Source organism: Mus caroli, unplaced genomic scaffold (assembly GCF_978045245.1).
Source record: "Mus caroli unplaced genomic scaffold, Mus_caroli_1 scaffold_1, whole genome shotgun sequence".
In the NCBI taxonomy this organism is placed as follows: domain Eukaryota; kingdom Metazoa; phylum Chordata; class Mammalia; order Rodentia; family Muridae; genus Mus; species Mus caroli.
Window position 1 is genome coordinate 95,045,450 of NW_028227256.1, and position 72,089 is coordinate 95,117,538.

At 40.9% G+C, this 72,089-nt stretch overlaps 1 protein-coding gene across 1 annotated transcript; it reads left to right on the forward strand.

Moving 5' to 3' along the window:
• The first annotated feature begins 11,192 nt into the window (after positions 1-11,192).
• On the forward strand, positions 11,193-23,624 carry LOC147006088 (uncharacterized). The gene is made up of 3 exons (XM_085834301.1): positions 11,193-11,395; positions 16,634-18,214; positions 23,522-23,624. The coding sequence occupies exons 2-3, from the start codon at positions 16,689-16,691 to the stop codon at positions 23,622-23,624; spliced, it is 1,629 nt and encodes a 542-aa protein (XP_085690427.1). The 5' UTR covers positions 11,193-11,395; positions 16,634-16,688.
• The last annotated feature ends 48,465 nt before the right edge of the window (positions 23,625-72,089 follow it).

The following is a 72,089-nucleotide window of genomic DNA, read 5'->3' on the forward strand; positions in this document are numbered from 1 at the left end:
AGAAGAAGGACTGTCAAAGTGTGGATACTTCCTCCTTCCTTAGAATAGGGGAACAAAATACCCGTGGAAGGAGTTACAGAGACAAAGTTTGGGGCAGAGATGGAAGGAAGGACCGTCCAGAGACTGCCCCACCTGGGGATCCATACCATAATCAACCACCAAATGCAGATACTATTGCATATGCCAGCAAGATTTTGCTGACAGGACCCTGACATAGCTGTCTCTTGTGAGGCTATGCCAGTGCCTGGCAAAAACAGAAGTGGATGCTCACAACCATCTATTGGAAGGAACACATAGCCCCCAATGGAGGAGTTAGAGAAAGTACCCAAGGAGCTGAAGGGGTCTGTAACCCTATAGGAGGAAGAGCAATATGAACCAACCAGTACCCCCTCAGCTCGTGTCTCTTCAGTTTTCTGTGGAGCTCCACCAAGACAGTGTCCCTCAGTCAGTCTCTCCATATTCAGGCCTCTTGTTTGGTTGCCATCTGTATCGTCCAGCAGCCACTGAGTAGTCAAGCTCAGCTACTCAGCAGGCAGTGGCTTCTTGAAGGAAGCTGCAGATATGGCAGGACAATAGACTTCACCCTAGGTGGCAAAATAAGGTCTGACTTAGCCTACTCAAGGCTGGGGGAAGGGCACACCTGTTCCCGCCCTCCAATTATTCTCCTTGTTCCCCGTCTCACTGAGTTCCTTCCCTTTGCCTCTTCTGACTATTTTGTTACCCTTTCTAAGTGAGATCAAACATACATCATTTTTACTGATGTATATTTCTTGTATGGAACAGAAGGATGGATGCTGTTTTCACATTTACTCTGTTAGCCTGTATCTTCTGTGGGAATTGTGTCCATTGATGTTGACAGATATTAATGAAGAATGGTTGTTAATTCCTATTTAATCAATGTTGGTGCTCTCTCTCTCTCTCTCTCTCTCTCTCTCTCTCTCTCTCTCTCTCTCTCTCTCTCTCTCTCTGTGTGTGTGTGTGTGTTTGTGTGTTTGTATGTGTGTAGGAGGAGGCCGGCCTGTGGCCTACATGAACCGGGTATTTCAGGAAGGCAGGCTGGGGCTGAAAGAGACTAGACTTCAAGAGAAAATTATGAGGCCAAGACAGTTTTCTCTGATCAAGGCCCGCGAGTTTACTAAGAGACTGTGCTTAAAAGGGGGAAGGCCCATTCTCCCCCCTCCCCCAAGTCCATGTGTACTCTTTGGTTGGTAGTTTAGTCCCAGGGAGCTCTAGGGGTACTGGTTGGTTCATCTTGTTCCTCTTAAGGTGATGGAAGGTCCTTCAGCTCCTTGGGTCCTTTCTCTTGCTCCTCCATTGGGGACCTTGAGATCAGTTCAATTGTTGGCTGAGACTGTCCACCTCTACATTTGTCAGGCACTGGAAGAGCCTCTCAGGAGACAGTTATTTCAGGATCCTGTCAGCAAGTACTTATTGGCATCCACAATAGTGTCTGGGTTTGGTGACTATGGGATGTATCTCCAGGTGGGGAAGTTTCTGGACAGTCATTCCTTCAGTCTCTGTTCCACCCTTTGTCTCTGAATCTTCTCCCATGGATATTTTGTTCCCCCTTTGAAGAAGGACATAAGTATCCATATTTTGTTTTTTTCTACTTCTTGAGCTTCATTGGTATGTGAGTTGTACCTTGGGTATCCTGAGCTTCTGGGCTAATCTCCACTTATCAGCGAGTGTATACCATGTGTCTTCTTTTGTGGTTGGGTTACCTCCCTCAGGATGATATTTTCTAGTTCCATCCATTTGCCTAAGCATTTCATGAATTCTTTGTTTTTAATAGCTGAGTAGTATTTTGCTATGTAAATGTACCATATTTTCTGTATCCACTCCTCTGTTGAGGGACATCTGGGTTCTTTCCAGCTTCTTTATAAATAAGGGTACTATGAACATAGTGAAGTATGTGTCCTTACTACATGTTGAAACATCTTCTGGGTATATCCCCAGGAGTGATACAGTTGGGAACAATATTTACCAATCCTTCATCCAATAGAGGGCTAATATCCAAAATATACAAATAACTCAATACGTTAGACTCTAGAGAACCAAACAACCCTATTAGAAATGGGGTACAGAGCTGAGCAAATACCAAATGTTTGAGAAGCACCTAAAGGAACGTTCAACATCCGTAGTCATCAGGGAAATGCAAATCAAAACAGTCCTGAGATTCCACCTCATACCAGTCAGAATGGCCAAGATCAAAAACTCACTGGACAGCAGAAGGATTTGGAGAAAGAGGCATACTCCTCCACTGCTGGTGGGATTGCAAGCTTGGATAACCACTCTGAAAATCAGTTTGTCAGTTCCTCAGAAAAGTGGACATAGTACTACTGGAGACAGTTTCTTAATTGAAGTTCTGCAGTTCCTGATACATCAAGTTGACAGTGAAGCTTGGCCATTACAAGTCTATACTTGGCACCTTGACAAACACATACATCCCTATCAATCTATAACTTGTCCTTGTCCCTGTGACCTTATGTTAATATTAGAATATAAAATATAGACCATTTTTAATAGTACCACAGTCTTTAAAATTTTTAATACTTTAAAATACTTTAAAAAGTCCAAAGTTGCTTAAATATGAGTTCTTGTAAATCAAAACATGCATTCAACATTTTCTTACTTTGTAAGGGAAAGTCCCTGGCATTAAAAATATCACTCTGAGTGCAGACCTCAAATCGAGAATTGTGAACCGCTCAATGTCTTCCATGTAGGATTAACTGATGTTATTTTGTGGCCTCAAGGGATTGAACAATCTACTTCTCTGATATTTTTGTGTGTTGACCCTGAGGAATGTCCTCTCCCAAATTTGATGTCAATAATTTTTCCCTCTTACTAATCACAGCTGACTTATCTAGCTCCTATAGTTCTAATAAAGCACAATTAATCACTTTTACAAGTTCTTAATTCAAATATATTTATGAATGGTCTTAATAGATTTTCTCAGATGTCTAAACTACCCTTTCAAAATTCAAGACAGTCCTCCATATTCCACATTTCTTTCAGAATTCTTATGTTCTAAGCTTCTGTAACAATGGCCTATCAATCTTTGAGCACTCACTGGCTTTTCCAGCTCAATGTTACAAATAATTCCCTCTCTAAAAACAATATGGTCCAGTCTCTCACAGTAGTATTCCATGTTCTTGTATCAGTTTTTGTTACAGTTTACTTTCTCTTTCTATTTAAATGCCACAGACTTTAATTTAACTTAATTTTTAAATGCTACTTGGAGAGGAAAAAGTGTATTTTACTGTATACTTTCAGAACATTGTTCATCATTGATGAAAGTCCGGGTGGGAATTCACAGAAGAGTCTAAAGCAGAAAACATGGACAAATGTTACTTATGGCTTGCTTTCAGGCCCATATTTAGACACCTTCCTTTAAAATAATCTTTTATTTGGAATTAGTATTCTGCTGCAGACCCTCTGGGCCCCTTTGTCTGAGTGGATCAGGTCTCTAGTCGCAGATGGGCAAAGCATCGGATGAATGACAGACAGATGCACACAAGAGAGGTTGTGTTGGATCTGAATGTATTTTGTCAAATCGAACATCAGACTTTTTATGCAGAAGACAATAAGGAAGTTGGGTGACATACCCGCAAGGTACAAATGAGGTAACCGGATGCTTAATGACTCTTACACAGAACAGAGGAATGAAAACACAAAGACTGGCAGGAACTGGGCAATAAAATAACTGAGACAATGTCAGCCCTATCTAAGGTCAGCTATAGTCTTAGAAGCCAGGTGTGATATCTTTTCACTCCTAGGGCAAGGGCTTTCACACCCAAGTCATGGTTCTAACTAGGGAGTTCCGTTCTAGCTAACCATCTCATGAATAATGCAATACTCTAAAACCACAGCCCGATCTACTTCCTAAACCATTCTTCCTGTATATGGGAGCGACTTGGCTTTTATTCTAAGTGATAGTGTAATACCAGAGGATATTCTGAATTCACGTTAGTGAATAAGCAACATTCTTACTGAATTCCAAGCCCATGGTCTTGCTCAAGGACCTTCTAGGACTGTTGGAACACTGGTGGAAGGCTTTAGCTATGTCAGAATTCAATCTTAAAAGGTACTTATAATAGGATAATACTAAAGGAGAGCACGTGGATCCATACACTAGACTAACACGGGAATGGAAAATTAATGTATGGGTTAGAGAGAACGCCAGACTCCAGGAGCGAGTTTCTGTGAAACTCTTTTGCCTCATGAGTAGGTAGCTTTCAAGCCTCTTGGCTTGTCAAACTAACTCAACCAGAGTGCTTGGCAGTATTCAAATTTAGTTTGAATTAATATGCAACTGTATGCTTGTGTGTCCACATGTTGGAATGACAATGTGTTTGTGGATTCCTATGGAGGTCAGCGATAAGATCTACTGGAAACCTCTTGTCCTCTGATAGTTCTGAGCATTCTTCCCTGATGAGCTATCTCTCCAGCTCCAGCTTTTTTTTTTTTTTTTTTGTACACCCAGGCCAATCTGCCTAGAATTGATATCACCCTATATAAGATGATCTTTTTTAAAATCATGTCCTAGGTTAGTTTTTTGTCAACTTGACAGGAGTTATCTTGGAAGAGTTTAATTGAGGGAATGTCTCTATCATATTTTCTGAGGCAAGTGTGTAAAGTCATTTTCTTGATTGCTCATTGAGTTGAGAGGGCCCAACACACTGGGGGCAATGCCACCCCCTGGGAAAGTGGTTCATGGTACTATAAGAAAAGAGACTGAGCAAGCCTTGAGGAATAAGCCAGTAAGCAGTTTTACTGCAGGGCCTCTGCTTCAGTTTCTGCTTTCAGATTCCTGCCTTCAGTTCCTGGCCTAGCTTCTCTCTGTGATGGATTTATGAACGGAGAGCTGAAATAAACTTTTTTCCTCTCCATGTTGCTTTTGGTCATTGCATTTTATTACAGTAATAGAGTAAATAACTAAGTCAGCAAACAAGAAAATGTCTCACAGATGTGTGCAGCAGCCAATCTGATAAAGACAGTTCTTGAGAAACCGGCCTGAGTAGGACCACAGGCCTCATCCAGCTGGATCAGCGCCGGGGTAGCAGGAGCGCAGGGATGCCTGACACCCGCCAGCTACCCACGACCCCCACCGCAGGATTTTGGGACTGCTGGTGAGTGGAACACAGCGTCAGCTCCAATCCAATTGCGCGGGACCTGAGACTGCATTAGTTAGGGAAGCAGAAACCGGCCTGAGTAGGGCCACAGGCCTCATCCAGCCAGATCAGCACTGGGGTAGCGGGAGCGCAGGGTTGCCTGACACCCGCCAGCTACCCACGACCCCCGCCGCAGGATTTTGGGACTGCTGGTGAGTGGAACACAGCTTCTGCTCCAATCCAATTGCGCGGGACCTGAGACTGCATTAGTTAGGGAAGCAGAAACCGGCCTGAGTAGGGCCACAGGCCTCATCCAGCCGGATCAGCGCCTGGGTAGCAGGAGCGCAGGGTTGCCTGACACCCGCCAGCTACCCACGACCCCCGCCGCAGGATTTTGGGACTGCTGGTGAGTGGAACACAGCTTCTGCTCCAGTCCAATCACGCGGGACCTGAGACTGCTCTGGTTGGGGAGAGAGAAATCCGGCCTACATAGGGCCACAACCCTCTTCCGGTCAGAAAAGCACCGGGGCAGCTGGCGCGCAGGGTCTGCTGACACTCGCCAGCTACCCACAACACCCGCCACAGGATCTTAAGACTTCTGGAGAGTGGAGCACAGCTTCTGCTCCAATCCAATTGCGCGGGACCTGAGACTGCATTAGTTAGGGAAGCAGAAACCGGCCTGAGTAGGGCCACAGGCCTCATCCGGCCAGATCAGCGCTGGGGTAGCGGGAGCGCAGGGTTGCCTGACACCCGCCAGCTACCCACGACCCCCACCGCAGGATTTTGGGACTGCTGGTGAGTGGAACACAGCTTCTGCTCCAGTCCAATCACGCGGGACCTGAGACTGCTCTGGTTGGGGAGAGAGAAATCCGGCCTACATAGGGCCACAACCCTCTTCCGGTCAGAAAAGCACCGGGGCAGCTGGCGCGCAGGGTCTGCTGACACTCGCCAGCTACCCACAACACCCGCCACAGGATCTTAAGACTTCTGGAGAGTGGAGCACAGCTTCTGCTCCAATCCAATTGCGCGGGACCTGAGACTGCATTAGTTAGGGAAGCAGAAACCGGCCTGAGTAGGGCCACAGGCCTCATCCAGCTGGATCAGCGCCGGGGTAGCGGGAGCGCAGGGTTGCCTGACACCCGCCAGCTACCCACGACCCCCGCCGCAGGATTTTGGGACTGCTGGTGAGTGGAACACAGCTTCAGCTCCAATCCAATTGCGCGGGACCTGAGACTGCATTAGTTAGGGAAGCAGAAACCGGCCTGAGTAGGGCCACAGGCCTCATCCGGCCAGGTCAGCGCTGGGGTAGCGGGAGCGCAAGGTTGCCTGACACCCGCCAGCTACCCACGACCCCCGCCGCAGGATTTTGGGACTGCTGGTGAGTGAAACACAGCTTCTGCTCCAATCCAATTGCACGGGACCTGAGACTGCATTAGTTAGGGAAGCAGAAACCGGCCTGAGTAGGGCCACAGGCCTCATCCGGCCGGATCAGCGCCAGGGTAGCGGGAGCGCAGGGTTGCCTGACACCCGCCAGCTACCCACGACGCCCGCCGCAGGATTTTGGGACTGCTGGTGAGTGGAACACAGATTCCGTTCCAGTCCAATCACGCGGGACCTGAGACTGCTCTGGTTGGGGAGAGAGAAATCCGGCCTACATAGGGCCACAACCCTCTTCCGGTCAGAAAAGCACCAGGGCAGCTGGGGCGCAGGGTCGGCTGACACTCACCAGCTACCCACAACACCCACCACAGGATCTTAAGACTTCTGGAGAGTGGAACACAGCTTCTGCTCCAATCCAATTGCACGCGGGACCAGAGACTGCATTAGTTAGGGAAGCAGAAAAACGGCCTGTGTAGGACCACAGGCCTCTTCCGGCTGGACCAGCACCAGGGTACCGTCAGCTACCCACGACCCCCGCCGCAGGATTTAGAGACTGCTGGTGAGTGGAACACAGCTTCTGCTCCAATCTTTAAACAGTGACAACGATAACAACTAACCCCAAAGATTACAAGATGGCGAAAGGTAAACGTAATAATCTTACTAACAGAAACCAAGACCACTCACCATCATCAGAACCCAGCACCCCCACTTCGCCCAGTCCAGGGCACCCCAACACACCGGAAAAGCTAGACACGGATTTAAAAGCATATCTCCTGATGATGATAGAGAACTTCAAGAAGGACTTTAATAACACACTTAAAGAAATGCAGGAGAACACTGCTAAACAGGCAGAAGACAATAAAGAGAAAGCACAAAAATCCCTTAAAGAATTGCAGGAGAACACTGCTAAAGAGTTACAAATCCTTAAAGAAAAACACGATAACATAATCAAACAGGTAGAAGTCCTTACAGAAAAACAGGAAAACACATCCAAACAGATGATGGAAATGAACAAAACCATACTAGACCTAAAAAGGGAAGTAGACACAATAAAGAAAACCCAAAATGAGGCAACACTGGAGATAGAAACCCTAGGAAAGAAATCTGGAACCATAGATAAGAGCATCAGCAACAGAATACAAGAGATAGAAGAGAGAATCTCAGGTGCAGAAGATTCCATAGAGAACATCGGCACAACAATCAAGGAAAATGTAAAATGCAGAAAGATCCTAACTCAAAACATCCAAGAAATACAGGACACAATGAGAAGACCAAACCTACGGATAATAGGAGTGGTTGAGAATGAAGATTTTCAACTCAAAGGACCAGCAAACATCTTCAACAAAATTATAGAAGAAAACTTCCCAAATCTAAAGAAAGAGATGCCCATGAACATACAAGAAGCCTACAGAACTCCAAATAGACTGGACCAGAAAAGAAATACCTCCCGACACATAATAATCAGAGCAACAAATGCTCTAAATAAAGATAGAATACTAAAAGCAGTAAGAGAAAAAGGCCAAGTAACATATAAAGGCAAGCCTATCAGAATTACACCAGATTTTTCACCAGAGACTATGAAAGCCAGAAGATCCTGGACGGATGTTATACAGACACTAAAAGAACACAAATTCCAGCCCAGGCTACTATACCCAGCCAAACTCTCAATTAACATAGATGGAGAAACCAAAGTATTCCACGACAAAACCAAATTCACACATTATCTCTCCACGAATCCAGCCCTTCAAAGGATAATAACAGAAAAAAACCAATACAAGGACAGGAACCACGCCCTAGAAACAACAAGAAGGTAATCCCTCAACAAACCTAAAAGAAGACAGCCACAAGAACAGAATGCCAACTTTAACAACAAAAATAACAGGAAACAACAATTACTTTTCCTTAATATCTCTTAATATCAATGGACTCAACTCCCCGATAAAAAGACATAGACTAACAAACTGGCTACACAAACAAGACCCAACATTTTGCTGCTTACAGGAAACTCATCTCAGAGAAAAGGATAGACACTACCTCAGAATGAAAGGCTGGAAAACAATTTTCCAAGCAAATGGCATGAAGAAACAAGCTGGAGTAGCCATTCTAATATCTGATAAGATTGACTTCCAACCCAAAGTCATTAAAAAAGACAGGGAGGGACACTTCATACTCATCAAAGGTAAAATCCTCCAAGAGGAACTATCAATCCTGAATATCTATGCTCCAAATACAAAGGCAGCCACATTCATTAAAGAAACTTTAGTAAATCTCAAAGCACACATTGCACCTTATACAATAATAGTGGGAGACTTCAACACACCACTTTCACCAATGGACAGATCATGGAAACAGAAACTAAACAGGGACACAGTGAAACTAAGAGAAATTATGAATCAAATGGATCTGGCAGATATCTACAGAACATTCTATCCTAAAACGAAAGGATATACCTTCTTCTGAGCACCTCATGGTACCTTCTCCAAAATTGACCACATAATTGGTCACAAAGCAGGCCTCAACAGATATAAAAATATTGAAATTGTCCCATGCATCCTATCAGATCACCATGGACTAAGGCTGATCTTCAATAACAAAATAAATAATAGAAAGCCAGCCTTCACGTGGAAACTGAACAACACTCTTCTCAATGATACCTTGGTCAAGGAAGGAATAAAGAAAGAAATTAAGGACTTTTTAGAGTTCAATGAAAATGAAACCACAACATACCCAAACTTATGGGACGCAATGAAAGCATTTCTAAGAGGAAAACTCATAGCTATGAGTGCCTCCAAAAGGAAACTAGAGAGAGCACACATTAGCAGCTTGACAACACACCTAAAAGCACTAGAACAAAAGGAAGCAAATTCACCCAAGAGGAGTAGACGGCAGGAAATAATCAAACTCAGGGGTGAAATCAACCAAGTGGAAACAAGAAAAACTATTCAAAGAATCAACCAATCAAGGAGCTGGTTCTTTGAGAAAATCAACAAGATAGATAAACCCTTAGCCAGACTCACTAGAGGGCACAGGGAAAGCATCCTAATTAACAAAATCAGAAATGAAAAAGGAGACATAACAACAGATCCTGAAGACATCCAAAACACCATCAGATCCTTCTACCAAAGGCTATACTCAACAAAACTGGAGAACCTGGATGAAATGGAGAAGTTCCTAGACAGATACCAGGTACCAAAGTTGAATCAAGATCAGGTTAATGATCTAAACAGCCCTATATCCCCCAAAGAAATAGAAGCAGTCATTAATAGTCTCCCAACTAAAAAAAGCCCAGGACCAGATGGGTTTAGTGCAGAGTTCTATCAGACCTTCAAAGAAGATCTAATCCCAGTTCTTCACAAACTATTCCACAAAATAGAAACAGAAGGTACTCTACCCAACTCATTCTATGAAGCCACAATTACTCTGATACCTAAACCACAAAAAGACCCAACAAAGATAGAAAACTTCAGACCAATATCCCTTATGAATATTGATGCAAAAATCCTCAATAAAGTTCTTGCTAACTGAATCCAAGAACACATCAAAACAATCATCCATCCTGACCAAGTAGGTTTCATCCCAGGGATGCAGGGATGGTTCAATATATGGAAATCCATCAACGTAATCCAGTATATAAACAAACTCAAAGACAAAAACCACATGGTCATCTCCTTAGATGCGGAAAAAGCATTTGACAAGATCCAACACCCATTCATGATAAAAGTCTTGGAAAGATCAGGAATTCAAGGCCCATACCTAAACATGATAAAAGCAATCTACAGCAAACATCAAAGTAACCAACCAGTAGCCAACATCAAAGTAACCAACCAGTAGCGAACATCAAAGTAAATGGTGAGAAGCTTGAAGCAATCCCTCTAAAATCAGGGACTAGACAAGGCTGTCCACTTTCTCCATACCTATTCAACATTGTACTTGAAGTCCTAGCCAGAGCAATTCGACAACAAAAGGAGATCAAAGGGATACAAATTGGAAAAGATGAAGTCAAAATATCACTTTTTGCAGATGATATGATAGTATATATAAGTGACCCTAAAAATTCCACCAGAGAACTCCTAAGCCTGATAAACAGCTTCGGTGAAGTAGCTGGATATAAAATTAACTCAAACAAATCAATGGCCTTTCTCTACACAAAGAATAAACAGGCTGAGAAAGAAATTAGGGAAACAACACCCTTCTCAATAGTCACAAATAATATAAAATATCTTGGCGTGACTCTAACTAAGGAAGTGAAAGATCTGTATAATAAAAACTTCAAGTCTCTGAAGAAAGAAATTATAGAAGATCTCAGAAGATGGAAAGATCTCCCATGCTCATGGATTGGCAGGATCAACATTGTAAAAATGGCTATCTTGCCAAAAGCAATCTACAGATTCAATGCAATCCCCATCAAAATTCCAAATCAATTCTTCAACGAATTAGAAAGTGCAATCTGCAAATTCATCTGGAATAACAAAAAACCTAGTGTGGGGCGCCGCTATCTTCCGGTGCTGAGTCATTTCCTCAGCACCAACTAGTAAACACCTAGTTTGCGCCTGCGCTGGAAATCCCCGCCCCGGGCAGCTCCGCCTCAGGGATGGGGTGATCAGTGTTGAGCCAATCATGGCTTGCTACGTCCGAGGCGGGGAGAATTTCTTATAAAAGGGAGGGGCTCGGACTGCCTGGGGTCTCCGGTTGTGAAGCTTATGCTCTCCCTCTCAAGACGCATAAAGCTTGCTGCAGAAGAACCCTATCGTGTGTGGTGTCCTCATTCGCGGGCGATTCAGAGAACACTCACATCTGGTGCCGAAATCCCGGGAAAACGAAGAACAGAAGAACATCGCGAGCACCGTCGGAGATCCCTCGGTGACGGGGAGGGTCCAGAACTGCAGGAACTACGTCTCGGAAAGGTATGCCTGAATTTTACCTGACCCTTTCACACTCCCTTCAACTAACTGGGCCGTGGGAGGGATTGCCCGAGGCTTTAATTATCGTCCTCGTGGCCTTGGTTGTATGGTTCCTAGCCCTCTTCTTTTGTGAACATAGAAGGTTGTGTTAAATTGAAGTTCTTAATTGCAGTCTCCTTTAGAGTATCATGGGGGCTTCTCAATCAGTACAAACTTCATTAAAAGAACTTCTCAAAAGAAGGGACCTGAAGCCTGGGGATAGAGTTCTTCGCCGCTTTGTTGAGGAAGTAGATCGAGTAGCTCCCTGGTATGCGGTGTCAGGATCTCTGACACTGCCGTCATGGAATAAGCTAGGCAACGATCTAGAAACCTGTTCAGACCTCAGGTTGGGAGTTAAGGCCATATGGAAACTAGTTAAGAGTTGTCTTGAAGATGAGGCCTGTGAAGAGGAGCGAAAGAAAGGGCAAAAGGTTTTAGAAGCTATGCAGGAAGGTATGTCAGAATCCGAGCGTAGTGAGAGGATGGGTGTGCGCACAAAAACCGTAAAAAAGGCAAAAAAGGGAAGTGAAAAAGGACCTCCCGGGAGAAATAGAAAGGGAGAGAAGGGGAGCAGCAAGCCCGGGTTATATCCGACCCGAGAACTGGCTGCCCTCCACCTAAGAGATACCTCGGATTCTTCCGAAACCGAGGACAGTAAACTGACCTCGGAGGAAGAGGGCGAGTTAGAAGAAGAAGCAGTTAGATATAAAGGAGAAAGGTATCACCCAGATGAAGGCGGGCGACCTAAGTCAAGTAAGCCCGCGTCCGGTGTCTCCTCTAAGGATAGGAGATTGTTGGCTGCCGCCATTCCCTCCGCTCCCCCACCTTATGAGGCCCGGTCATCCACAACTTCCTTTTTTCCCCAAAAGATCCTCCGCAAGCTACAATTAGCGTTTCCTGTTTATGAACAAGAAGGGGGGAGAATCTACGCTCCTGTAGACTATAGTCAGATAAAAGATCTTGCAGAATCAGTAAGAAAATATGGTCCCAATGCTAATTTTACTATTATGATTCTTGAAAGAATGGCACAAACTGCCATGACACCTAGTGATTGGCAAATGGTGGTTAAGGCCGCCTTGCCTACTATGGGACAATACATAGAATGGAAAGCCTTGTGGCATGAGGCAGCCCAGTCCCAGGCCAGGGCCAACGCAATAGCCCTTACGCAAGAGCAGCGGGATTGGACATTTGACCTTTTAACAGGCCAAGGCCCGTGGGCCGCAGATCAAATTAATTACCATTGGGGGGCGTACGCCCAGATTTCCAGCACAGCCATACGGGCCTGGAAGTCACTTAATCGCAAGGGAGAAACCACCAATCAGCTTACAAAAATTGTTCAAGGGCCCCAGGAGCCCTTTGCCGACTTCATCGCACGCATGATGGAGGCGGCAGGAAAAATCTTTGGGGACCCAGAGGGGATAGGACCCTTTATTGAGCAACTGATCTTTGAACAAGCCACCCAGGAATGCAGGAATGCCATTGCTCCTAGAAAATCAAAAGGGTTGCAAGAATGGCTAAGAGTGTGTAGAGAGATTGGAGGTCCACTTAGCAATACTGGCCTCGCGGCCGCCATCATGTTAGCACAAAAGCATCCTCCACAAAAGAAGACCGGTGAACGGACCTGTTTTAATTGTGGTAAGCCTGGACATTTCAAAAGAGATTGCAAAGCCCCAGACAAGAAAGGGGGGGTCTTGACCCTCTGCACGAGGTGTGGTAAAGGGTACCATAGAGCAGATCAATGTCGCTCAGTGCGAGATATACAGGGAAGGCTTTTGCCTCCATTAAATGTTCCTGCTCCCAATGTGTCAAAAAACGGGTCATTGGGCCCACGGTCCCAGGGCCCTCAAAGATATGGGAACCGGTTTGTCAGAACCTCCGGGATGGCGGAAGAGGCGACCCAGGAAGACCCACAAGGGTGGACCTGCGCGCCGCCTCCGACCTCCTACTAATGCCCCAAATGAGTATCCAACCAGTACCTATAGAGCCAATGTCACCTTTGCCCCCTGGGACCATGGGCCTTATCCTCGGACGAGGATCACTCACCTTACGGGGCCTAGTGGTCCATCCTGGGGTTGTTGACCACCTACATTCCCCCGAAATACAGGTCTTATGTTCCAGCCCCAGGGGCGTGTTTTCCATCAGTGCAGGAGATAGGATAGCTCAATTGCTGCTCCTCCCCGACACCCTCTGGGAGGGCTCCCCAGGCCCCAGTCCCAAAACGATGGGGTCGTCAGGAACTGATTCAGCTTACCTTGTTGTATCCCTGAATGAAAGGCCCAAACTCTGCCTCGAAGTAAATGGAAAAAGGTTTGAAGGTATTCTTGATACCGGGGCAGACAAAAGTATTATATCCACGCACTGGTGGCCAAAAGCTTGGCCCACTACAAAATCGTCCCACTCTCTACAAGGCCTGGGATATCATTCATGCCCTGCCATAAGCTCAATGAGTTTGACTTGGAAGGCTCCTGAAGGACAAAAGGGTAAATTTGAACCTTATGTGCTCCCGCTCCCAGTAAACCTTTGGGGGAGAGACATTATGCAACATTTGGGCCTAACCCTGTCTAATGAAAAAATTGTGTTGGGGGAAGGTTTGAACAAGGCAAAAAACATGATGCTAAAGATGGGTTACAGGACAGGCAAAGGATTAGGACGGTCAGAGCAAGGAGGAATTGAGCCTATTTCACCAGTAGGAAATATAGCCCGACAAGGACTGGGTTTTTCCTAGGGGCCATGGGGACGGTTCGGCCTATACCGTGGAAAACAGAGGACCCGGTGTGGGTCCCCCAATGGCCCCTATCCTCTGAAAAAATGGAGGCCGCAATACAATTAGTAAATGAACAACTAAAATTGGATCATATAGAACCTTCTACCTCCCCCTGGAATACTCCCATATTTGTTATTAAGAAAAGATCAGGGAAATGGAGGTTGCTCCATGACCTTAGAGCCATTAATGAACAAATGCATTTGTTTGGCCCTGTGCAAAGAGGCCTTCCTGTGCTCTCCGCCCTGCCCAGGGGTTGGAATTTGATTATAATAGATATTAAAGACTGTTTCTTTTCTATACCTCTATGTCCAATAGATAGGCCCAGATTTGCCTTCACCATACCCTCTGTTAATCATATGGAACCCGATAAAAGGTACCAATGGAAGGTTCTGCCACAAGGAATGTCCAACAGCCCTACTATGTGCCAACTTTATGTGCAGGAGGCCCTTTCTCCAGTAAGGGATCAATTTCCCTCGTTAGTCATGCTCCATTATATGGACGACATCCTTCTGTGCCACAAGGACCTTGGCCTGCTTCAAAGGGCCTACCCCCTTTTAATTAGAACTTTGAGTCAATGGGGACTTCAAATAGCTGTAGAAAAGGTCCAAATTTCAAATACTGGACAGTTCCTGGGTACCATGGTGACACCAAATAACATCATACCTCAAAAATTAGAGATAAGAAGGGACCACCTCCATACCCTAAATGATTTTCAGAAATTGTTGGGGGACATTAACTGGCTTAGACCCTTTTTAAAAATCCCCACTTCGGAATTAAGATCTTTGTTCAATATCTTAGAAGGAGATTCGCACATCACGTCCCCCCGAACATTGACTCCAGCTGCTGATCTGGCCCTACAAAAGGTGGAAATGGCCCTGGCACAAGCGCAGCTGCTCCGTATCGAAGAATCACAACCCTTTAGTCTGTGTGTCTTACAGACTGCCCATTTGCCAACTGCCGTTCTTTGGCAGAATGGGCCCCTGCTATGGGTTCACCCAAATGTATCCCCAGCAAAAATAATACATTGGTATCCTGAAGCCATAGCTCAGCTTGCACTCAGAGGCTATAAAGCAGCCATCACCCATTTCGGGCGTAGCCCCCACCTCCTGGTGGTGCCTTATACCTCTGTGCAAGTTCAGACCTTGGCCGCCACATCTAATGACTGGGCTATACTAGTTACAACTTTCCCTGGAAGCATAGACAATCACTATCCCAAACACCCGATCCTACACTTTGCCCAGAGCCAGTCAATTGTGTTCCCGCAGGTAACGGTAAGAAACCCAATTAAGGAAGGGCTCATGGTGTATACCGATGGCTCCAAGAATGGTGTAGGGGCCTTTGTGGTCAATGGCAAAATATGTTCCAAACAATATAAAGAAGCATCACCTCAAGTAATAGAGTGTCTAGTGGTTCTGGAGGTATTAAAAACCTTCTCTGAACCCCTCAATATTGTGTCAGACTCTAGTTATGTAGTAAATGCAGTAAACTTGCTGGAGGTGGCTGGAGTAATCAAACCCTCTAGCACTTTAGCACAAATTTTTCAAGAAATACAATCAGTGTTGCTTCAAAGAAAATTCCCAGTTTTCATCACTCATATCAGGGCTCATTCAGGCCTACCTGGCCCCATGTCCCTGGGTAATGACTTGGCAGACAAAGCCACCAAATTAATAGCCACAGCCCTGTCATCCTCTGTGGAAGCTGCAAAAGGATTCCACAATCGCTTTCATGTAACGGCAGAAACGTTGCGCCGTCGCTTCTCCTTGACTAGGAAAGAAGCTCGTGACATCGTTACTAGCTGCCAAAATTGCTGTGAGTTTCTGCCCCTCCCTCATGTGGGGATCAACCCCCGCGGCGTTCAGCCTTTACAAATATGGCAAATGGATGTCACACATGTCCCCTCCTTTGGCAAGTTACAATATCTTCATGTGTCCGTTGATACCTGCTCTGGCATTATTTTTGCATCTCCCCATGTGGGAGAAAAGGCAACACATGCGATCCAACACTGCCTCGAGGCTTGGAGCGCTTGGGGACAACCTAAATTTATTAAAACTGACAACGGACCAGCTTATACTTCACAAAAATTTCAAAGCTTTTGTCGCCAAATGGGAGTAACGCATCTAACTGGTATCCCATATAACCCACAAGGTCAAGGCATTGTTGAGAGAGCACATCGGACCCTTAAATCTTATGTTGTTAAACAAAAAGGGGGCGCTGATGAAGCTATACCCCGTACGCCAAAAGTGTCTGTGTCATTGGCACTATTCACCCTCAATTTTTTAAATCTTGACGCACACGGCCATACTGCGGCAGAACGACATTGTTCTGAACCAACTAGACCCAAAGAATTAATAAAATGGAAAGATGTCTTAACCAACAAATGGAGAGGCCCGGATCCTATTCTAATAAGATCCAGGGGAGCTGTTTGTGTTTTCCCGCAGAACGAACAAAATCCATTCTGGGTCCCAGAAAGACTAACACGATCAATACCCCAAGATGATGAAGATCGCCCTGCTGATATTGGGAATCACCCTGCCCCTGCAAGTGACATCCAAACGGGAGGAGCTCCGATGGGGAATAATGTCGACGTTCCCGCTGCCAATGCCAGTGACACATGATGCGCAAGTATTCCCCCGCTTGTTTGTGACCGAAGATACCTTAGGTTTACCATATTTACCATGGGACCCACAAGCTGAACGGGTAATAGATAATAGAACCTTTATATTTAAAGGGAGCTTGTGTTTCATCAGCGGCAACCCATCAAATTACTGTATTGGGTTATTGTCACAGGTCTCTACACTCATTTCCAATGTATGGGCCGCTAATGGAACCCACTGGTGTGCAAATGCAACTTCAGTTATAGCAGTTTGGCCTAAAAGCATTATCCAACTTGTTAAACAACCCAAATTGGCACCCTTTTGCTCTACTAAGGAAGAGACATTGTCAATCTTACCATGGTCCGGTTGCCAATCTCGCAGAACAGGGACTATTGGGAATCACTTTACCTTTTCTCCCCCTCTGGCCAATGGATCATTCCATATTGCAAAACTCAATGGTCTGGATAACCCCAGGGCCACCGGCAACCCTTTTGATTTGTGGTTGCTGTGCGGCCTTAATGGCAGTTGCACAGATTTAACCCCCATAGGCTTTGTGCAAGGAGCACGTATTAGAAAGGGGGTATTGTGCTCACAGTCATTTGGCGATGAGTCCCCCTGGGCCTTCCAACAGACTAAGGATTTTGGGCCGGTGCCTGTATGCGTTTGGCCCCCTTTTTTATGGGTAGTTAGTAATTCCACCAGCTCACATGATTTTAGTCAGTTAAATTGTAGTGAGAATGCCTGTTATTATGTGATGTGCTGGAATGCTACTAAATTTCCTTTAGCTTTGATAATGCGCTTGCCCCGATTTATTCCGGTCCCGGTGGTGGCGCCCAGCTCTTTGGCCTTGTTTAGAGAAAAAAGAGATTTTGGAGTATCGGCAGTTATAGTTGGTACCTTAGCGGCAGTGGGGATCACTGCCTCGGTTACCGCCTCTGCGTTAGCTTTGAGCGGGACAATACAAACGGCCGATACCATCAACCAACTCTCGGCCTCAATCACTGTAGCCATGGATAAGGGGCATTTCGCATACTCCCAATTACAGGGGGGTCTGTTATTGGTGAACCAACGTATAGACTTGGTTCAAGAACAAATAGACATTCTTTGGCAAATTGCCCAATTGGGATGTGAAATGAAACTGCCAGGCCTCTGTATTACCTCCATACAATTTAAAAATTTTACCCGTGCTGCAAACCTTTCTAAGAATTTGTCCTTACAGCTGAGAAATAATTGGTCGATGGAATTTGATCAGACTCTCCAAGAGCTTCGGATGGCTATAGTAGAGATCAACTCCACGCGACTTGATTTTTCCCTGACTGAAGGCTTCGCGTCCTGGATTTCATCGGCCTTCTCTTATTTTAAAGAATGGGTGGGGGTGGGCTTATTCGGAATCCTCCTCTGCTTTGGACTGGCACTTAGCTTATGGTTAATCTGCAAATTATATAAGAAAAACAATAGAGACAAAATCATGATATCCCAGGCGCTTGCTGCCCTGGAGCAGGGGCAATCTGCACAGGTATGGTTGGCGGCGCTTAAACAAAATTGATTTGCACCACTGGTCGCTGGCTGCCCACGCTTTAGCGGGTGAGCTTCAGCAGCCCTAGAGGATTGTAGAGCAATGCATCGCACAGGTGGTCCCCCCGTCCCACCTGGGGAATATGCCGTCTAGTGGGGGTTTCCTGCCCTAGTCTTCCCATCCTCGAAAAAATGGCAGAGGGACAGGTCGGAGCAACTTCGGGTCCCACTCAAGCCTAGTTGTTGCTTGCGGACATAGTTCTTACATCTCTGAGTAAGAGGATTCGGCCAATGTTCCCGTCCTCTCATACTGGGTGTCCAGTTGGTTTTATTAGATAAAAAAGGGGGAGATGTGGGGCGCCGCTATCTTCCGGTGCTGAGTCATTTCCTCAGCACCAACTAGTAAACACCTAGTTTGCGCCTGCGCTGGAAATCCCCGCCCCGGGCAGCTCCGCCTCAGGGATGGGGTGATCAGTGTTGAGCCAATCATGGCTTGCTACGTCCGAGGCGGGGAGAATTTCTTATAAAAGGGAGGGGCTCGGACTGCCTGGGGTCTCCGGTTGTGAAGCTTATGCTCTCCCTCTCAAGACGCATAAAGCTTGCTGCAGAAGAACCCTATCGTGTGTGGTGTCCTCATTCGCGGGCGATTCAGAGAACACTCACAACCTAGGATAGCAAAAACTCTTCTCAAGGATAAAAGAACCTCTGGTGGAATCACCATGCCGGACCTAAAGCTCTACTACAGAGCAATTGTGATAAAAACTGCATGGTACTGGTATAGTGACAGACAAATAGACCAATGGAATAGAATTGAAGACCCAGAAATGAACCCACACACCTATGGTCACTTGATCTTCGACAAGGGAGCTAAAAACATCCAGTGGAAGAAAGACAGCATTTTCAACAAATGGTGCTGGCACAACTGGTTGTTAACATGTAGAAGAATGCGAATCGATCCATTCCTATCTCCTTGTACTAAGGTCAAGTCTAAGTGGATCAAGGAACTTCACATAAAACCAGAGACACTGAAACTTATAGAGGAGAAAGTGGGGAAAAGCCTTGAAGATATGGGCACAGGGGAAAAATTCCTGAATAGAACAGTAATGGCTTGTGCTGTAAGATCGAGAATTGACAAGTGGGACCTCATGAAACTACAAAGCTTCTGCAAGGCTAAAGACACCATCAATAAGACAAAAAAACCACCAACAGATTGGGAAAGGATCTTCACCTATCCTAAATCAGATAAGGGACTAATATCCAATATATATAAAGAACTCAAGAAGGTGGACTCCAGAAAGTCAAATAACCCCATTAAAAAATGGGGCTCAGAACTGAACAAAGAATTCTCACCTGAGGAATACCGAATGGCAGAGAAGCACCTGAAAAAATGTTCAACATCCTTAATCATCAGGGAAATGCAAATCAAAACAACCCTGAGATTCCACCTCACACCAGTCAGAATGGCTAAGATCAAAAATTCAGGTGACAGCAGATGCTGGCGAGGATGTGGAGAAAGAGGAACACTCCTCCATTGTTGGTGGGATTGCAAGCTTGTACAACCACTCTGGAAATCAGTCTGGCGGTTCCTCAGAAAATTGGACATAGTACTACCGGAGGATCCAGCAATACCCCTCCTGGGCATATATCCAGAAGATGTCCCAATCGGTAAAAAGGACACATGCTCCACTATGTTCATAGCAGCCCTATTTATAATAGCCAGAAGCTGGAAAGAACCCAGATGTCCCTCAACAGAGGAATGGATACAGAAATTATGGTACATTTACACAATGGAGTACTACTCAGCTATTAAAAAGAATGAATTTATGAAATTCCTAGCCAAATGGATGGACCTGGAGGGCATCATCTTGAGTGAAGTAACACAATCACAAAAGAACTCACACAATATGTATTCATTGATAAGTGGATATTAGCCCAAAACTTAGGATACCCAAGATATAAGATACAATTTGATAAACGCATGAAACTCAAGAAGAATGAAGACCAAAGTGTGGACACTGTGCACCTTCTTAGAATTGGGAACAAAACACCCAGGGAAGGAGTTACAGAGACAAAGTCAGTAGCTGTGATGAAAGGATGGACCATTTAGAGACTGCTGTATCCAGGGATCCGTCCCATAATCAGCTTCTAAACGCTGACACCATTGCATACACTAGCAAGATTTTGCTGAAAGGACCCAAATATAGCTGTCTCTTGTGAGACGATGCCGGGGCCTAGCAAACACAGGAGTGGATGTTCACAGTCAGCTATTGGATGTATCACAGGGCTCCCAATGGAGAAGCTAGAGAAAGTACCCAAGGAGCCAAAGGGATCTGCAACCCTATTGTTGGAACAACATGATGTACTAACCAGAACCCTGGAGCTCTTGTCTCTAGCTGCATATGTATCGAAAGATGGTCTAGTCGGCCATCAATGGAAAGAGAGGCCCATTGGACTTGCAAACTTTATATGCCCCAATATAGGGGAATGCCAGGGCCAAAAGAATGGGAATGGGTGGGTAGGGAAGTGGGGGGCGCTATGGGGGACTTTTGGGATAGTATTGGAAATGTAATTGAGGAAAATATGTAATAAAAATATATAAAAAAAAAAAAAAAAAAAAAAAAAAAGACAGTTCTTTACCCGGGTTCTCTATGGCCACTTACAATCAAGATTTGCCATGACAAGTATTCTGCATAGTTGCTTTTTTGTTTTTGTTTTTTTTTTTATTTTAATTTGTTTGTTTCTTTCTGTGAGTGTGTGAATGTGCACTTACATATGTGCTTCTGCACCCTTGTGTCAGTCCACAACTTCAATGCTATTCCTCAGGTTCTGTTTTAGTTTTTGACACAGGGTTTCTCACTGTCCTGGAACTCACCAAGTGGATTAGATTAACCAGAATAAAAGCTCGCTCCTCCAAACCCCTTATTTCTACCTCTCCATCTCTGGTATTACAAGTATATGCCCTCATGTTTAGCATTTTGTTTTGTTTACATCAGTTTTGGGTATTGAACTAAAGTCAATATGCTCACAGGGCAAACTCTTTACTTAGAAAGCTGACTCCTTATTCCTAATATCTCTTTCTTTTGTACATGATTTTTAACTTATTCATTTACAATTATCAAAAAAATACCTGTTGGGGAATAAAATTCAATATTAGAAGAGTGCAGATTTAGAATCTGTAAAGTAGAAGACTGATTTAATAGAAAATTACATAAGAAAAAAAAAAGTACTGGCCTCACTTGCAGTGCCTCATCTGGCACTAGGAGTTAATTTACAATCGCAGCTTTCTTGGAAGCCAATGAACAAAGATTGTCTAGAAACCAATCTTTCGTATCAAAAGGACAAACCCCAGAAAACAAAAGCTATCCACTCTGTAAATGATAAATGCCCATAATTGGGGCCCAGAGATTGCTCAGTAAATGAAAACATTCACTTTGTCAGCACAAGAATCAGAGTTTGGATATCTAGCATCCCTGTAAAAACCCTGGCGTGGCTTTCTATGCCTGTAATGAAGCTACTGGAAGCAGAGCCAGGCAGATCCCAGGAGCTTGTAGATCAGACAGCTAGCCAGCTAAAATCACTTTTTTTTTTTTTTTACATTCAGTTAATGAAAGGTAGAGATCCAATGTCCTCTGGCCTCTGCATGAAGACCTGTGCATCTATACATTCACTTCCTTACATTCATCTGAACATGCACACATACACACATGCTCACACATGATTTCAGTACCAAAACCTGTGAGCATGAATCTGAAACTATTCTCCAGTCTTCTATATACTCATTTACATCATTCAGAGTGGGTATTATCCTTCTGTGTTTCCTCAGGCTTAATTCTATTTAAAATTGAGTAGAAATGATTCTTTTAAATGCTCTTGAAATAATGTACAACCCCGGGTACCTGAGTCCACTGTATAATGTTAAGATACATGTTTCTCACTAAACACCTGAAGGAACGATAAAGGATTCTTTATTGATTCTTGTCCTAGTGGCTAAGACATTGTGAATGTTCTGTAAATGTGTGCTGACTGAACACTGCAGCTATCATCAGTTTAGAACTCCATTAAATTAGAGTTGCTTTATTTTTATAAATCAGCTTTTATTAACATTTTTAATAGGCCCTACATAATAGACTACATTGATTTTTAATAAAATGTGCGTTGACTAAGGAAAAGTGTCAGTTTTCTGCCATGAACAAATCTCCCACAGTCATTAAAGTGTATTATAATTTTATAAAATCAAGTTATTCACGTTGAAAGTAGCTTTTATTTGACCTTCATGTAATTCTGGAGTGTATCAAGAAAAGACTTAGTGCCAAATAACTTTAATCAAAAGCATCCTTTGGAATTTTAAACTTAAAAAAAATCCTTCCAAATATTGCATATGTGTATTTTGGAAGGTTTTACACCAAAGCATAACCAAGCTATGTGAGTCACATCACCCTAAATTTTCATTTGGGTATGAAAAAGACAAGTGTTTCAAGCAGCTTCTCCCTAGTGTAAATTCCTGTCTGCATATTACATTCTGAAAGCAAAATCACAAAGGCTAAGAGACTCTCTCTGACACCCTCCTCTTCTAGAAGTTTTCCTTCTCCTTCTACATTATCTTTTGATTCAAGGTGTCAAATTTTCTTCCCCTCTTTTCTACCCTTGCATTTAGTGTGTGTGTGTTTCTGTGTGTTTCTGTGTGTTTCTGTGTGTGTGTTTCTGTGTATATGTGTGTGTGTGTGTGTGCATTTTTCAGGCATATATGTGGAGGCCAGAAGATAACTTAAGGTGTAGGTCTTCACCTTCCATCATGTTTGTGAGACTGTGTATGTCAAGCAAGTCAGTCCATGAGATTCTAGGCTTTAGCTTGCCTCACCTTCCTATTTCAAAATAGGAGCAACAAATCTGGCTTTACTTGTGTTCTCAGAAATTCAAACTCAGGACTCCACCGTACATGGCAAAGACTTTTCCGACTTAACGATCTTCCCAGACCTTCATCTTGTTTGTCAAATGTGATACTATTCTTATAAAGAAGTCTGTCCAATTCTAATGGCAGATAAAGTTCATGTATCCCGCTCATCCAAGAGATTTTATATTCTAATAGAGGAAAATGTTTGGTTCTTCAACATCAACAACTTCATTTTGAAAGGTGTACATGTGAATGCACACCCTACAGGCAGAGCTCACCTGAAACTAAAAGAAGAAGTTAATGATCTCTGGTCTTCTGCTGGTTAGCCAGCAGGACCCAGCCCTGCCTCCTGCCATCACAGTGTTTCTGACAGCAGCAAGTGTTATGCCTGCAGACATGCTTCAAAGAGTAACTATACTCAAAGCATAATATATTTAATTATCTAATTTGGATGGGCTGTTTGTGTTTAATTTTGTGAATATTGCTTTTTGACATGGCTGACCTTGTAAAGCATTTCAGACCAAAGAGATACAGGTATTACTATCCCTCCAGGTACAATTCAAGTCCCTTCCAATTCTCTTATTTAACATATGAGCTGATCGTTAACTTAAAATGATAATATGCCTAATGCAGTTATATGTTTCAATGCATATGGCCACTATTAATTTAATTTGCCAAATTAAGCTGATATGACTATATTTTATTCCAAAGTTTAAAAATATAATATCATGGTTTTGGTCTCGTTGGGTGGCTATTTTCCTCTAAAATGAAAACTTTCTTCTTTTCTGGAGGGAGGAGGGACAGTTTGAAAATTTGGAAATCTAATGAAACTTAAGACACTGGGAAGCTCAGAAAGTTACCAGAATAATAGGGTCCTTCCCTGAGGTTTTACAAAGAGTAAATAGTTACTGAGAGAGAAGATTCTTCAGTGGAGATGTTAAAAAGTTGTGTAAGAACTCCAAAGATGTGGCATTTATGAGCAGTTATCCATGGTGGCAAAATGTTTTGGTGATACATATGACGGTGGCTCAGGTGTTTTATGTGTGTGGGAAAGACACTAGTGACTGTAGTTTTGCTAGCAATAGTGAAACTACTTTGAAAGTAAAATTGGTTAGAAGAACAAATCATAGTATTCTACCATATGCACATTGGTTGACTAAGATCATTAGTGCATGTGCTTAGAGCTTTGCTCTCTTTCTCATCCATACACCCACTCAACATCTTCCCAAGGAATGAGCACAACAAACCTTATAAGATCACATGGGTAGAGTTATTACATATAATTTCTCAAAGAAATGGAAAAATCATGAGGTTTGAATCAATCAAAGTATACTGTATTTTTTTTGTTTGTTTGCTTTGCTTTGTTTGTTTTTTGGTTTTTGGGTCTTTTTTGGTTATTTTTTGTTTGTTTTAATTAGATATTTATTTCATTTACATTTCCAATGCTATCCCAAAAGTCTCCCACCCCCTCCCCCACCCACTCCTACTTCTTGGCCCTGGCATTACCCTGTGCTGAATAAGGCAGACTTGGCACGACCAATGGGCCTCGGTTTCCACTAATGGCCAACTAGGCCATCTTCTGATACAAATGCAGCTAGAGACACGAGCTCTGAGGGGTACTGGGTAGTTCATATTTTTGTTCCACCTATAGGGTTGCAGAACCCTTCAGCTCCTTGATTACTTTCTCTAGTTCCTCCATTGGGGCCCCTGTGATCCATCTAGTAGCCGACTGTGAGCATCCACTTCTGTGTTTGCTAGGCTGCAACATAGTCTCACAAGAGACAGCTATATCTTGGTCCTTTTAGCAAAATCTTGCTAGTGTATGCAATAGTGTCAGCGTTTGGAGACTGATTATGGGATGGATCCCAGGATATGGCGGTCTCTAGATGATCCATCCTTTCATCTCAGCTCCAAATTGTGTCTTTGTAACTTCTTCCATGGGTATTTTGTTCCCAATTCTAAGAAGGGCCAAAGTGACCACACTTTGGTCTTCGTTCTTCTTGAGTTTTCTGTGTTTATCAAGTTGTATCTTATCCCTTGGGTATTCTAAGTTTCTGGGCTAATATCCACTTATCAGTGAGTACATATCATGTGAGTTCTTTTGTGATTGGGTTAACTCACTCAGGATGATGCCCTCCAGGTCCATCCATTTGCCTAGTAATTTCATAAATTCATTCTTTTTAATAGCTGAGTAGTACTCTATTGTGTAAATGAACCACATTTTCTGTATCCATTCTTCGGTTGAGGGGCATCTAGGTTCTTTCCAGCTTCTGGCTATTATAAATAAGGCTGTTATGAACATAGTGGAGCATGTGTCTTTCTTACCGGTTGAAACATCTTCTGAATATATGCCCAGGAGAGGTATTGTGGGATCCTCTGGTAGTACTATGTCCAATTTTCTAAGGAACCACCAGACTGATTTCCAGAGTGGTTGTACAAGCTTGCAGTCCCACCAACAATAGAGGAGTGTTCCTCTTTTTCCACATTCTCGCCAGCATCTGCTGTCACCTGAATTTTCGATCTTAGCCATTCTGACTGGTGTGTGGTGGAATCTCAGGGTTGTTTTGATTTGCATTTCACTGATGATTAAGGATATTGAACATTTTTTCAGGTGCTTCTCAGCCATTCAGTATTCCTCAGGTGAGAATTCTTTGTTTAGCTCTGAGCCCCATTTTTAATGGGGTTATTTGATTTTCTGGAGTCCACCTTCTTGAGTTCTTTATATATATTGGATATTAGTCCACTATCTGATTTAGGATAGGTAAAGATCCTTTCCCAATTTGTTGGTGGCTTTTTTATCTTATTGATGGTGTTTTTTGCCTTACAGAAGCTTTGCAATTTTATGAGGTCCCATTTGTTGATTCTCTATCTTACAGCACAAGCCATTATTGTTTGATTCAGGAATTTTTCCCCTGTACCCATATATTTGAGGCTTTTCCCTACTTTCTCCTCTATAAGTTTCAGTGTCTCTGGTTTTATGTGGAGTTCCTTGATCCATGTAGATTTGACCTTAGTACAAAGAGATAGGAATGGATCAATTAGAATTCTTCTACATGATACCACCAGTTGTGCCAGCACCATTTGTTGAAAATGCTGTCTTTTTTCCACTGGATGGTTTTAGCTCCCTTGTCAAAGATCAAGTGACCATAGGTTTGTGGGTTCATTTCTGCATCTTCAATTCTATTACATTGGTTAACTTGTCTGTCACTATACCAGTACCATGCAGTTTTTTATCACAATTGCTCTGTAGTACAGCTTTAGTTCAGGCATGATGATTCAACCAGAAGTTCTTTTATCCTTGAGAAGAGTTTTTGCAATTGTAGGTTTTTTGTTATTCCAGATGAATCTGCAGATTGCCCTTTCTATTTCGTTGAAGAATTGAGTTGGAATTTTGATGGGGATTACATTAAATCTGTAGATTGCTTTTGGCAAGATAGACATTTTTACTATATTGATCCTGATAATACATGAGCATGGGAGATCTTTCCATCTTCTGAGATTCTTTAATTTCTTTTTTCAGAGATGTGAAGTTCTTATCATACAGATCTTTCACTTCCTTAGTTAGAGTCACACCAAGGTATTTTATATTATTTTTGACTATTGAGAAGGGTGTTGTTTCCCTAAATTCTTTCTCAGCCTGTTTATCCTTTGTGTACAGAAAGGCCATTGACTTGTTTGAGTTAGTTTTATATCCAGCTACTTCACTGAAGCTGTTTATCAGGCTTAGGAGTTCTCTGGTGGAATTCTTAGGGTCACTTATATATACTATCATACATCTGCAAAAAGTGATATTTTGACTTCTGCCTTTCCAATTTGTATCCCCTTGTGCCGCAGACCCTCTGGGTCCCTGTGTCTGTGTGGAACGGTGTCTCGTCGCAGGTGGGCAAAGCGTGGATGAGCGAGCGAGTGACAAACAGACACACACAGGAGAGTTCGTGTGTAGAATCTGAATGTAATTTTACAATTCGAGCTTCAGACTTTTTATACAGAAGACAATAAAGAAGTTGGGTGACATACCCGCAAGGTACAAATGAGGTAGCCGGATGCTTAATGACTCTTACACAGAACAGAGGAATGAAAACACAAAGATCAGAAGGAACTGGGCAGTAAAATAACTGAGACAAAGTCAGCTCTATCTAAGGTCAGCTATAGTCATAGAAGCCAGGTGTGAGAACTTTTCACTCCTAGGGCAAGGGCTTTCACACCCAAGTCATGGTTCTAACTAGGGAGTTCCATTCTAGCTAACCATCTCATGAATAATGCAATACTCTAAAACCACAGCCCGATCTGTTTCCTAAACCATAGTAAATTCCTGTAAATAGGTGTAACTCAGCTATAATACTAAGCATCTATTCTGGTTTCCCCTACGGTCAGAAACTTCTTTCTTCCTAGGTGATGGTAGATTCCTGTGAAGGGCAGGGACCTAACTTTTACTCAAAGAGATAGTGTAATACCAGGGGCAGTACTGAAATCCAAGCCCAAGGTCTTGCTAAGGACGAACTAGAACTGTTGGAACACTGGTTTAGCTATGTCAGAATTCAATCTTAAAAGGCACTTATGATAGGAAAATATTGAGAGAGAGCACGTGGATCCATACACTAGACTAACTCGGGAATGGAACTCAGGAATGAAAAATTAGGGAACGCTAGACTCCAGGAGGAGAGCTTCCTTGAAGCCCTTTTGCCTCATGAGTGACTTTTAAGCCTCTCGGCTTGTCCAGTTGACTCGACCGGGGCGTAGCACCCTTGATCTCCTTTTGTTGTTGAATTGCTCTGTCTAGAACTTAAAGTACAATGTTGAATAGATATGCAGAAAGTGGGCAGCCTTATCTAGTCCCTGATTTTAGTGGGATTGCTTCCAGCTTCTCACCATTTACTTTGATGTTGGTTACTGGTTTGGTGTAGATTGCTTTTATCATGTTTATGTATGGACCTTGAATTCCTGATCTTTCCAAGACTTTTATCATGAATGGGTGTTGGATTTTGTCAAATGCTTTCTCTGCATCTAAGTAGATGATCATGTAGTTTTTGTCTTTGAGTTTGTTTATATACTGGATTACCTTGATGGATTTTCATATATTGAACCATCCCTGCATCCCTGTGATGAAACCTACTTGGTCAGGATGGATGATTGTTTTGATGTGTTCTTGGATTCGGTTAGGGAGAACTTTATTGGGTATCTTTGTATCAATATACATAAGGGAAATTGGTCTGAAGTTCTCTATCTTTGTTGTTTTTTTTTTTTTTTTTTTTGTGTGTGTGGTTTATGTATCAGAGTAATTGTGGCTTCAAAGAATGAGTTGAGTAGAGTACCTTCTGCTTCTATTTTGTGGAATAGTTTGTGAAGAACTGGGATTAGATCTTCTTTGATGGTCTGATAGATCTCTGCACTAAACCCATCTGGTCCTGGGCTTTTTTTGGTTGGGAGATTATTAATGACTGCTTCTATTTCTTTAGGGGATATAGGACTGTTTAGATCATTAACCTGATCTTGATTTATCTTTGGTACCTGGTATCTGTCTAGAAACTTTTCCATTTCATCCATGTTCTCCAGTTTTGTTGAGTATAGCCTTTTGCAGAAGGATCTGATGGTGTTTTGGATTTCTTCAGCATCTGTATACTGTATTCTTAAATGAAATTCTGAAGAAGGTGATAATTAAATCCATCCAGTTATTCAGTAGAATAAGTTGGAAAAAAAAAAAAAACAACCCAGTTTTGTTCTGCTGACTTTTGGTGCAGTTGCCACAAAAACTGTGGTATACACTCAGAGTAAATTGGGGAGAACTGCATGTCAACAGATGAGTTGAGTTTGATCTGTATGTTATATGTTGTAAGCATCCACTTAAAACTATTGAATACTGAAATATAGGACATGACTGTGAAACTATGAAAAAAGGATATATTTTTTTTGTAAAATCATTCTGCCTAATGCCTTTTATATATAACTACAAGAAAAAAGAAGCAAATTGAGCAACTTTATTAAACCCTTTGCAGAGTCAAGACAGCCCATGCTGTAGAAGAACTCATCTTAAGGCATGCATAAGGCCTTCATAGCCTAATATGTAATAAATTCAATTGAACTGCAAGAATCAATATATCAGCTGAAAAGTTGCCAAATGATCTGGAAAAATAAATAAAAATTACTATCCTTAACTCCTAGGGAAATTCTAACAAAACCTTATAACGAGGAGATAGAAAGATGGCTTAGAAGTTAAGAATATTTGCTGCACTTCCAGACAACTTGAGTTAAATTCCCAGCATGCAAGTAGGGCAGTTTATAGCTGTGTGAATCTCCAGGTCCAGGGAATCTGGTCTTTGTGTTTACTCATACTAACATATACATGGCATAACTCACACAGACAAGCGGGCATGTACATGTACAAATAAATAAAAATAATTTCTTAAAAAGAAAATCATAATGAATTATCATCTTGAACCAAGTGGAATGACAATTATCAAGATGAAAGACAACCAATGAGGTAGTTACAGATTGAAAGAAACACTTGTTATTGGCACAATGATAAATTAGTACTACAGTTCAGTAAAAGAATATAAATTCATGAGAAAACTAAAAACTAGGCTAGTGATATAGCTCAAAAAGGACGACTTTCCATTCTACAAGCAAAATAAAATTAATTAATTAATTAAAAATAAAAGTAATATAATAATAGAGGGTGAGGGTGGATTGTGGTGGGAAGATAGAGGTAGGGACAGAACGATCATTTTTGAACCAATAATCATAGGAAATGAACTCTGTTTATGAAAGGGTGAGCTGTTCTCTCATGCTCCTTGTAGCATTTGCCACAATAATCTGAATGTGAGGAAACCTAAATATCTACCAAAAAATGTGGCATTTATACATGACCGAATGCTGTTCAGTCTTACAAGGTGGGTCATCATAGTATTTGTTGTCATGCTGGAGCTATGTTAAGTGAAATAAGATAGGTACAAAATACCTAAGCCACATCATCTTCCTCACACATGGAACCTAGCAATTTGTACTCACACAAGTAGACAATAAAACAATTGTTACTCTTTTTGTAACACTCCTCTAGCTTGCTTAAATTAAAAATTTTGAAACCGTAGTAATTTGGCTTTCATAACTAAAGCAACTTGTTTCTCTAGACCAGTGGTTCTCTCTGTATCATATAGTTCTTCATGTTATGGTGACCCAAAACTATAAAATTATTTTCATTACTACTTCATAACCTTAATTACAGTAGTATTATGAATGGTAATATAAGTATCTGTGTTTTCCAGTGGTCTTAGGTAACCTCTGTAAAATGTCATTTGACCAACAAAGGATTGTGATTCACAGACTGAGAAATGACACTGCTCTAGACTCTCCTTTTCTCCCCAACATGAGGAGAAATATGGCCTTGCATTCCCCCAAACCCTTAGGAATGACAATGCCTACCAACTGACCTGCAGGAGTTGCCTGCAATGGAAGATATTTATTGGTCAGACAACATTCTTTAAGACACCACTCCCTGGTTACCCCTAGCCATAATTAACCTCAGGCTAAAATGGAACCTCACCAATTTCTTCCCTGTAAGTACCCCATGCTGTAAGCCCAAAGCAGGCTTTGATTCTTACACCTGACATTCCTTCATGGCCTTTTCTCCTGAGTAACATCAAGCCACACAGTCACTTGTCACCATGCTGAAAAAAATATTTTTCCTTCCTTGTCTACCTTGCATTTACCATAAGCTGAATAGAAAGGAGAAGAAGGATGGGTGCCATTTTGTTCAAAGGTACCAAGTCACAGATGAAAGGACAGGGTGATTGACCAATAGTGATGAATCAGGCATATGTTACAAAGAACTAGGATGGTAATTTTTTTCTTCTTCTTCTTTTTTTCTTTTTTCTTTTTTTTCAGAAGGTAAATGTTAAGTGACCCATAAGGAAAAATTGATAAAATGATGAATGTTAATTATCAGGACTTAATCAAGTCATATAGGGTGAACTTAACAGAACATCATATCACATGCCACAAATACATACAATTATGAGCTTTCAGTCAAAAAATTTACCAATAATGTAGGAAAAAATTAGAGGATAGGAGATAAGAAATATCACAAAGCAATCAACCAACCCTTTATAAATATGACTTTGTTCCAGCTGAGACATGCCACTGTTCAGTCGTAAGTGAGTTGAAGATTTTGCTCACCCATGCATTCTATTAATTCCCTGCTATAGCTATAAAGATGAAGGGAAACTACTTTTCCTTGAAGAACATCAGGAGACCAGAGCATAAGCTGGGGGTTGAGGGGGTATTGTGTAACAAGTGTACACTGCCTCATGTTCAATGAGGAACTCTCCTGGAGCATTAAAAATACATTATGAAGACAGCAGCAAGCACTTGATGAGTGATTTCTTTCTAGAATGAAACTATGATTAAAAGGAACACAAAATTTCATTCCTCTGAGTATTTCTTGAAGGGGAGAGGTGATCTCGGACATTACTTAAATATAAAAAAAATACATTTTTTAAAATTCATTTTTGGCTATGTGTCTAAAAGCCATATGAGCCCCAAAGATGTCAACTGCTTTTAAACAGGTTCCCACTGTATATCCAATTCATACATTCATACATTCATACACAACACAATAATCAAAAGTGTGCCCAGGTAAAATACAAAGTATATTTCATTTTCTGCTCAGGTGAAAATCTGCTTGAAAATCACTTGATTTCAAGTTTAAATGAACACTTCACATGCATTTTATTGAGTAGCTAAATTGGAAGCCAATTAATTTGGCATGATCTCTTTTTTCTCTTCTCCCACAGTAAAGTATTATCTGCCTGTAGAGACTTTAATTGACATTTCTAGAATGCAAATAAGTAGAGATGTTAATTTATTCATGATCTACATTCTGGTGAGGGTAAAATAACTTTTTCCCCTTTAACTCTTTGAGAGGTTAAATTTCTCCTCCCAGGGCGGAGGAGATGGCTCTGTGTGTAAAAGTGCTTATCACATAAACCTGATGAGTTGAGTTTAATGCACAGTGTTCACATAAAATGACAGATTTGGGGTTGACCATCTGTAATCCTAACACTTTTACTGTGATGTAGGAGGTAGAGACAGGTCAATCCCTGGAATCTCATGGGATAGCTAGCCTAGAGATAATACACAGCAGGAAGCAAGAACCCTTAAAGTTGTCCTTAGATTTCCACTATACTCCACTCCTCCATTGATCCTGAAAGTAATTTTCCAGATGATATGGGAACTAGTTGGTCACTACATACACAATAAAGAACATGGGACCTGACTCTAACATTCAACTGTTGTCTATCATGATTGCCCATTAACAATGTCATTTAGCTTCCAGAAGCTACATTCCCTGGGCAGACTGTCTAAAAGTTTTCAGGGACTGCCCCAAATCAGGACCATATTCTTGCCCTTGTTCATGAATGTAAGGGTGAGCATGAGCTAGAATGAATGTAGATTTCAACCAGCTGATTCAAGGGAAGGGAATATCTGCCCAGACCATTATCCCTGGTAGCTGGCAGCTTTGGTGTTATCACTGACACCCAGTGGAGAAATCTTGCTGTCCTCCCAGCCACTTCATCTGTGTCTACTACCTACTAAATCATGTTTTACCAAAATTCCCCCATATAACCATCATTTATTCCATGCTTGTCTGTCCTTCAGGATTCAAGGCAGGGTTCATCTTGCCTTGACAAATCTTCTTTGAATTCTATCAGTACTCTAACAAGCAAGTACTTTTGGTCTATGTTCTGTCAGATCACTGTATTTTTTAAACTAGTACAGGTGTGCACTTCATCTTATCTTCTTTTCTTGTTTGCCCTGTTGTCTTTCACTCATTCCTGAAGCCATGGAAGTGCCTGCTTCTTGAACAATATCTGTGAATGGAGGCTTGAAGTCAAGAGATTTGACTCTTTGTTCCCTGAGTGATTGCTTTACTCGGTAAAAGCCCCTTGTGTTACAAGAATTTCAAAATCAGTGTAGTTCCATTGTCCTCCTAGGTCTTCTGAAACCCAGAGCATTTAATTTGGTGTAGCATGTAGTACTTCTCTACATAACTGTGTTGAATAGAAAAATAAGGTTATAGGGATGCATATGTATATGGGACATTTCTTTATAATTTCTGTTGGGTATTACAGGATTCCTGAGATAGAGTGTTATGGTTTGAATGTAACAAGTGGAAAACAGTAAGGGGATAATTGTTGAAATCATAAATGATGGCAGCATGACCTGACTTAACACCAAGTGACTTCAGTGTGGAAATTAGATTGGGAAGATGTGATAGGGAAAATTGAGAGCAGATAACAAATGACTACAGCAATGGGGGTGGTGGATAACAATGGTAACAAGAGAGAAAGCAAGAAGAGTGTAAATTTCACAATTTATATTTGTGGAGTAATTGGTTCTAGTACAAGATTGAAGCTTGAGTATAATGGTGAAATGGGTACATTTTGACCCAAATAATGCACTGGGAAGAGTGTAAATGATGAGTTCCATTTTAAGTTATTTTGGATAAAATAACTACCAGACAGAGAAGAAGCTTCCTATAAGAATCTAGAATCTCAAGAGATATCACAACCAGGGACATAAAATTTTATGTCATTAGTTGTCCTAGTTGGCATGGCTGTCAACATGATAAAGCTTTGAATCACTTGAGAGTCTCCATTGAGGGTTTCTTAGGTCAGATTGGCCTATGGATATATTTGTGGGAGTTTGCCTTAACTAGCAATTGATGTAGGAGGTCTCAGCCTACTATGGGACATAGTATCCATCCATAGACAGATGACTGTGCTATATATAAGAAATTTAGCTAACCATGAAACTATAAACTAATCACCTACAGCATGTTTCCACAGTTTCTTCTTCAAGCTCTTGCCTTTAATTCTGTAAATGCTAGATGTTAATTTGTAGGTTGTAAGCCACATAGACTCTTTTTCTGACACTGTACGCTTCTTTTGGGGAGAGTGTTTGGTCACAGAAAAAAAAAGCATACTAGAACATTATTATAGAGATGCATTTAAAGATAAAAACTGGATATACTTACCTACTGACAGTGTTACTGTAAATGAGGGCATTAAAAATGGAGAACTTAGGGAGCCATTTCCCTGGGATAAAACACCTGGGATATGGATGTTTTATCATAAAAAGAGAAATCAAACTAGTACAATTTTGTGTATATACTTATACCTTTATTCTTTTACAAAGATCAATCTTGGTCTGAATATATGTGGGTAGGAGATTATAAAGAATGTTATCTAAATAACAGATAATAGCATTAGAGTTCTGTATTTTATATTTAGAAAACAATGTGGCATAATAAACAAGAAATTTAAATTAACAGAATTTAATTCACTTTGAAGACAAATAAAATGTATGAGAACAAGTGATTTAATTCCCCAGATCATAAAAACTGGAATAGAATGTGTTATTATAGAATCTATAGTAACAAGAGGAATTATAGGGGAATAATAACATGATTGTCAACAAATAACAAAACTCAATGAAATAAGTTACTTGGTAAATGAATAATATAGGAGTTGGCTACAATACAAAGGAAATACAGATCTTGTAACAGGTCAAAGTGATTGAATTAGTAACAAAATGTTTTCATCAAACATAGTCCAATTGCATAAGTTCCTTAGAAAATAATGAACACATGTCCATTAAAAATAAAAGGAAACCATAAAACCAGAAAGCATAGTTGCTACTTCCTTCCAAAAGACCACAATTACCTTGCTAGTGAAAGACTCAAAAACTCCCAAAGGGAGGCACTTACTCAAGCCTCGGGACAGCCGCGCACCCAAGAAGACACTGAGACCGGTACTTAAGATGTATAGAGAGTAAGATTTAATATAGCAACGACAAGAAAGCAGACAGAAAGCACATATACCAGATATCTGGGGTCGGATCTCATGCAGCCTGCAAGGTGCAGAGGAGATTCGGCAATTAGCCCAAACTTTTCACAAGCTTTTATAGGAAATAGCCAGGTAAAAAGTACAAGTTTTACGTCACCAAGGTGTTCTGCCAAGGGGCTTTACATAACCAAGGGGTCGTGTCCTATATTTTGGCAATGTACTCGATCTATTGGAACATTCTGGGACAGTACCAGGAGGCCCCTATCTCAAAAATGTTCTTGGCATAATCTTCAGTTAGGAGGGGTAGGACTAGGTTTTTTCCAGGAGACCCCTTATCTAAAAAATGTTCCCGGAGCAGTTTCCAATTGGGAGGGGGGTACCTTGGGGTAAAAAGTTCAGGAGTGCTCCGGGAACTATCTCTGGATGGGAGGGGTAAGAGAACTCTGAGCTGAAGAGTTCATGGAGAGTTCAGGTGTCCAGTCATTAACTCTTTCATTCCCCCCTTCTTTTAGGGACAAGCTCTAATCTTAGAGCTGGGTACTGGCTTCCTGAAGGACCCGATATTGTTGCCTTAATATCATAACCTGCACTGCATTTATTCTTTCTCTGATAAAAGCCACTAACTTATTAAGAATGCAGGGGCCAAAAATAAGCAAAAGCATAAGTATAATTAAGGGTCCTGCTATGGTGGAGAGGAGAGTGGTAAGCCAAGGGGACTTATTAAACCAGCTTTCGAACCATCCTTGTTGGCTTTCTCTCTCTCTCTTACGCATATCTAGGCGTTCTCTAAGTCTGGCCATAGAGTCTTTGATTACTCCTGAATGATCAACATAAAAACAACATTCTTCTTTTAGGGCAGCACAAAGTCCTCCTTCTTTAAGGAACAATAAGTCTAATCCCCTCCTATTTTGCAGCACTACTTCAGACAGGGAAGTTAAAGATTCTTCTAATTTAGTTATAGACTGTTCTATAGTTCTAATATCAATGTCCATAGCTGTACGTAATTCTTCATAGTATTGGGGGGTCTGAATTAAGGCAGCGGTCCCTGTACCTACTCCCGCTGCTACTCCCAATCCCAAAAGTACTGCCAGGGTTAAGGTAATGGGCTCTCTTCTCCAACGGACCCGATGATCAAATTTATCTAAAAAGGAGCTATCATCATGATACAGGAGTCTAGGAATAAGCTGAACTAAAATGCAGAAGTCTTTGGAACTATTAAAAACAGATAGAGATACACAAGGAGTGAGACCGGTATTGCAAGCCCATACTGTGTCTATGGGGGGCACCAGGTACTGACCACTTTTGCTAGGCTGGATGTTCTGGGTCTGATTACAAAGGTGCCGTTTATCCTGAGGTGTCTGGCCTAAACAGAGTCCACTTCCTGAAACTGCTTCCAGAGTCAGCTTTCTGTTTTCTCCCCAAAGGCATTGAGAATGATCTGAAGTAGTATTATAAGTCCTGATCTGAGCAATTCCTTCATAATAAGGGGGCCTAGAGTCATAGCATAACCAACATGATTGAGTCATATTAGGATTAGTCCTATTCAACACTAAAAAAGCTCCTTGAACTAGACTGACCAGACGGCTTTTTGTATCTAGGGGCGGTGGGGAAACTAAGGTCGATAGGGAAGGTCTCACTGTTCTGGGCTGTGGAGTTGGTGGAGCTGGTACAGCCGGGACTTGTGGGGGAGCTGGTACTATTGGGGGACCCTGTTCTGTCACAGTCAGCCTGATTGTAAAAATGAACCCAGGGTCTCTCGGTGGACTGGATACACGCCAACCCCACTTATTTCCTTTAAGCCAACTTAAACGATTTTGTTTTCCTTTTTCAGTGAATTTTATAAGTAGGGGGTTGCAGTATTTACCTTTGCATGGTCCTGGGGGGCTGTTTTCAGTAGCACACCCATAAGCTCCTATGGCGGCCTCATCTGGATGGAGGTCGCCATAGTTTGGATATTTATGGGGATCTCTTTCTCCTTGATATGGCTTATCATAACCACTACCTCGTTTTACCGTGATTAGATCCCAGTCAGAGGAAGGCTTCCAGTAGGCATCCCCTGTCGTTTCACATGTCCATTTGCCACAGAAATAATCTGATGCCCCCCCACATTCTTGTTGAAGCTCTTTGTTTTGACCCTGACCAGGGCAAACATAAAACTGTGCAGCTCTAAGATTAGCCCGGTAGAACTGCCCTGAACACCCATACATGTTCCCTATTCCACCTGAAACACACCGCTGTTCAGGGGGTGGGTTACTAAGATCAGTATGGTCAGGGAGGTCCCAATTGGGAGATCCTGCTACTAACTTACAAATGTCAGGTGTGAGATCAGGCCACCAAGTCCAAGGGGGATGTGCTGCAGTGATTGCCCATACAATGTTTCCCTCCCCATTAAGCACTTCCCATGACTGTTGAATCGGGGCAAGAGGGTTGTCGTTCCCTAGGCTTAGGGTGGCCTCCACGACACAAACGAAGTTTAAGAGGATTGTCAGTAGTTGCCACCGTCCAGTTGTCTTCATGGTTGCCTCTACCCTGGCTAGGAGCCTTCTTGACGTGGGAGGCGTGGAGTTGTTAACAGTATCAGATATGGTCCTTTCCACCGAGGCTCAAGAGTGCCGGTGCGATGTCATCTGACAAGGACCGAACTGCTGTAGTCTCAGGTGCATGAGCTTCTTTGATCTGGTCCCAGATCTGTGTTCTGACAACCTCCAAGGCCTTTAAATGGGTAAACAGAGCAGAGGGTGAGAAAGAGTCAACACAGGGATCCAATATCCTGCTAGACTCAGTCAAAGAAGTAAAACGTCCAGGTGTGTTTCGGACTCTGAGAAGCACAAAGGGAAGGAGGGTCACCCAGTCTTTACCGCCAGTCTCAATAACTAATTTAGTTAGGGTCTGGGCATGACGCAGGTGCACGTAGATCAGATCTCTGGCTGGAACTGGTGAGATGTCCTTGGGGTATCCAGCTCGTTCACTGTAACCAGTTGTGACCAGACTTTTTTTCTGTATCACCTGCAAGCCCTTTTAACTTAGCATACAGAGCATTATTAACAACATAGGTTTAAACACATCATTTGAGACTATGATGGGCATAGGAGTTTCATAAAAGATCTTAAACAGAGTAAAACTGAATCAAGAGATAGGGCATAGGGAAGGAACACCAAGTCCATGCCAGTCTCCACGATTAATTTTGTCAAGGTCTGTCTTAGAGTTTTAAACTAATTTTTATCTATCCTGAGCTCTGAGGTCTATGCACACAATGTAATTTTTATTTGACCTCTAAATGCTTGGCCACACCCTGACTTACCTGGGCAACTATTGCTTTTTGGCACTCTGAACCTTGGAAAAAATTTTCTTTAATAGTCTTCTTGATGACTATGTGAGCAGTATCATTTATCCATATTGAGAACGTCTTTTTCTGCAGATGTCAACAGCTTTCTTTGTCTGCATATTGTTCCATACAGTGGCAAAAGCATACCCGCTGTCAGTGTCATTTATAAAGCTTGTATCAAAACCACAAGTTCAGCTTTTTGGGCTGAAGTCTCTTTAGGGAAGCTGCTGGCCTAGATCACCTGCTTTTTGTCCACTGCTGCACTGCTGTCCCCGCCTTCCGCTTACCTTTAACCATGAGGCTACTGCCATCCGTGTAGGGTAAAAGGCTTAGTCAGATCTGGCAAAGCCAGAGCGGGGGCTGCAAGCAAGGCTGCCTTTATGCTGTCAAAGGCTTTTTGGTGTTCCTCAGTCCAGGTGAATGGGACTTTTTCTTTAGTCCAGAGTCTGTAAAAGCCCACCGTTCCCAGAAACTCACGTACTTGGCGCGGGGTGGTGGGGGTTGGGATCAGCATCACAGTCTTTTCCTTGGCTTCGGTGAGCCACCGCTTTCCGTCGTCGGCACCTCGGTACGACATAGCTGAGCTTTCTTAGCCGATACCCGATATCCCAACTCACCCAGTTCATTCAGGAGCTTCTAGGAGGGCCAGAATTTTTTCTTTGTCTTTGATGTCTCTGCCTTCAGCCAACCGCAGGGCTTGGGTTAGCGCCAGGAGTTCAACCTTCTGAGCCAAAGTTCCTTCTGCCAGAATGTCAGAGTGATGAGTAGGTCTTATTCTGTCAACAAAAAGCTCTAATAATGTGTCCATCAGCCAGGGAAACAATTGAATCATGTGTCTCTGACCAGAAGCCACTATGTGCAGACAAGCAGGCCATCCCTCAGTCACCAGGTCTAATTTTTCAAGTGCCACTGGTCTTTTAGGGTCCCAATTTCTGAGTAAGAACCTCTTTAGCAATACTTTTGTTCTCAGTCACATTTAGGAGTCCCAAAGTTGGGGACAACATTAGGGCAGTCTCAATAGCATCTAAGGCCATCCAAGGTTGTTCTTTATTTCTTATACGAAGGGCTGTTTATCTTTTTAATGCAGCAAAACCTGGGGTCCACAGTTTGCAAGGACCTGTAGTGTCCAGGAACCTTTTAAACTTGCTTTGCATTGGTTAGTGGAGGAATATGAAAACACAGTCTCTTTTAAGGACTCAGCTTCTGTGTTAGCACCCCTTCTGTTATTTCTTTATTTTTAGCCACGAACAGGTGAAGGGTTTTGTCTTGAGGAGGGGGGGGGGCTCCTCTTCTTTTTGTTAGGACAGTCTCTCACCCAGTGTTCTTCTTTTTCAACAGCAAACACTCTGATCTTTAGCCAAAAGCTTTCTTTTTTTGTTGCCAGGTACTAAGTTTTCTAGTCTCCCTGACTTTTGTGACCAGCAATTCATTTCTCTTATCTTTTTTGAAAAATTTCTGGCTCCCTATTTCTTACAGATCATCTCTAAGTGCTAGTATTATTAACAAGTGTCACTTTGCTAGGTTCTAGTCTTTGTCATTTATCTCTCTTTGCTCCTGTTTCTTAACTGCAATGGATCTAATTATTACATCTATATTCTGTCACTTAACTTTTTTCATAGTTTACCTCTTTTTACTGTTAGGTCAGATTGTCGGGGCACTAGTCCCACAGAGACGAGACCCTCAACAGAGCCTGGCAGTCAGGTGCTCCTTACCTTGTATGTCTCCCTCACCGGAGCTTAAAACAGATTCACTGCCAGCAACTCAGGGCAGTGCCTGAGAAGAGAAAACACATGGGGCAGAGAAGGGAGTGCAGTTTTCACATCAGACCACTGATATTTCAAAATGAACACAATTTTTTCTGTTAACAGTTAACAAGAGACAGGATACAGGGGACAGGGAAATGAGAAGCAACCAGGGAACCTTGTGGCGTCCTCAGATCAGACGCAGCAACCCGCTGAACTCGAGCATACTAGTCAGCGGAGGGAAAGAAACTAACCAGGATTTTCTCAGTAACAGCGAATGGACAGGGAAGAGCCAAGCGCCGAGTCGTCTCCGCCGCGCGCCGCGGCGGAAATGTGGGAGTGGCAAACAAACACTGGCAGGCAGAGGCAGCAATTTAACTATTTCTGCACTGCACTCCCGTATGGCCTGGAGGCGGCGGCGGGCCTGGCGGAGCACAGACAGCAGCCTCCTCCTGCGAAACGGCCCCGCCGCCGGTCGGGGCGGCAGCGGCTGCGGTGGGGGCAGCAGCGGCGGCGGCTTGGGCGGCGGACACAAGGGAGGGAGTGTGGGCGGGCACCTGTGCGCAGACTCCGGGAGGAGCCAATGAGGGGCAATTTAACTATTTAACTACCTGATAAACGCCCTGTGCTCTCTGCACTGTCTTTGGGGAGGGAGCACGCAGCCAGGCAGGCACAAGGGAGTGCGGGCAGACTCTGGGGGGGCCAAAGGAGGGACGGCGGCTGTAGTCGGCCCCTCCCCAGCTGTGGCAGGCTTCACGGCCACTCCGGGACCGGCAGGCGGCCGCACTCACCACCAGCATCTCACAACTCGGGGCGCAGACAGCCTCTACCTCTGCCGTGCCTGCAGAAGCCAGAACCTCAGCGCCACTGCTGCTATCAAAGCCCCAACTGCGCCACCAAAGCCAGAAATTTTTAGCCCAGCTCTGCATTTCAGAGCTCTTTTGAACAGCCTGGGGCTCCCCAGCCGAGTGCGGACCGTGCGCTGCCCCTGTCGGCCAGTGGCAGCTGGTCTTGCCCCACGATGGCCCCGCAGCCAGGCTGGCCGGCGCTGCCCGCCCGCTGCGAGCCGCTGGCACTGCCTCGCCGAGAGCGCGGTGGGCAAGACCGGCCTGATGGTTCTTTTTTCTCTTTTTTTTTTCTTTTTAAAACCATTGCTGACAAATTCTGTCCTGACGTCAGTCCAAGTCTACAGTCGACAAAGGGTTAACACACACACACACACTCTGCCAGGCAACAGCCAGGTCTTTTGACTGTTCTGTACCCTGGGCACTCCTTCCAGGGTCTCCCTTGGAACATCTCTTTTGGGGTGCGGACCTTGAGGCCATAGACAGTCGTCCTCTCACAGCCACTGCCAGAATAAACCCACAATCTCAGAATACACAAATGCAGCAGTTCCACACCTACACACCCAGCAGATTGTCCCATTTCTAGAATAATAGCAGACACGAGAGCAGACACGAGACTTAGACAAAAGAAAAAACCAAAGCACGAGGTGGGACTCGAACCCACGATCTCGCAACCTGGAGCACGAGGTGGGACTCGAACCCACCCGGTCTCCAGAGGGGTCCACTAAGCGTCCTTAGTCCTCCCCTTGTCCTCCTGGGACGTCTCCCAGGGCGCACAGACGGTGGACACCTCCTGGACACGTCTGTCTTTTGTCCACACCCTACGCTCCTACCCGGAGCGCGGTCTCACTGTGCACATTGCACACTGAGCGTCTGCAAAACCGAAACAGCGATCGCTCATACAGAATGGCTTTCCTGGCCTTTCAGAAATTAACAGAACACAGACACCAGACCAAAGCAGAACAGTAAATCTTACTTCTGAGTGGGTCCAGGACCTCTGGGTAGACGCGCTGATTCCCGGCCAATGCACCAAATGAAAGACTCAAAAACTCCCAAAGGGAGGCACTTACTCAAGCCTCGGGACAGCCGCGCACCCAAGAAGACACTGAGACCGGTACTTAAGATGTATAGAGAGTAAGATTTAATATAGCAACGACAAGAAAGCAGACAGAAAGCACATATACCAGATATCTGGGGTCGGATCTCATGCAGCCTGCAAGGTGCAGAGGAGATTCGGCAATTAGCCCAAACTTTTCACAAGCTTTTATAGGAAATAGCCAGGTAAAAAGTACAAGTTTTACGTCACCAAGGTGTTCTGCCAAGGGGCTTTACATAACCAAGGGGTCGTGTCCTATATTTTGGCAATGTACTCGATCTATTGGAACATTCTGGGACAGTACCAGGAGGCCCCTATCTCAAAAATGTTCTTGGCATAATCTTCAGTTAGGAGGGGTAGGACTAGGTTTTTTCCAGGAGACCCCTTATCTAAAAAATGTTCCCGGAGCAGTTTCCAATTGGGAGGGGGGTACCTTGGGGTAAAAAGTTCAGGAGTGCTCCGGGAACTATCTCTGGATGGGAGGGGTAAGAGAACTCTGAGCTGAAGAGTTCATGGAGAGTTCAGGTGTCCAGTCATTAACTCTTTCATTAGTAAAATACACTAAACACCTTACAATAAAAGAGAATACAGATTAATATCCATCTAGACACACATATAACAACCCAACAATTCTCAACAGAATAACAACAACTCTATGTAGCAGCACATATATCAGGTAAGGATAGAACAAGTCTTAGAACTATGAGCAAGTGGATATTTTTTTCTATGAGTTCAAATTTGTTTTGGTGTACAAAAATCAGTCATTGTTATAAAGATTATCACTGAAAATCAAATGATACTTTCAACTGATACAGAAAAAGCTTTTGACAAAAACTAACAGGATTTCATTATAAAAAATGAATAGAAATGAAATTTTCTTAATGTGGTCAAGGACATTATAGAAAAGCACTATAGCTAACACAATGTATAGTCTTGAGGAAATAAAAGCTTTCCACATAAGACGAAGAAACAACAAAGATGCCCAGTGTTGTTTCCAGATCAGGAAAAAGCAGCAGTAGCAACAACAAATCCAAACCACAAAAACAAAACAAAACAAAACAAAACACACAAAACACAAAACTCAAAACACAAAACACAAAACACAAAACACAAAACACAAAACACAAAACACAAAACACAAAACACAAAACACAAAACAAACACAAAACACCAAACTCCAAAAACCAAGCACAAAACACAAAACCAAACCAAAATATACCAGGTTCTCTAGTATGGGAAAGAAGAAATAAAATTATCTCCATATTAACCTGGGTTTTCCTTGTATTTTGAAAGCTTTAAAGAAACAAAAGCACTCTTCCGGTCAGAAAAGCACCAGGGCAGCTGGGGCGCAGGGTCAGCTGACACTTGCCAGCTACCCACAACACCCTCCACAGGATCTTAAGACTTCTGGTGAGTGGAGCACAGCTTCTGCTCCAATCCAATTGCACGCGGGACCAGAGACTGCATTAGTTAGGGAAGCAGAAAACCGGCCTGAGTAGGACCACAGGCCTCTTCCGGCTGGACCAGCACCGGGGTACCATCAGCTACCCACCACACCCGCCGCAGGATTTTGAGACTGCTGGTGAGTGGAACACAGCTTCTGCTTCAATCTTTAAACAGTGACAACGATAACAACTAACCCCAGAGATTACCAGATGGCGAAAGGTAAACGTAATAATCTTACTAACAGAAACCAAGACCACTCACCATCATCAGAACCCAGCACCCCCACTTCGCCCAGTCCAGGGCATCCCAACACACCGGAAAAGCTAGACACGGATCTAAAAGCATATCTCCTGATGATGGTAGAGGACTTCAAGAAGGACTTTAATAACACACTTAAAGAAATACAGGAGAACAATGCTAAGCAGGCAGAAGACACTAAAGAGGAAGCACAAAAATCCCTTAAAGAATTGCAGGAGAACACTGCTAAAGAGTTACAAATCCTTAAAGAAAAACAGAATAACATAATCAAACAGGTAGAAGTCCTTACAGAAAAACAGGAAAACACATCCAAACAGATGATGGAAATGAACAAGACCATACTAGACCTAAAAAGGGAAGTAGACACAATAAAGAAAACCCAAAATGAGGCAACACTGGAGATAGAAACCCTAGGAAAGAAATCTGGAACCATAGATACGAGCATCAGCAACAGAATACAAGAGATGGAAGAGAGAATCTCAGGTGCAGAAGATTCCATAGAGAACATCGGCACAACAATCAAGGAAAATGTAAAATGCAAAAAGATCCTAACTCAAAACATCCAAGAAATACAGGACACAATGAGAAGACCAAACCTACGGATAATAGGAGTGGATGAGAATGAAGATTTTCAACTCAAAGGACCAGCAAACATCTTCAACAAAATTATAGAAGAAAACTTCCCAAATCTAAAGAAAGAGATGCCCATGAATATACAAGAAGCCTACAGAACTCCAAATAGACTGGACCAGAAAAGAAATACCTCCCGACACATAATAATCAGAACAACAAATGCTCTAAATAAAGATAGAATACTAAAAGCAGTAAGAGAAAAAGGCCAAGTAACATATAAAGGCAAGCCTATCAGAATTACACCAGATTTTTCACCAGAGACTATGAAAGCCAGAAGATCCTGGACGGATGTTATACAGACACTAAAAGAACACAAATTCCAGCCCAGGCTACTATACCCAGCCAAACTCTCAATTAACATAGATGGAGAAACCAAAGAATTCCACGAGAAAACCAAATTCACACATTATCTCTCCACGAATCCAGCCCTTCAAAGGATAATAACAGAAAAAAACCAATACAAGGACAGGAACCACGCCCTAGAAACAACAAGAAGGTAATCCCTCAACAAACCTAAAAGAAGACAGCCACAAGAACAAAATGCCAACTTTAACAACAAAAATAACAGGAAACAACAATTACTTTTCCTTAATATCTCTTAATATCAATGGACTCAACTCCCTGATAAAAGACATAGACTAACAAACTGGCTACACAAACAAGACCCAACATTTTGCTGTTTACAGGAAACTCATCTCAGAGAAAAGGATAGACACTACCTCAGAATGAAAGGCTGGAAAACAATTTTCCAAGCAAATGGCATGAAGAAACAAGCTGGAGTAACCATTCTAATATCTGATAAGATTGACTTCCAACCCAAAGTCATTAAAAAAGACAGGGAGGGACACTTCATACTCATCAAAGGTAAAATCCTCCAAGAGGAACTATCAATCCTGAATAGCTATGCTCCAAATACAAAGGCAGCCACATTCATTAAAGAAACTTTAGTAAATCTCAAAGCACACATTGCACCTCATGCAATAATAGTGGGAGACTTCAACACACCACTTTCACCAATGGACAGATCATGGAAACAGAAACTAAACAGGGACACAGTGAAACTAAGAGAAATTATGAATCAAATGGATCTGGCAGATATCTACAGAACATTCTATCCTAAAACAAAAGGATATACCTTCTTCTCAGCACCTCATGGTACCTTCTCCAAAATTGACCACATAATTGGTCACAAAACAGGCCTCAACAGATACAAAAATATTGAAATTGTCCCATGCATCCTATCAGATCACCATGGACTAAGGCTGATCTTCAATAACAAAATAAATAATAGAAAGCCAACCTTCACGTGGAAACTGAACAACACTCTTCTCAATGATACCTTGGTCAAGGAAGGAATAAAGAAAGAAATTAAGGACTTTTTAGAGTTCAATGAAAATGAAGCCACAACATACCCAAACTTATGGGACACAATGAAAGCATTCCTAAGAGGAAAACTCATAGCTCTGAGTTCCTCCAAAAGGAAACTAGAGAGAGCACACATTAGCAGCTTGACAACACACCTAAAAGCACTAGAACAAAAGGAAGCAAATTCACCCAAGAGGAGTAGACGGCAGGAAATAATCAAACTCAGGGGCGAAATCAACCAAGTGGAAACAAGAAAAACTATTCAAAGAATCAACCAATCAAGGAGCTGGTTCTTTGAGAAAATCAACAAGATAGATAAACCCTTAGCCAGACTCACTAGAGGGCACAGGGAAAGCATCCTAATTAACAAAATCAGAAATGAAAAAGGAGACATAACAACAGATCCTGAAGACATCCAAAACACCATCAGATCCTTCTACCAAAGGCTATACTCAACAAAACTGGAGAACCTGGATGAAATGGAGAAGTTCCTAGACAGATACCAGGTACCAAAGTTGAATCAAGATCAGGTTAATGATCTAAACAGCCCTATATCCCCCAAAGAAATAGAAGCAGTCATTAATAGTCTCCCAACTAAAAAAAGCCCAGGACCAGTTGGGTTTAGTGCAGAGTACTATCAGACCTTCAAAGAAGATCTAATCCCAGTTCTTCACAAACTATTCCACAAAATAGAAACAGAAGGTACTCTTCCCAACTCATGCTATGAAGCCACAATTACTCTGATACCTAAACCACAAAAAGACCCAACAAAGATAGAAAACTTCAGACCAACATCCCTTATGAATATTGATGCAAAAATCCTCAATAAAGTTCTTGCTAACCGAATCCAAGAACATATCAAAACAATCATCCATCCTGACCAAGTAGGTTTCATCCCAGGGATGCAGAGATGGTTCAATATACGGAAATCCATCAACGTAATCCAGTATATAAACAAACTCAAAGACAAAAACCACATGTTCATCTCGTTAGATGCAGAAAAAGCATTTGACAAGATCCAACACCCATTCATGATAAAAGTCTTGGAAAGATCAGGAATTCAAGGCCCATACCTAAACATGATAAAAGCAATCTACAGCAAACCAGTAGCCAACATCAAAGTAAATGGTCAGAAGCTTGAAGCAATCCCTCTAAAATCAGGGACTAGACAAGGCTGTCCACTTTCTCCCTACCTATTCAACATTGTACTTGAAGTCCTAGCCAGAGCAATTCGACAACAAAAGGAGATCAAGGGGATACAAATTGGAAAAGATGAAGTCAAAATATCACTTTTTGCAGATGATATGATAGTATATATAAGTGACCCTAAAAATTCCACCAGAGAACTCCTAAGCCTGATAAACAGCTTCGGTAAAGTAGCTGGATATAAAATTAACTCAAACAAATCAATGGCCTTTCTCTACACAATGAATAAACAGGCTGAGAAAGAAATTAGGGAAACAACACTCTTCTCAATAGTCACAAATAATATAAAATATCTTGGCGTGACTCTAACTGAGGAAGTGAAAGATCTGTATAATCAAAACTTCAAGTCTCTGAAGAAAGAAATTATAGAAGATCTCAGAAGATGGAAAGATCTCCCATGCTCATGGATTGGCAGGATCAACATTGTAAAAATGGCTACCTTGCCAAAAGCAATCTACAGATTCAATGCAATCCCCATCAAAATTCCAAATCAATTCTTCAACGAATTAGAAAGTGCAATCTGCAAATTCATCTGGAATAACAAAAAACCTAGGATAGCAAAAACTCTTCTCAAGGATAAAAGAACCTCTGGTGGAATCACCATGCCGGACCTAAAGCTCTACTACAGAGCAATTGTGATAAAAACTGCATGGTACTGGTATAGTGACAGACAAATAGACCAATGGAATAGAATTGAAGACCCAGAAATGAACCCACACACCTACGGTCACTTGATCTTCGACAAGGGAGCTAAAACCATCCAGTGGAAGAAAGACAGCATTTTCAACAAATGGTACTGGCACAACTGGTTGTTAACATGTAGAAGAATGCGAATCGATCCATTCCTATCTCCTTGTACTAAGGTCAAGTCTAAGTGGATCAAGGAACTTCACATAAAACCAGAGACACTGAAACTTATAGAGGAGAAAGTGGGGAAAAGCCTTGAAGATATGGGCACAGGAGAAAAATTCCTGAATAGAACAGCAATGGCTTGTGCTGTAAGATCGAGAATTGACAAGTGGGACCTCATGAAAGTACAAAGCTTCTGCAAGGCTAAAGACACCATCAATAAGACAAAAAAACCACCAACAGATTGGGAAAGGATCTTCACCTATCCTAAATCAGATAAGGGACTAATATCCAATATATATAAAGAACTCAAGAAGGTGGACTCCAGAAAGTCAAATAACCCCATTAGAAAATGGGGCTCAGAACTGAACAAAGAATTCTCACCTGAGGAATACCGAATGGCAGAGAAACACCTGAAAAAATGTTCAACATCCTTAATCATCAGGGAAATGCAAATCAAAACAACCCTGAGATTCCATTTCACTCCAGTCAGAATGGCTAAGATCAAAAATTCAGGTGACAGCAGATGCTGGCGAGGATGTGGAGAAAGAGGAACACTCCTCCATTGTTGGTGGGATTGCAAGCTTGTACAACCACTCTGGAAATCAGTCTGGCGGTTCCTCAGAAAATTGGACATAGTACTACTGGAGGATCCAGCAATACCTCTCCTGGGCATATATCCAGAAGATGTCCCAACCGGTAAAAAGGACACATGCTCCACTATGTTCATAGCAGCCCTATTTATAATAGCCAGAAGCTGGAAAGAACCCAGATGTCCCTCAACAGAGGAATGGATACAGAAATTATGGTACATTTACACAATGGAGTACTACTCAGCTATTAAAAAGAATGAATTTATGAAATTCCTAGCCAAATGGATGGACCTGGAGGGCATCATCTTAGTGAAATAACACAATCACAAAAGAACTCACACAATATGTATTCACTGATAAGTGGATATTAGCCCAAAACTTAGGATACCCAAAATATAAGATACAATTTGATAAATGCATGAAACTCAAGAAGAATGAAGACCAAAGTGTGGACACTGTGCACCTTCTTAGAATTGGGAACAAAACACCCAGGGAAGGAGTTACAGAGACAAAGTTCGTAGCTGTGATGAAAGGATGGACCATTTAGAAACTGCCGTATCCAGGGATCCATCCCATAATCAGCTTCTAAACGCTGACACCATTGCATACACTAGCAAGATTTTGCTGAAAGGACCCAAATATAGCTGTCTCTTGTGAGACGATGCCGGGGCCTAGCAAACACAGGAGTGGATGTTCACAGTCAGCTATTGGATGTATCACAGGGCTCCCAATGGAGAAGCTAGAGAAAGTACCCAAGGAGCTAAAGGGATCTGCAACCCTATTGTTGGAACAACATGATGTACTAACCAGAACCCTGGAGCTCTTGTCTCTAGCTGCATATGTATCGAAAGATGGCCTAGTCGGCCATCACTGGAAAGAGAGGCCCATTGGACTTGCAAACTTTATATGCCCCAATATAGGGGAATGCCAGGGCCAAAAGAATGGGAATGGGTGGGTAGGGAAGTGGGGGGCGCTATGGGGGACTTTTGGGATAGCATTGGAAATGTAATTGAGGAAAATATGTAATAAAAATCAAAAAAAAAAAAGAAACAAAAGCTCCAAAATATAAACCTCTGTGTTATAAATGTTAAGTGACATCTATAGTATCAAATGATCTGTGATCAATGTACATTTGTTTATATCTCTATTGTATAGCAGTGAGCAAAATTATTAAAGGTATTATCAAAATAGTAAAAAAGAGGTTATCTTACATGCTGCTTAAAGAAACTATTTTCAAAGAAAATGAGCTGAATGATGTTACCCATCCCACCCCATCTACTGAAGCCATGAAGTAGTGAAAAATCCATACTGTCTTACAGATTCAGCACAATTTTTGTCATGTTTTATAAAGCAGTCCAAAAATGTATATACATGTAAATACAAAGATTACATGTAACTGTAGTACCAGGTGATCTGACACTCTCTTTTAGACTCCATGTACATCTGAATTCACATGTGAATACGCATGCAGAGATACACTCACATATACCTGAAAAGATAACAAAGAGACCCTATATCTGCTTAAAAATTGATTACAAAGTACATAAATCTGGATTGCATTTTACAGACATAGTGTCATGAGGAATAATAGAATAGCAGGAAAGTGTAGAAATATAGTCGTATATTTTTATAAGATTAATTTTAATTTTGGATTATGTGCCTATGTTTGTCTGTGTGTAGGTATAGGTACTTGAGTACAGATTTCCATGGAGTCCAGAAGGCTTCAGATCCCCTGAGGCTCGTGTTACATATGGTTTTAAACTTACTTGTGTGGATGATGGGAGCAAAATTCAGGTCTTCTACAAGAGCAGTATATACCCTTACACATTAAACCATCTCTGTAGCCCCAACATGTCCTTTTATTTAGTCAATTAACTTTTGCATAATGTTAAATCAAGTTGATGGGCAAAATAGTCTTTTGAATAAATGATGATAAAACAATAGGGAGAAATCAGACTATTGCATCATACTACACAGAAAATAATAACCCAAAATATACTCAAAAATCTAAATAAAGGTGAATCATAAAAATCCTTACTGTTTCTAATATTTGTTCATAACATCATGATCTTCAAAGAAAAATATAAATTTGACTGCATCAGACTTTAAAACTTTTGTGTATCAAAGATAGTTTAAAACAAAAAGACAACCCATGGGATAGTTGTTAAGCCAGATAGACTCTAACACACAAAATAAGGAACGCAGAACATGGACAGAATAAGAGTCCCTGTTAATAGTCACTCTTCTGCTGCTGTAACAGAGTACTATGACAAAAACAAGTTAAGGGGTTATTTTGGCTTATAAATCCAGGGAAATAAAGTACATCACGGTGAGTAAAGCACAGTGATAGTCAGTGAAGGCATTGGAACAGGAGCAGGAAGCTGGGTGATCATGAAGCATAGAGAAAACCAAAAATAGAACGAAGCAATACAATATCAAGGCTTTGCCCCACTGATGTATTAGAATAGCAGCTCCAGTCTAAACATAGCACACCAGTGGTGGCTTCACCGTCCCACTGGGTGCCGCCTGGGTTCTTCCTGGGCTCTGAGGCTCTCCTGCATAGTGATTCCAGGATTTCAGCACCAAATGATGTGTTAGAATAGTGGCTTCTCTCTAAACATAGCACACTAGGCCAAAGCAGTTCTACTTGTAAGAGGTTTATTGGAAGAGAGAGGGGCAAGGTGGTGCTAGAAAGAGAAGGCGGGGGGGGGCAGAGAGAGAGAGGGAGAGAGAGAGAGAGAGAGAGGGAGGGGCGTTCCTCTTATATACATGGATGGTGATGTGGTCACAGGTAAACGTGGGAGGTGAGCCCAATGGATTTTGGGAAGATCGTGGCCGTTGTCTTGGCAAAAGGTGTGTAGTTCTCACTGTCGCCTCTGTAGAGTTATTCTGTCTATCATTTATGTGACTGCAAAGCTTTACAATACCACTCTTAAGAAAGAAGATATTGTACAGAAATACAAGTGATTTTATCATAATTATTTTTTTAGCTCTAATAAAATTGCTTTTTGCATACTTGCCCCACCTCCATTATTATTATGCAAATTAGGATGATTTTAGAAGAAAATATATTTTGCAAAGCTGTGTAATCAATGAATAAAGACTCTGAGGCTCTTATGATAGGAGGCAGGAAGGGGAATGGAAGGAGATGTGGCCAAGAAGCAGAGATCACACTACATAAGAAATTGACCAGTCATCATGGGAACATGGCAAGATATAGTGAGTAGAAGTTTGTCCTTTCTTTGAGATGTCAAGGCTTCTCCATGTGTCCCTAATGGTAGGAGTATGTGCTGAGGATCACATAGTTGTCCTGATTAGCTCAACCAAATTTCTAATTTCCCAAACAGTAAGATGATGAATTGTTATTTTAAGCCTCCATGATTACATTTTATAGAAATGATAAAAAACTAATATGTATTTTGTTACCTGAAAATCAGAAACATTTTTAACAGATGTTTAATACAGCAGAAGTGATTTTGAAACTGGTCAGGAGTCAGAGGCAAGAAACATTTGAGGATCACAGTAGGTAAAGCCTGTATTTCGTAGACTAGATTGCTATCAGAAGTATAGATTATAGGGTCTGGGGATTTGGGTCAGTTAGCAAAGTGTCACACAGAGTTCTTTCCACAGAGACTGTATGTGTGATGATGCATGCTTGTGATTCAAGTAGTGGGACAAGGAGACATGAGGATCTCTGGGCCTTTCTGGCCAAAGAGATTAGGTGCACTGTAAGGCTCATGTCACAGTTAAGGACTTTTTCAAAAAAAAGAAGGAAAGAAAGAAAGAAAGAAAGAAAGAAAGAAAGAAAGAAAGAAAGAAAGGAAGGAAGAAAGGAAGGAAGAAAGAAAAGAAAAGAAAAGAAAAGAAAAGGAAAAGAAAAGAAAAGGAAAGGAAAGGAAAGAAAGGAAAGGAAAAGAAAAGAAAAGAAAAGAAAAGAAAAGAAAAGAAAAGAAAAGAAAAGAAAAGAAAAGAAAAGAAAAGGAAGCCCGGCGTGGTGGTGCACGCCTTTAATCCCAGCACTCGGGAGGCAGAGGCAGGCGGATTTCTGAGTTTGAGGCCAGCCTGGTCTACAGAGTGAGTTCCAGGACAGCCAGGGCTATACAGAAAAACCCTATTTCAAAAAACAAACAAACAAAAAAAAAAAAAAAGGAAAGGAAGGTGAAAAGCTCCCGAGTGTAGACCTATGTCCTGTACAAACATGTATATGGAAATCTATAGCACAAATATATGAACATTTATGCCTACAAGTACATATATACACCCCATCAATATTCATGCACATGTACAAACACAGAAAATAAAAATAATAAAGGTTGTGTGTATGATTATTTTAAAGGGAGTGAGCCACGTGTTAAAGACAAATCTATATTATATTCTAGAATTCCAAAATTAGTTATAGATTCTCAGTTTAAATATTCATGCTGAAAGTGCTGTTGATGAAGGCCTTGAAGGAAGTAAGAACCTTGCAGTTGGAGACTGGGAAGAAGTCATTCCTACAAAGTGACAAGGAAGTTAGAGGAGTTTTACTAAAGATCTTATAATTACATAAGAAGCAAAGCTTTAGATGGTATTATATTTAGCTGGGAAGAATTCAAAGAAAAATGTTGAAGCTGTGGCTTGTTTTTTGATTGTTTGTTTGGTTAGTTGGTTTTTGTTTGTTTCTTTGGTTGGCTGGTTGGTTGGTTGGTTGGTTTGGTTTTTATTTTTGTTATCACCAATACCAGAATGTGAGAGCAAAAGGAATCCACTGAGCAGAAAGAAGAAAGGTTGCAAAGATGTGACCAGGTCTCTGATGTGGAAGGCCACTGTCTCTGCAGGCTGTGGAAACACTTCTGTTAGGAGATTCTGAACAGGTGGCACAAGGGGGAGTCAAAGTACAGCCAGGTGACCTCTGGTTAACATATGTGGAGACTCACATAGACCACATCTTTAAGACACTGGAATAGTGTTCAGGCAGTTATGTAGGTACCATGGATAGAGAACAGGTTATTCAAGAAAGAAGCAAAAAAGGGAAGAAAGAAAGAAGGAGGGGGGGGGAGAAGGAAGTTCATGAAGTGGCTCCAAAGAACTAAAGCTCCAGTTACATCCAGGAGACTCACTGATTCTTTGGAATGTTCTAGCAACAGGGTCACTGTCAACTGGGGAAAAACAACAACAACAACAACAAAACAAATAAACAAAACAAACAAAACAACATTTATAGAAATAAAGGAAAGATAATCCAGCTTCCCAAATTTTGCGGCAAGAATCAGCTGGCAAACAACTCAAATGCAGCTTTGTGCTGCACTCTGAAAAGGAAAGGTGACTCAAATAGTGAAGTGTTGTGCTCAGAAGGAAAAGACCAGAAGGCCACAGACCCAGGCCAGAGTGAAGATTTTCTTTTCCAAATTACATCATGTGAATGAAACAATTAGAGCAACAATGAAGGCAGAGATGGTATTCTTTCCTCAATCTGACCTCTATATCAATGTCAAGTATACTCCCATTCCAGGAACCTCTCTGTGCTCACAGCCTCTCATTTACTCCTTTTTATTGCATCTATGAAGCAGTTAACATTTTGCTTATTTTTTAGATGAACACATTATGGTTTACAGAGACCAAAGAACTTGCTTATGGTTACAGAGAAGGCATGATTTAGCAATTGATATTTCCTTCTCAGTCTTAGAGTCAGATATGCTATGACTGTGCCACCAGGTCCCCGTTCTCCTGTAGTGAAGTATAGCAAAAGTGAGATCAATCTTATGTTACATGAGATTTTTCTTCTGTAGGCTGATTCTTTCCATTAACATACAAGAAGGGAAGATGGCACTTGTGAAACAAAGTAAAGTGCTGGAAAAGGGGAGTGGTTTGAAATGCTCTCTTCTGGACATGATGTGGCTCTGACGCTCATCAACTCATAGTAGCTGGAATTTATTACACGAGACCAAGCCAAAAAATCAGTCAACATCTGACTGTGGAATGTTTTCTTTGGAGATTTGGCTACTTACTGGTGGGCTGTCCACGCCCCATATGATGACTCTGTACCCATTAATTTGTTCTCTGCTTTAAATGGACTTGTGGGATTAATAACAAAGACAGCATGAAATTAACAGCTAAATGTGTTTGGGGATTCCAGGTATCATAGATGAGTTAGAGGTAAATATATGATCAAAATACATTGTATAATCTTATATTTCATAATAATATTAATGATGATGATAAATAGTTACTATGAATAAGAAGTTAGTAAATCCCAGCTCCACCTCTGTGAACTCCAGTACATAAGAAATTCTAGGACTTTGCTGACAAGTTACATCTTCTGTCTCTGGTAACCTTGGGGGAAAACAAGTTCTTCAAATCTCTATAGCACTCTGGTGTTCTGGAATTGATATTTCCAAAACACTAGGTGCAATATACAGAGTGGAATGCTCACTGAAATTCGAAGATTGAGCCTCATTTAGATTTGTTCTGTATAGAACTGTGGAAAGCAGATGCCCAATGCTTGCTCAAACAATGATTCTTTTCTCACTCAAGTCACTTAAATGACAAAGTCCGTCCAGCAGAAGTGATGTTAGGCAATGGCTAAAATACAGATTACAGAGAAGTTTAGACTTCAATGTGAATTATGGTTCCATCTCTAGTTAGTTGTGTAACTTTTGGGAACCTGTCTGATAAGACAATGGTGGGGACAGATAGGTTGATTTATGAAGAGGTTAAGCAATAAGGATAATTCATCTGTTATTGTTATGGTTGTGAACTAAATAAATTCTGTACCATGAATAATTTGTCAGGTCTGTTATGCCAAATCATGTGCTTGAGCCAATAAGATCTGACAGTGGATATTACACCCTACAAAACCTTTTCATACAAGAATTTCTCTATCTGAACGACACTAGGTTTCACACAGTTGAAGATTTTCAGAATAATAATAAAAAAGGGAGACAAACAATGATTCAACTAGATCTCAACAAGACAGAAAATTCAAATAAACAATGAAAGTTTATTTGCCTTAGTAAAGCAAGTTTATTTGATTAATTAAAATAAAATAAATAGCCCTTAAACTTACCATCATTTCACAAAAGAATAAGCATTAAGATATCAATATGCAACAAACAAACAACCTTGGAATAAAAATGACTCTCAGAATAAAGTGAGCTCTCTGCAAGTGTCATTTTATTCACCAGAAGTTTCTAGTGATAAAAGTGTTCCCCCATTCCTGCACCCGACTCTCATATGTCCCAGGCTGCCTGAAACTTCCTATTGTAGTAAGGCTGGCTCTGAAATTTTGATTCTTCTGCCATTTCCTCAGGTGCTGGAAATTCAGGGATTTTGTATTTTATCCAGCATATGTGATGATGGAAATGGAACCCAGGACTTCAAGCATGTAAAGCAAGCCCACTAAAAACAGGCATGTTTCAGAATCTTTCTGTTTCCATATATCGCTGTTGATTCCACTGCAAAATACAGATGATTGACAGGATGCTTTAATCAGAAACCCTAGAGAATTGTCAGGTAAATAGCAATAAAGTCTGGGTTATGGATTCTTTATGAGAACAAGAGTCAGATATTATTCCAGGGAAACGGAACCTTCAGATTACTGCCATTTCTAGCTTGACTCAAGGTAAAGATTCTATCTTTTCCTCAGATTTTCTGAGTTTTCTGATTTTACTTTGCCATCGCATAGTGCTTTATATTGAAATACAATTCTGAAATGTACTTGAAGCATCTATGGTTTTACTTCCTTCTAGGAGCTTCAAACATGTTCACATATTAAAACTGGTCTTTCACTGAAATATTTTTGCTAAAAGGTATAACTATTTAAAAGTGATTAGTCTGAATAAAGTGAGACAATTATTTAAATATGTCCTAATTTTTCATCACCACAGTAGTTTCAATACATTATATAATGAATCAAGAGAGCAAGGAGATGATTTAGCGCATAATGAACTGGCTCTACAAGACTTAGAACCAAAGTTCGAAACCCCAAACCTATAGAAAAAAGCAAGTATGAGGGCATATGCATGCATGCTTGTAGTTCTAGTACTGGGAAGATGAACAAAAAAATCTGGGGCTCACTGGATAGCCAGACTAGCCTAATTAGTGATCTTCATGTTTTATTGAGAGACCCTGAATTAATGAAAGCTAAATGGGCACTTTTATGAGAATACTGGAGGTTAATCTCTGACTTACACACACACACACACACACACACACACACACTTGATGCATGCAAGCAGTTTAGATTGACAAAGTCAATTTAATAGTTGTGTTATCATAGAAACTCAGTGGTGTGCAATGTACCATTTTGAAGCAATGGAACTCAGAAGTCAAAGGAATTTAGTTTAGAGTCACTGTCCATAGGAAAAGGGCATGGGTAAGTATCCGGATCTAAGGGGCTACATGTCTAGCAGGTTCAATATCAATATCTAAAGTGAAACCCCACATTTAGAATGGGTAGAAACAGATCTTTAGCTCAAATAAGTCAGCAATTAAGATTTTCTTAAGAAATTGACTTGAGCTCAATTTCTCATTTCTTAGATGGTCATTGAGTTATGTGAATGTGAGATGTTTGAATATTCTGGGTCAGCTCACAGTGGTGAATAAATGAATAAAGTTTGGTATCTTTATATGCTATGTCCAAGGAAATGTAAAACAATGTAAGATAGCTGAGTAGGTAAAGTGCTTGGAATCATGAGGACATGAGTCCTATCCCCAGAAACCACTTTTAGTTGGGAGTAGTGGCACAGGATTGCACTCAAAGCAGTTAGGAGTTAGAGACTGACAGGTGCCACATTATCACTGTCCAGAGAGCACACTTGTGAGCTTCAGCTGTATAACCAATGTGAGCACCATGCTTAGGAACTTTGGCCTCTTTCAGCTCTCTCTCTCTCTCTCTCTCTCTCTCTCTGTGTGTGTGTGTAAAACCCGATGAACCTCTCTAACATGTTCCCAGTTCACTTGTGTCTCATTACTTCACTGTGGTAAGATGCTGTGATATTGAAGGTATCTTTTTATTTTATTTTATTTTATTTTATTTTAATTTTTATTAGATATTTTCTTTGTTTACATTTCAAATGCTATCCTGAAAGTTCCCTATACCCTCCCCCGCCCTGCTCCCCTACCCACCCACTCCCACTTCTTGGCCCTGGCATTCCCCTCTACTGGGGCATATAAAGTTTGCAAGACCAAGGGGCCTCTCTTCCCAATGATGGCCGAGTAGGCCATCAGAGAGATCATTGCTTTCTCCTTCTGAAGACTGGAAGTAACTAGCTTCCTTTTCCTGGAATTCAGCCACCAGAAAGTTGTCTTCAGTAATCTTGGTTTACTGTATAAATACACTACTTTACTAAGTTGTTGAAATGAAAAGAGTTATAAAATACTTTTCCTGTATGCTAATTCCACGTGTCTGATTTTATCTGTTTCAACCTCTTGGAAAACTGAGGTGTTAAATTTTTTATCTCATGTCTGGTAATATAGTTCAGTTGGAGAGCTTGGCTAATATACGTAAAGTCCTAGCAATGCATTCTATTCCCAGCACTACAAAAGTTAAGTGTGTGCAAGCCCACATCTAATGCCTGCATTCATGATGTAGAGGCAAGAAGATCAGAAATACAAGGTCATTTGCAACTATGTTTTTGACAACAACTTGGGCTACATGAGATCCTACAGCAATCAATCAATCAATCAATCAATCAATATAAATAAATAAATAAATATAAAATTAAAGGCAGTTAAAACATAAGGCTGAAAAGATGGTCTAGTAGGTAAAGATGGCTATTCTAAGCCTGATGACCTGAGGTAAATCACAGGGACAAACAAGATAAAATAACTGACTTCCTCAAGTTGTCCTCTAACCTACATGTATCATATGTATCATAGCATAAGCACACACACACACACACACACACACACACACACACACACATATACACACACATGCACACACACATTGTAATAAATATTCATAAACATAACATTTAAAATTTTTTTCTTGGAAACTGAGAGGGCATGGTTGAATACATCAGCATGGTCTAAAACAACTATTGCCATGCTATATATAGACAGGCAGGATGAATATTGAAAGTAGTCTCTGAATGGCCAAGGCACACATGTGTAAGTCAGAGAACTCAAGGGAATGAATTCTTTCCTTCCATTAAGTGATCCCAGGAACTGAACGGAGGTTGGCAGTAAGTGCTATTACTCACTGAACTATTCTCCAGTCCAGAAATATTGTTTCATACTTTGTGACTATCACACTAGTTTTTAAAATCATATGACTAGGTTGCTTCTTGTTTCAAGATGTAGGCTGTTTTGCTTAGATACAGACAGAAAACACAGACCATCATTCCTCTGTCTCAGATACTAGAATATGGACATAAGCTCTCATTTCTGCATCTTTTGTCCCTTCTCAGTGCCTGACCCTGGAAAACAGAAATAGCTTGTCATCTTCTGAGCTTGATGGCCATACTGCTTCTGTCCACCAGGCTACAGAGACCAGAAGAAACTGAGAGAACTCTCTAAGAAGCAGACTATGGACTATTCTATGCTATTTTAGTTAATATATGGCATTTAGATTCTACTTTATACTTCTCAGGGCTCTGATCACATTGACTAATATGCTATTTGTAGCTTAAAAGCTAGAGAAGAGGCACCTAGCTTCTTACACCGAGGTAATCCACCATAGGGTTAGGTCATTACTCAATTCATTACAGATGTAACATTTTGTTCTTCTTTTATCAAAAGTAACTCACTTTGCAATGACTGCTCCCAATAATCAACTACCTGCATCTCATGGTTAATATTTGGATAGAAAAGGTATAATGTCTAAAGTGTATGTAAGGTGTGAGGATATGAAAGCTTCTAAAAAGTGTTTGAAGGTCTAGGAAGATGTTTTCATAACTTGTAAATGCAAGTTATGAAAGATTAATCTTTTTGTAAACTTATTAGTCTTGTAACCTTCAGGAAATCTATTCCAATCCACCCTTTTCAGTCAAATTGATTCAAGATAAGTACTGTCATTCAAGAGACTCCTTCCCTTCCCACCTGCCTATTTCTTTCTTTTTTTTTTTTTTTTTTTTTTCGTTTTTCGAGACAGAGTTTCTCTGTATAGCCCTGGCTGTCCTGGAACTCACTTTGTAGACCAGGCTGGCCTCGAACTCAGAAATCCGCCTGCCTCTGCCTCCCGAGTGCTGGGATTAAAGGTGTGCTCCACCACGCCCAGCTCACCTGCCTATTTCTAAGGATAGGACCTACTTTCCTTTTTCTGTTCCTGAGAGTCCACATCCATCATCCATCTCCCAAGACCATGGACATAAAAATTTCAAAGGTACACCCATGAAAAAAGTTTTTCTCCATAATTTCTTGACTTTATTTTCTGCTCGCTAATCATCCTGTTATACCCTCAGAACCTGCATCCAGGAAAGTTCCAAAACAGTTATCCATAGCTAGTCTTGCCTAGCCTCACAGACTTTTTCAACTGGTCCTACACTCTCCTACCCCAGATGATTCTACAATCTGCACAATAGTGAATCTACTAGCTTTTCCTGGAATTGAACAACTTTAGAACTTTTAGCCCATACTCCATAATGGCTTCCCAATGTGAGCAGGACATAATTGTAGATGATTATGTTGTCCCTTATTCATTTATTATTAACAAAATGCTGGGAAGTTTTGTTGTGGATCCTGGGACAAGGGATTGATATTCATACTTTACATATCAAGGCAGACCTGGTCTCTAGGTTCTCCCTGTATCTTTCATTCCAAACCAGGCATATTCTGCTACTAACCCCAAGCTTTCTAGCCTTAGGGGCTGAGCTCCACTTCCCACAAAAGTCTTCACTGTATAATCCAGACATTTTGATCTCCTTGCTCTCTATTCCTCTCTCTGTGCTCTCTCTTCACACCTTTTCTCATCACCTGTTAAGTCTCCCACTTCTCTCTCCCCAGGTGATATCTCTGGCCTCTGTCCTTGTGGACAGTGAACTTTGCTGAGAGTAGCTTCCCAATAAACTCAGCTATATCATTTATCTGACTTGAATTGGCTCATTTCACTGGCAAAGAAATAATCTATCAAGTTGTAGGGAATATTTTACCCTTACACTCTGTGGATCCCATGGATTGATCTCAGGTTGTCATGGTTTGTGTCATACTGAGGTCAGCCTCAGCATGAGGAGGGTCCTGAGAAAGGTGGGGATATGAGTGGAACTAATTCAGTAATGACATAGCATCAACCTGTCAGTTCAAGTGTTCTCTCCTTGACAAAAGTTTTTCATTATTTTTCCTCCTTTCTTCCTTCTTATTCTTTTCCTTTCTCACTATTTTGCCTTCTCCTTTCACATGCTTTGACTTCTCCCAACCAGAGAGCTTGAACCCAGCAATTTATTTACTAAAGTGACATCATCAAGGCTTTGTTCTTTATTAATGATACTTTTAGAAATATATATATATGTATATATATATATATATATACATGTGTGTATATATATATACATCACACACACGCACACACACACACACACACACACACACACACACACACATATATATATATATATATATATATATATATATATATATATATCTCCCAGAGAATTAGTTCTCACCCCTGGTTCTTTAAAACAAAAACAAAAAAAAAAAAAACAAGACAAAAGCACATTTTCTTATAGATTTTTAAAATGTCTCTCCTTCATGGGTACCTGGGCACAGTTCTGGCTTCCTGGTACAGTGGACAGCAGTGCTTAGTAACCACTTTCATTGAAGATCAGAAAAGTGTGAGAATTCTAAGGATAAAATGATATTTGATAAAGCTTTAAACTTATGCAAGTAAAGTAGGCATTGTTGTCTTCAATCCTTCAAGTACTAACTTTTTATATGCTTAAATATAACTTTTTAATTGTCTAATTTTTGTTTCCAATCCTAGCAATTCCATAGCTTCATATATTCTCCTTCTAAGACTATTCATTTCTAGATCATATACAAGCCATCCTCCTATAAAAAAAATCCCACTATCATTTGCTTGTATTTTATAGATTCCTTAATTTTCTATCCATTCCTTTTCTTCTTGAGAACACTTTAACTCTCTATCCTTGATGTTTCCAAGTTCACCATGGCTAATTAATACAGTAATCATTAGAACGGAGGATGTATGTATCTCTTCATAATTCCAAATTCCTGGCTAAGTCTCAGAATGAACAATTCTACAAAGGATCATGTATCTTCTATGACCAATGTTATCCTTTTTAATAGGGTTATTTGATCCTTTTATTGTTGATAATAGTTTTCAGTACACTGGGTTTTTTTGTTTGTTTTTTTTTTGTTATTCCACATGAATTTCCGAATTGCTCTTTCTAATTCTATGAAGAATTGATTTGGAATTATGATGGGGATTGCATTGAATCTGTATAATGCTTTTGGGAATATAGCCATTTTAATAAATTAATACTGTCAATTCATGAGCATGAGCAATATTTCTATCTTCTTCGATTTCTTTCTTCAGAGACTTGAAGTTCATGCCATACATATTTTTCTATTGCTTAATTAGAGTCACACAAAGGTATGTAATATTATTTGTGACTATTGAGAAGGGTGTCATTTCCCTAATTTCTCTCTCTGTCTGTTGATCCTTTGAGTATAGGAATGCTACTTGATTTGTTTGAGTTAATTTGATATCCAGCGACTTTGCTGAGGTTTTTTTTTTTATCAGCTGCAGGAGTTCTCTGGTGAAGTTTTTGGGGTCACGTATGTATACTATCATATCATCTGCAAATAGTGATAGATTGATTTCTTCCTTTCCAATTTGTATCCCTTTGGACTCCTATTGTCTAATTGCTCTGGCTAGAACTTAAAGTACTGTATTGAATAGATAGGGAGAGAGAGAGAAAGGGCAGCCTTGTCTAGTCACTCATTTTATTAGGATTGCTTCAAGTTTCTCTCTATTTAGTTTGATGTTGGCTACTGGTTTGCCATATATTGTTTTTATTATGTTTAGGTATGGGCTTTGAATTCCTGATCTTTCCAAGATTTTTAACATGAATGGGTGTTGAATTTTGTCAGATGCTTTCTCAGCATCAAACAAGATGATCATGTGGTTTTTGTCTTTGAGTTTGTTTATATAGTCGATTATGTTGATGGATTTCTGTATATTAAACAATCCCTGCATCCCTGGGATAAGCCTACTTGATCAATATGGATGATCATTTTGATGTGTTCTTGGTTTCAGCTTGTGAAAATGTTATTGAGTATTTTTGCATTGATATTCATAAGGAATATTGATCTGAAATTCTCTTTAAGAAAAAACAAAAACGAACAAACAAACAACAACAACAAAAACACTGAGCTGAACTATAAGACCCAAGAGACTCACAAGACAAGTAGTGCAACTTTGTATAGCCTAGTAGCAGGAAAAATGGCAAAGAAATTAGGAAAAGAAGATGTTTGGAAATGTCAAAGTTGGTGGAAGTTAGAAATATATGTTTAGTGTGCCTGAAGTAAGATAGATACAAATAAAAATAAAAGGGACTTCATACATAGACCACTAACCTCTACACTTACTGATCACCTTGAAATCAGCAGAGAAAATTGTCATGCTACATGGACAAGGGTGATATAAGATTTAACTAATACTTCATAAGAAACATAAGAGGAAAATTCATAAGAATGTATCTCCAGGATGCTAAAATTGTACACTCTCACACAGAACACTATATTGAGGAAAACAAAGCATTGAACTCAGTGGGAGACCCTGCTTCCATCTCTAAGTTGGAGATATATCAATGAAGATACCCTACTTCAACCTTGAGATCCTATATGCATGCACATAACACACACACACACACACACACACACACACACACGCACATGAGAAAAATATAACAAAAATATTTTGCTATAGTTTTGATTGATATAAAAATATAACAAAATATAAAAATGTGATAAAAACTTCTTGTCTGTGCTATGTTCTATAAGAAGTATTAAAGGCAACTCAAACTGAGAAGTTGTGTTCTTTGGGTGACATGCATCCATAGTAGATTTGATCCTCTGAAGGATTACTTATAAGCAAATATAAAAGACAAGGAACTTTTCTTTTACCAAAATTAAAAAAATTAAAACAAATACATATATATTCATTAACAGCTTCAATTATAACAGCAAAAATTATAGCTCTAATCATGAGACTTATAAGGTACATGATATAGGCTATTTAAAATACAAAGAATGATGTTAAAGTATTAAAAGATTTCTCTAATGTTTGCATGAAATGTTAGGATACTAAGCCCATGGAGACTGTGTCTTCTGTTAAAAATACACTGTGTGATTTCAGGTAAACTACTGAATGAAAATAAACAGGGTCAATTGCCAAAGGAGAAGAATCACTGTGGATGATGAACTGATGGCTGTACTGTAAATAATATATGATTCATATAGTAGCATCTTCAGACAAGTGAGAAACACACTAAACCTGCAATAAGCTGATGAATCAAGAAGCAGAAAAAGAAATGCATCAAGCTAAAAATTAAATGACCTGCACAAATGCAATTTGGCAATCATTGAAGGACATATTTGGAGGAATGTTCTCAAATTATGAAAGTTGTGTTGTTTAGAAAAGAAGTAGAAAATCTCTCTGGGAAATATTTTCTAAATATTTCTTATCTTTTCTATGAAGATCTATGCTTGTAAATCGAATTGAATGTTTTTGTGACTTAAACCTAGGTCAAGATGTTTGTTTGTTTGTTTGTTTGTTTTCATTTTTCTAATTTATTTTTATTAGGTATTTTCCTCGTTTACATTTTCAATGCTATCCCAAAAGTACCCCATACCCACCCCCCCAATCCCCTAGCCACCCCCTCCCCCTTTTTGGCCCTGGGGTTCCCCTGTACTAAGGCATATAAAGTTTGCAAGTCCAATGGGCCTCTCTTTGCCGTGAAGGCCGACAAGGCCATCTTTTGATACATATGCAGCTAGAGACAAGAGCTCCAGGGTACTGGTTAGTTCATATTGTTGTTCCACCTATAGGGTTGCAGTTCCCTTTAGCTCCTTGGGTAATTTCTCTAGCTCCTCCATTGGGGGATGTGTGATCCATCCAATAGCTGATTGTGATCATCCACTTCTGTGTTTGCTAGGCCCCGGCATAGTTTCACAAGAGACAGCTATATCTGGGTCCTTTTAGCAAAATCTTGGTAGTGTATGGAATGGTGTCATCGTTTGGAAGCGGATTATGGGATGGATCCCTGCATATGGCAATCACTAGATGGTCCATCCTTTCGTCACAGCTCCAAATTTTGTCTCTGTAGCTACTTCCATGGGTGTTTTGTTCAAATTTCTAAGAAGGGGCAAAGTGTCCACACTTTGGTCTTCATTATTCTTGAATTTCATGCATTTAGCAAATTGTATCTTATATCTTGGGTATCCTAAGTTACTGGGCTATTATCCACTTATAAGTGAGTACATATTGTGCGAGTTCCTTTGTGATTGGATTACCTCACTCAGGATGATGCCCTCCAGGTCCATCCATTTGCCTAGGAATTTCATAAATTCATTTTTTTAATAGCTGAGTAGTACTCCATTGTGTAAATGTACCACATTTTCTGTATCCATTCCTCTGTTGAGGGGCATCTGGGTTCTTTCCAGCTTCTGGCTATTATAAATAAGGCTGCTATGAACATAGTGGAGCATGTGTCCTTCTTACCTGTTGGGACATCTTCTGGATATATGCCCAGGAGAGGTATTGCGGGATCCTCCAGTAGTACTATGTCCAATTTTCTGAGGAACCACCAGACTGATTTCCAGAGTGGTTGTACAAGCTTGCAATCCCACCAACAATGGAGGAGTGTTCCTCTTTCTCCACATCCTTGCCAGCATCTGCTGTCACCTGAATTTTTGATCTTAGCCATTCTGACTGGAGTGAAATGGAATCTCAGGGTTGTTTTGATTTGCATTTCCCTGATGATTAAGGATGTTGAACATTTTTTCAGGTGCTTGTCAGCCATTCGGTATTCCTCAGGAGAGAATTCTTTGTCCAGCTCTGAGCCCCATTTTTTAATGAGGTTATTTGGTTTTCTGGAGTCCACCTTCTTGAGTTCTTTATATATATTGGATATTAGTCCCCTATCTGATTTGGGATAGGTAAAGATCCTTTCCCAATTTGTTGGTGACCTCTTTTTCTTATTGACAGTGTCTTTTGCCTTGCAGAAGCTTTGCAATTTTTGAGGTCCCATTTATCGATTCACAATCTTACAGCACAAGCCATTGCTGTTCTATTCAGGAATTTTTCCCCTGTACCCATATCTTCGAGGCTTTTCCCTAATTTCTCCTCTATAAGTTTCAGTGTCTCTGGTTTTATGTGGAGTTCCTTAATCCACTTAGATTTGACCTTAGTACAAGGAGATAGAAATGGATCAATTCGCATTTTTCTACATGATAACTGCCAGTTGTGCCAGCACCATTTGTTGAAAATGCTGTCTTTTTTCCACTGATGGTTTTAGCTCCCTTGTCAAAGATCAAGTGACCATAGGTGTGTGGGTTCATCTCTGGGTCTTCAGTTTTGTTCCATTGATCTACTTGTCTGTCACTATACCAATACCATGCAGTTTTTATCACATTTGCTCTGTAGTACAGCTTTAGGTCCGGCATGGTGATTCCACCAGAGGTTCTTTTATCCTTGAGAAGAGTTTTTGCTATCCTAGGTTTTTGTTATTCCAGATGAATCAGCCCATTGCCCTTTCTAATTCGTTGAAGAATTGAGTAGGAATTTTGATAGGTATTGCATTGAATCTGTAGATTGCTTTTGGCAAGATAGCCATTTTTAAAATGTTGATCCTGCCAATCCATGAGCATGGGAGATCTTTCCATCTTCTGAGATCTTCTATAATTTCATTCTTCAGAGACTTGAAGTTTTTATTATACAGATCTTTCACTTCCTTAGTTAGAGTCATGCCAAGATATTTTATATTATTTGTGACTATTGAGAAGGGTGTTGTTTCCCTAATTTCTTTCTCAGCCTGTTTATCCTTTGTGTACAGAAAGGCCATTGACTTGTTTGAGTTATTTTATATCCAGCTACTTCATTGAAGCTGTTTATCAGGTTTAGGAGTTCTCTGGTGGAATTTTTAGGGACACTTATATATACTAACCTATCATCTGCAAAAAGTGATATTTTGACTTCTTCCTTTCCAATTTGTATCCCCTTGATCTCCTTTTGTTGTCGAATTGCTCTGGCTAGGACTTCAAGTACAAGGTTGAATAGGTAGGGCGAGAGTGGACAGCCTTGTCTAGTCCCTGATTTTAGTGGGAGTGCTTCCATCTTCTCACCATTTACTTTGATGTTGGCTACTGGTTTGCTGTAGATTGCTTTTATCATGTTTAGTTATGGGCCTTGAATTTCTGACCTTTCCAAGACTTTTAGCATGAATGGGTGTTGGATTTTGTCAAATGCTTTCTCAGCATCTAAGGAGATGATCATGTGGTTTTTGTCTTTGAGTTTGTTTATATACTGGATTACTTTGATGGATTTCCGTATATTGAACCATCCCTGCATCCCTGGGATGAAACCTACTTGGTCAGGATGGATGATTGTTTTGATGTGTTCTTGGATTCAATTAGCAAGAATTTTATTGAGGATTTTTGCTTTGATATTCATAAGGGAAATTGGTCTGAAGTTCTCTATCTTTGTTGGGTCTTTTTGTGGTTTAGGTATCAGAGTAATTGTGGCTTCATAGAATGAGTTGGGTAGAGTTCCTTCTACTTCTATTTTGTGGAATAGTTAGTGAAGAACTGGAATTAGGTCTTCTTTGAAGGTCTGATAGAACTCTGCACTAAACCCATCTGGTCCTGGGCTTTTTTTGGTTGGGAGAATATTAATGACTGCTTCTATTTCATCCAGGTTTTCCAGTTTTGTTGAGTATAGCCTTTTGTAGAAGGATCTGATCGTGTTTTGGATTTCTTCATGATCTGTTGTTATGTCTCCTTTTTCATTTCTGATTTTGTTAATTAGGATGCTTTCCCTGTGCCCTCTAGTGAGTCTGGCTAAGGGTTTATCTATCTTGTTGATTTTCTCAAAGAACCAGCTCCTTGATTGGTTGATTCTTTGAATAGTTCTTGTTTCCACTTGGTTGATTTCACCCCTGAGTTTGATTATTTCCTGCCTTCTACTCCTCTTGGGTGAATTTCCTTCCTTTTGTTCTAGAGCTTTTAGGTGTGTTGTCAGACTGCTAGTGAGTGCTCTCTCCAGTTTCTTTTTGGAGGCTCTCAGAGCTATGAGTTTTCCTCTTAGGAATGCTTTCTTTGCGTCCCATAAGTTTGGGTATGTTGTGGCTTCATTTTCATTGAACTCTAAAAAGTCCTTAATTTCTTTCTTTATTCCTTCCTTGACCAAGGTATCTTTGAGAAGAGTGTTGTTTAGTTTCCACGTGAATGTTGGCCTTCTATTATTTATTTTGTTATTGAAGATCAGCCAGTCCATGGTGATCTGATTGGATGCATGGGACAATTTCAATATTTTTGTATCTGTTGAGGCCTGTTTTGTGACCAATTATGTGGTCAATTTTGGAGAAGGTACCATGAGGTGCTGAGAAGAAGGTATATCCTTTTGTTTTAGGATAGAATGTTCTGTAGATATCTGCCAGATCCATTTGATTCATAACTTCTGTTAGTTTCACTGTGTCCCTGTTTAGTTTCTGTTTCCATGATCTGTCCATTGGTGAAAGTGGTGTGTTGAAGTCTCCCACTATTATTGTGTGAGCTGCAATGTGTGCTTTGAGCTTTAGTAAAGTTTCTTTAATGAATGTGGCTGCCTTTGTATTTGGAGCATATATATTCAGAATTGAGAGTTCCTCTTGAAGGATTTTACCTTTGATGAGTATGAAGTGCTCCTCCTTGTCTTTTTTGATTATTTCGTGTTGGAAGTCGACTTTGTTAGATATTAAAATGGCGACTCCAGCTTGTTTCTTCATACCATTTGCTTGGAAAAATGTTTTCCAGCCTTTCATCCTGAGGTCGTGTCTATCTTTTTCTCTGAGATGAGTTTCCTGTAAGCAGCAAAATGTTGGGTCTTGTTTGTGTAGCCAGTTTGTTAGTCTATGTCTTTTTATTGGGGTGTTGAGTCCATTGATATTAAGAGATATTAAGGAAAAGTAATTGTTGCTTCCTGTTATTTTTGTTGTTAAAGTTGGCATTCTGTTCTTGTGGCTGTTTTCTTTTAGGTTTGTTGAGGGATTACCTTATTGTTTTATCAAGGGCATGGTTCCCGTCCTTGTATTGGTTTTTTTCTGTTATTATCCTTTGAAGGGCTGGATTCGTGGAGAGATAATGGGTGAATTTGGTTCTGTCGTGGAATACTTTGGTTTCTCCATCTATGGTAATTGAGAGTTTGGCTGGGTATAGTAGCCTGGGCTGGAATTTTTGTTCTCTTAGTGTATGTATAACATCTGTCCAGGCTATTCTGGCTTTCATAGTCTCTGGTGAAAAATCTGGTGTAATTCTTATAGGCTTGCCTTTATATGTTACTTGACCTTTTTCACTTACTGCTTTTAGTATTCTATATTTATTTTGTGCATTTGTTGTTCTGATTATTATGTGTCAGAAAGAATTTCTTTTCTGGTCCAGTCTATTTGGAGTTCTGTAGGCTTCTTGTATGTTCATGGGCATCTCTTTCTTTAGATTTGGGAAGTTTTCTTCTATAATTTTGTTGTAGATGTTTGCTGGTCCTTTGAGTTGAAAATCTTCATTCTCATCCACTCCTATTATCCGTAGGTTTGGTCTTCTCATTGTGTCCTGGATTTCCTGGATGTTTTGAATTAGGATCTTTTTGCATTTTCCATTTTCTTTGATTGTTGTGCTGATGTTCTCTATGGAATCTTCTGCACCTGAGATTCTCTCTTCCATCTCTTGTATTCTGTTGCTGATGCTTGCATCTATGTTTCCAGATTTCTTTCCTAGGGTTTCTAGCTCCAGTGTTGCCTCTCTTTGGGTTTTCTTTATTGTGTCTACTTCCCTTTTTAGGTCTTGGATATTTTTATTCAATTCCATCACCTGTTTGGTTGTGTTTTCCTGCAATTCTTTAAGGGATTTTTGTGTTTCCTCTTTAATGTCTTCTACTTGTTTAGCAGTGTTCTCCTGTATATCTTTAAGTGAGTTATTTAAGTCCTTCTTGATGTCCTCTACTATCATCATGAGATATGCTTTTAAATTCAGGTCTAGCTTTTCAGGTGTGTTGGGGTGCCCTGGACTGGGCAAAGTGGGAGTGCTGGGTTCTGATGATGGTGAGTGGTCCTGGTTTCTGTTAGTTAGATTCTTACGTTTACCTTTCACCATCTCGTAATCTCTGGAGTTAGTTGTTATAGTTGTCTCTGTTTAGAGATTGTTCCTCTGGTGATTTTGTTACCCTCTATGAGCAGACCTGGGAGACTAGCTCTCTACTCTGAGTTTCAGTGGTCAGAGCAGTCTCTGCAGGCAAGGTCTTCCCTTTCAGGGAAGGTGCACAGTTATCTGGTGTTTGGACCTCGTCCTGGCCGAAGATGAAGTCCCAAAACAGGATCTTTCCCAGAAGCTGTGTTGCTTTGGCCTGTCACAGAAGCCGTTGTTTCAGTAGTCCACACTCTCACCTGTGTAGACTACTTCCTGCAGAGTCCCAGAACCAAGGTGGCTTCTGTGGATCCTGAGGCAGAAGCCTCTAGGGCTTGGTGGACACCTGTGCTCTGACCAGGAAGGTGGCCGGTTGTCTGGAGCTGAAATTGGCGCCGCCTCAGAGTAGATGTTTGTAAATCCATTTCTGACTCTACAATAAAGTTTATTATGTCAAAAAAATCCTGTTAGTCCTGTTGGAGGAATGTAATGACTCACTCAGTATCATTTCATTTATGTTTGTGGCTGTATGTAATTTTATGAACCTGTGTATGCAGGTTCTGTGTCTGGACGGAGACTTTAGATCCACTAAAACACAAGTTATAGATAGTTTTCAGGAGCTCTACAAGAGTGATGCAAACATAGCTGGGATCCTGTGCCAGCATGTGTTTCAAATACTCAGCCATCTCTCTATCTCTAACTCTATCAGAAGTGACCACAAACCAATGGTGTATCTTGGCCCCCAAAATGAACTATGTGTTTGACGTGCATTCCATTTGGTAATCTGGGTTAACATCCATTTCTATGACAAGAAAATGTGAAGACTTTTGTAGTGCAAGAAGGCCTACCTCCTGATTATATGACTGGTGACTACAGGGCGCATGAGCTGAATTCTGCTTCTAATGTTGAGGTGAATAGGCAGTGTGAATAGTATGTGTAATGTAGACTTAATGTAGGGTAGAATAGCTTTTCAGAAGTTTAGAAGCAGTCATTAGTTGTTTATAAGATAAAAACTTCTGTAAACAGAAAGTTGCTTGAATATCAAGACAGTTCACATGTGTTATAAGAAAATATAAGATTAAAATAGGCAAGCTCAAAATGAATCTCTGTTGGTGAGGTATTTCCTGAATATGCAGGAATCCCTGGGTTCACTCTTCAGCACCATGTAAAAACAGTATGGTGACACTCAGCTGCATTCACAGCCCTTGGGAGGTGCATGCAGGAGGCTCAGAAGTTCAAGATCATCTTTGGATTCATAGCCAGTTCAAGGTTAGCTTAGGCTACATAAGATTCCAAAAACGTAAAAATAATAGAAGTTGAAGTGTTTTAAATAAGGAGTGGCCCACATAGACTCATGAATTTGAATGCTTGACCCAGAGAAGTGGTATTATTAGGACATATGATCTTCATAGAGGAAATGGGCCACTCTGGAGGCAGGCTTTGGGGTCTCATAGAAGCTCAAGCTACACCCAGTGTGGGATTTACCTTCTGCTCCCCGTGGACCAAGATATGGAACTCTCAGCAGGTCCAGCACAATATCTGCCTGTGCACTTGGACTACATTTCTAAAAGAGTAAGCCAGTCCTAATTAAGTGTTTTCCATTATAAGCATTGCCTTGGTCATGATTTCTCTTTACAGCAATAAATCTTAACTAATAGTGTCTAATGAAAATTTGAAAAATCACACTAGTATACAAAATTTAAACAATATGCAAATATTATAAATAAACATATTTTATCTACTTATGTAAAAATAATGTGAGCATTCAATGTTTGGAAAAAAACTTAGCTAGCAAGAATTATCTGTCCATACAAACAGATCACACTGATATCTATATCCTTTATATATTAATTTTTAATTTTCTTACTTCATATATGTATTACTTTAATAAACAGAAATAGAAAAAATAGAAAAGCTTTCACAAAGTGGGAAAATGAAAATGCCATTGTTTCAACTGCTTAAGGAAGGAATATTAAAGAATAAACATACTTTCATTTAGCTTTAGGCAATATCTTTCATGTCAACTGCTTCTGAAAATCTGGTATCTTCTCAGTGGGAGACTGCTCATTAAGTACATTTCAATAATGTAGCACAGAAATATGGTAAAATTACTAAAGAGTGATTGTTCTCTCCGAGTGCACTTAGTACATGGCCCATAGTTTCTCCTTGAATATATTTTCATTCAATTATTGTTTCTGCTGACCTGAGACATATCATCACCCATAAGTGTGAAAACCCATTTTTAATAAGGGTCATTATTTTCACATTGAAGTTGACTCATGCTATGTTTGTGAAGCCTTGAAAGAGCTTTATGATTTTAGGTTCTTTGAGACTCACATATAGTTTGGGTTTTGCAAACTCAGAGGATATGGACTGCATGT

Bases quoted from the DNA above. Each gene is read 5' to 3' on its own strand.
- LOC147006088 (XM_085834301.1), top strand. From the start codon at position 16,689: ATGATGAAGATCGCCCTGCTGATATTGGGAATCACCCTGCCCCTGCAA. The intron at 18,215-23,521 runs GTTAATCTGCAA...TCTGCTGGTTAG, and splicing joins GGACTGGCACTTAGCTTATG to CCAGCAGGACCCAGCCCTGC.